This window comes from Ictidomys tridecemlineatus, chromosome 4, assembly GCF_052094955.1.
Source record: "Ictidomys tridecemlineatus isolate mIctTri1 chromosome 4, mIctTri1.hap1, whole genome shotgun sequence".
Classification (NCBI taxonomy): Eukaryota; Metazoa; Chordata; class Mammalia; order Rodentia; family Sciuridae; genus Ictidomys; species Ictidomys tridecemlineatus.
The window spans coordinates 199,846,952-199,917,423 of record NC_135480.1 but is presented as its reverse complement, the minus strand read 5'-3'; the positions used below and the strand labels follow the sequence as shown (position 1 = coordinate 199,917,423).

Sequence of the window (70,472 nt, the reverse complement as noted above, 5' to 3'; positions counted from 1 at the left end):
TCTTCCCTCAGCCTCCCAAGTTGCTGGGAGTATAGGCATGCACCACCACACCCAGCTTATAAGGATATATATTGAATCAGGTCCTACCTTAAGGACTTCCTCTTGACCACATCAGCAAAGACTCTATTGCGAAATAAAGCCACATTCATAGGTACCTCAGGTTAGGATTTCAACATGACTTTTTTGGAGGACACAGTTCAACAAAAAAGTACTTTTTAAAACAAAAACCATACATTTTTTACATTTACCCAATGTTCACAAATGTAACTTAAGGCCATTTAACTTATTGTATGCTACTCTGCTTTAGAAATAGGTACTACTAGTTAACTAAATGACTATTCTGGTAGACATGTGGATCATTTTCAAGTTTAACATCCACAGTGTTTCCTTGGCTAGTGTGAAGGGTTTCTATGATATTTCCAACTTTCAGCCATGGCCAAACTGCAGTATCTGAGACTTCACATTTGCCAGCTTCCTCACCCACACTTAATGGTGTCAAATCTTCCAACGTTCGCCAGCCTGGCTGTGAAACGGAGAGTGCTGATTACTTTGCATTTCTTGGATATGCTGTGAGGTTAAGCATCTTTTTTGATGCTTCCTTACTATTTCTGTTTCTTCTCTTGTGTGGATAGTTGGTATTCTATGCCTGTTTTTCTATTGGGTTCTTTTTCTTATGAATTTGCAGACATTATATATATATATATATTTTTTTTTTGAGAGAGAGAGACAGGGAATTTTAATATTTATTTTTTTTAGTTTTCAGCGGACACACAACATCTTTGTTTGTATGTGGTGGTGAGGATCGAACCCGGGCCGCACGCATGCCAGGCGAGCGCGCTACCGCTTGAGCCACATCCCCAGCCCCGACATTATATATTTTGGACAGTAATCTTATATCTGTTACATATGCTGTAAATGCTTTCCCATAGATGCTTGCTGAAATAATAACTTGACAAATGATATGTTTTATCATATATATTTTATCATATATTTGACTTTGTTGAGCTTGAACTTACTATTTTTCTTTATGATCTATCATTTTTCTGGCTTGTTTAAGGACTCATTCCCTCTCCCAAACCATAATGTAATTCTGCTTTTTTAAAAAATATATTCTTAGTTGTAGATGAACACAATATTTTCATTTTTATTTATTTGTTTTTGTGTGGTACTGAGGATTGACCCAGGGCCTCAAAGCACTCCACCACTGAGCTACAGCCCCAGCCCTAGAATTCTACTTTTTTTCTACAAGCTTTTAAGATTGCTGTTCCCATTTAGTTCATTAGTTCATCTGAAGTTTATTTGAAGGTATGGTGTGAGATGGGGTCTAATTGTATTTTTTCTGATAAAGAAAGCTAATTGTCCAAACACCATTTTTTAATAGTCCATCCTCCCCCCAAAAGCATTTTTTTTTTGAGGCAAGATCTTTCTGTGCTGCCCAGGTTGCCTCCAAGTAGCTGGGACCACAGGCACACACACCGCACCTGCCTACCTGCCTCTCCAACAGACTGGTGATGCCTTTGATCACACACCAACCTTCCACGTAACTTAGGTCTGTGTCTAGGCTCTCCTTTATCTTCCAGTTATGTATTTTCCCATCCCTCTGTGAATAATCACTATAGTTTCATTATTGAAGCTTTATAATAAATTGGGATATTTACTAGAGCAAGATCCCTACTTTGTTCAACCTCAAGTGTGTCTTATCTACTCTTGTACCTTTACTCTTCTGTGCAAGTTTTATTTTTTTTTAATATTTATTTATTTTTTTTAGTTATTGGCGGACACAACATCTTTGTTTGTATGTGGTGCTGAGGATCGAACCCGGGCCGCACGCATGCCAGGCGAGGGTGCTACCACTTGAGCCACATCTCCAGCCCCCTTCTGTGCAAGTTTTAGAATTAGTTTAACAAATTGAGTGGGAAATCTCATTGGAATCTTTTTAAAAAAAATTTTTTTTTAGTTGTAAATGAATCTTTTATTTATTTTATTTACTTATTTATTTATATGTGGTGCTGAGAATCAAACCTAGGGCTTCATGCATGCCAGGCAAGTGCTCTACTACTGAGCCACAACTCCAGCCCCTCTCATTGGAATCTTTATTATAATTTTACCAGTTTTATGAATTAATTTGGGAAAATTTATTTTATGATTTTGAACCTTATTTTCCATGAACATGGTATATGTCTTTACATTTACTTGTGTATGTTTGTATGATTTTCAATAGTATTTTGCATTTTCACCTCTGTGTGTGTGTGTGTGTGTGTGTGTGTGTGTGTGTGTGTATTGTGTGTGTGTGGTACTGGGGATTGAACCCAGGGGTGCAGGTGCTATACTACTGAACCACATCCCTAGCTCTTCTTATTTTTTATTTTGAGAGAGTGTCTAAGCTGTTGAGGCTGGCTTCAAACTTGTGATCCTCCTGCCTCAGCCTCCGGAGTTTCTGGGATTTTTACAGATGTGTGCCACGATACCTGCCCAGCTAAATTACATGTTTTTGTTAGTTCACTACTAGGCCCTTATAGTTTTGAAATCATATAAACCCTTTTTGTTTGTTTCTTTGGTCTTTTATGTTTCCTAATTGGTATTCCTTCTGCTGGTAGATAAGAACATTCTGGATTTTCTATATTGATCTCACATCTAGCAAACTCAATTTTCTCACTTTCTAGTTCTACCAGAAGAAGGGGGAGCTTAGAACTGAATGAGTTTGCAGGATCTCAAGGCAAGATGTAGTGTAAGCTAAGTATATAAAGCTCGGTTTTTGCCATCTGCCAGGTAAACCTGGGTTTTAATCCTGCATCTGCCACTTACTAGCTGGATAAGTTACTTACCCTCTCTAGATTAGTTCACCCCAGAACCCAGGTTATTGTGAGGAGTAAGAGATGCAAGGCATTCAAGTGCCTGCCACAGAGGAAGTTTAATTTATTATTAACTGGCCTCTCCTGCATAACTGGGGAGATAATTACCCATAGCAAAAGGGATCAATTCCTGCTTCCTTCTGTGTATCATGTAGAAGCTAGGCAGAGCTGTCGGTGGCGCTCGGAGCAGCTTGATCACAATTAACACCCATGTTAAGTATCTGCCCGGGTGACTGCCAATTTGGAGCTCACATTTAAAACCCACTTGTTTTCTCTGCCCATGCCATGTTAACACAGATGGCCTCCCAATCAGTAAGCAATAGCCAGTTATTGACTCCTGGTTTGAGAAACACTGGGAGACACCTCCCCATGTCTTAGACCTGCCCTCTGCCCCCACATCCCAAGCCACTCCAAGGAATGCAGAGGACCCCGGGTTGGACTGTACTGAGCATACTTTCCAGACAATTCATACAGCTACTTGTTCATGATGTGGAAACAAACAGGCAGACAGAGACCTAATTGTATTTATATTATAAGCAGTTTCACCACCATTCCAAACACATGCTAATCACTTGTTTACATAAGGCCCAAGTCCAGTGTCCCAAAGAGAACCGAACAGTGGGCGTGGTCGATAAAGAGACAGTGGGAAGGCAGGAGGAAGGGATCTGGGTGTGGGTCAGAGCTTTTTAAAGTACAGGCCAAAGGAGGACCAGAAAATATCCTAGAAGAGAATTCTGAAGACTCAGGCAATATACCAAGCTGTGAGAGAAGTTTGTGCATTTTTTTCCATAGATGCCATCCCTGTCTCCCAGGGCTGCCTCTCCAAGAGCCATAGTGATTGCAGCAAGGTCTGGTGTATAGCTGACCCTCCATAAATATTGCTGGAAGCCCACCATGTGCCAACCACCACAAGAAGCACCTTGTAAACACTATCCATTGGATTCTCCCAGCAAAACCCGGAGGGAATGGACAACCCTAGAGAGGAGACCACAGCAAAGGGAGGGGCAGGGCCAGGCTATGAATCCAGAACCGTTTTGAGATTTTTTCAATTAGTTGTGTGTGTGTATGTGTGTGTGTGTGTGTGTGTGTGTGTGTGTGTGTGTGTGCGCGCGCGCGCGCGCATTTCTCCAAATGAATGGCTGCTACCATAGACTGGTTAGCACCGCTCCAGGTTTCAGAGGACTTCAGCTGCCCCGGTGAGTACTGCCCCTGGGCTGCTGACTCATTTCAGCCACTGCTAGGAATTGGTGAATTAGCTGGTCAGGGCTGCTGCTCAGCTGCTGGGCACCGGGGCAGGTCCTGAGCTCATCTGGGGGCTGACTGGATCACCCAGCCCTGGCTCTGGCATGTCCCTCGAGGCCCCCACTGGCAGCTCAGCAACTTCCCGAACTCCAGGCAGCAGCTGCTCTGACTTCATGGAAATAGCCAGACTGTTGCAACCCTCCCCCACCCTCCGCTGTTCCCAGGGAGCCCGTGGCACAGCTGGGACCAGCATGGGGGTGGAGGGAGGCCTCTGGGGCACTAAGCACAGAGCTCACCCTGGCAGAAATTTGGGGGCTCAGGGAACTTCCTCCACTCCTTAATACCTGCCAGAATCCATATTGCCACAGAAAATTCTGTTGGGCTCAGGGGAGGGGCTGAAAGAGGAGGCTCCCCAGGCAGATGCCCAAAGACACCTAGAGGCTGGGGACCACTGAGTCCCCCATGCTCTGGCCCATGCACAGGTGGAGAAAGTGAGGACCCAAATCCAACTCTTCACAGGACTGCCTACCAGGTCTGCCCCTGGAGTCGGCCTTATGGTAGAACTTAGGCTCCCTTACCTGGGAGGGTCTTGAGAGAGCTCAGGCACAATCCTACCCTCCATGCCCCAACCCCCAAGGCCTGAGCTTGACCTTCCCCTCTGGCATCCAAGGAACACACTCCAGAAGCTAGGACTGGGGCCCCAGAGAGCTCTGTGCTTGTTTCCCATAGAACTTTCCATGTATTCATTTTAGAGTTATAAAAAAATCACTTGTCAGTTTTTCCAAGTTTCTTTTATAACAAAGGTAATAAGTACACCTTTGCTAAAAATACACCTGCCCTACAACCCAGCAATTCTACTCCGAGATATATGTTAAAGGCATGAGTGCATCTGGCCACCAAAAGACCTGGCCCACACGGTCACCAAAGTCTTGTTCCTAAAACTGAAAACAACCCAAAGGCCCACTGACAAGAGAGTGAATAAATGAGTTATGGCATATTTCTATAATATCATTGTCCCTCTTTCCTGGGGCCTGTTTCCCAGGAGGGCTGTTGGGAGGAGCTGCTGGGCTTCCCAGAGAACCATCGGCCACATGACTGGAAACATGGACTCTGTCCACTCACACCTCCTAAGCCATTCAGAGGGTCCTTCTGCCACCAAACAGCAACTGGGCCTTCAGTTTGTCTCCAGGAATGACTGCCCGGGAAGGTTCCCAGAGGAGATGACAGTTCTTGGGCCTTTCCTGAAAGAAGCCAGGAAGAGGGTGTTCCATGAAGAGGGACCAGCATGGACATGATCCATTCATGTCCTCACCAGGTCTGGGATGTAGATGGAGAAGGCCCGAGGAGACAGTGTTAAAAGAACTTTCTATGGGCTGGGGATGTGGCTCAAGCGGTAGCGCTCTCGCCTGGCATGCGTGCGGCCCGGGTTCGATCCTCAGCACCACATATAAACAAGGATGTTGTGTCCGCCGAAAACTAAAAAATAAAAAAAATATATTAAAAAAAAGAGAACTTTCTTTGTAATAAAACAGCAAGATGTTTAAACACAGAAGAATGTACTTATTTCAACCCAAGGCCAGCCCCGTGCTTAAAGGGGAAATACTACAGGCACCTCTACTATGATAAAGAATAAAAGAGCATTCTGTTTTTATACTATTATTTAGCATTGTTGTGGAAGTACCAGCCCACTTAATTGGATACAAAAAAGAAATAAGAAAAATTAAAATCAAAAGGGAAGAGGAAAACTGACCTCTTTTATAGAATCAACTAAAAAGCCACTATAAACAAGAACTCAGTACAGTGGGTAAAAAATTAATATGCCAAAATTTAATAATATTCATTAATATAAACAGCCAGTTAGAATGAAATTTCTCTTATTTACAATAGCAAAAAAAAAATTAAAAATTTAGAAATCACGTCAGTAGAAATGAAATATATAAGATTTATTGGAAATGCAATTTAATAAATTGCTGAAGGGCACAAAAGGAGACCTCAGCTTGGAAAGTGGTTTTGGATAGGATGTCTCAACATCATAAATATGTTAATTTTCTCCTAGTCTGTGTTTGTGTGCGTGTGTGTTAAGAAAAATATCAACAGAGTTTTTTAAAATAATAAGCTAATTCCAAAATCCATATGGCAATGTAAACAAGAAAGTTCAAGTAAAAAAAAAAAGGAGCAAGAGGGAACTAGTCTTATTAGAAATTAGAACACAGTGTAAATCTATAATATTTTAAATGCCTGGTGCATTTTAGGCAGATGGATCAATAGAACAGAATTGCATATGAGAAAGTGTACTTTTGGTGTTCAAATTGTGCACTCACTCCAAAAAGATCTGCTCAAGGTCTTTCCTGGATACTGGTGTCTTAGCTGGAAACAGTCTTTGCAGATAAAATTAAGATCAAGTCATACCAGATTGGCCCTATCCCAGTGGTTTGCGTCCTTATGAGTGTAATTTGGACACAGACATAAGCATAGAGAGGAAAAAGCCGCGTGAAAACAGAAGCACTGATCAATGGTAAACTGTCACTAAGGAATGTCAGGACTGAGACACCCCCCAGGAGCTAGGAGAGATGCATGCAATGGTTTATCACCAGAGGAGCCTGTCCCTGCTGACACTTGATTTCAGACTTCTAGCCTTCAGAACTTTGAGACTTCTCTTGCTTTAAGTTACCCAATTTGTTGGATGGTGGTTCCCCTTTATCTGAGGTTTACTTTCCATGATTTCAGTTACCCATGGTCAACTGAGGTCTGCAATATTAAATGGAAAATTCAGAAATAAAAGCTCATAACTTGTCAACAGCTTTTATTATAGTATATTGTTGTGCTTGTTCAATTTTATTATTAGTTTTTATTAATTTCTAAATTGAACCCTATCATAGGTTGGCATGTACAGGAAAAAACATTATACATGTTATACACCCGGTTTAATTCAATCTGTGGTTTCAGGCATCAGTGAGGGTCTTGAAACATGTCTCCCGAGGATTTGGGGGAATGAGTGTATTCTTTGGGATGGCCCTGGAAAACTGATTGATTAACCAAATACCCACAGGAATGACAAAAGTGACATTGCTAATCAATAACAAAAGGATGCACTGTTCAAGAAACAGTGCTGGGACAACTAGACAGAGTCCCATTGAGAAACAGCTGGATCCCTACCTCACATCTTATACCAAAACAAATTCTGGAATGAAGAAAACCTGAGAGTAGCTGGGTGCAGTGGTGCACATCTGTAATCCCACAGACTCCAGAGGCTGAGGCAGGAGGATTGCAAGTTCCAAGCCAGCCTCAGCAACTGAGGAGACCCTAAGCAACTTAAGGAGACCCTGCCTCAAAATAAAAAGTAAAAAGGGCTGGGGATGTTGCTCAGTGGTTAGGCACCCCTGGTTTCAATCACCGGTACCAAAAAAAGAAAGAAAGAAAAGAAAACCTGAGAGTATTTTCAAAAGTATCCTGACTGAGCTGGGATTGTAGGTCAGTGGTAGAGCACTTGCCTTGCATGTGTGAGGCACTGGGTTTGATTCTCAGCACTGCATATAAATAAATAAAATAAAGGTCCATCAACAACTAATAAAAATATATTTTTTAAAAGTATCCTGACAGTGGGGCTGGGGATGTGGCTCAAGTGGTAGCGCGCTCGCCCTTCATGTGTTTGGCCTGGGTTCGATCCTCAGCACCACATACAAACAAAGATGTTGTGTCTACTGAAAACTAAAAACTAAAAAAAAAAAAACAACAACAAAAAAGTATCCTGACAGTAAAGAAGGCCTTTTAAAGTATAAAATTTTTAAAGTTGAATCTGTAAAAGATGGATAAGTTTAGCCACATGAAATTATTTTTAATTCTGCACAAAAATTAATAACATAAACAAAGTCAAAAGACATATATTATAGACATATGTTATCGACAAAGGGCTGATATCCTTGTTATTTTAAGAGCTCCTACATATTAGGAAGAAAAAAACAACCTAATTAAAAGATAGGCAAAGGATATAAACAAACAGTTCCCAGGAAAGGAAATGTAAATGATTCTTAGTCATATGAAAACATGGTCAACCTCCCTTGTAGCAGGAGAAATGAAATTACAGCTACGAGATACCATTTTATATCTAACAGATTGACAAAGATCAAAAAGTTTGATAACATGCTGTGTTGGCAAGGGTGTGGGAAACAGGAATTCTCAGTCATCACAAGTGGGAGGGCAAATTGGTATAACCTCCCTGAGGAATGATTTGGCAATATCTGAGTAAATTAAAAATCCACATACCCTTTAACCCAGAATTTTCATTTCTAGGAATTTGCCATTTAAATGCACTTGCACGTGAGCAAATGGATGAATGAATGTGTGTATTTATCTCAGCTTTGCTCTTGATAGCAATAGACTGGAAAAGCCTAATTTCACATCTGCAGGGGACTAGAGAAATCAATTCCAGAACATCTGTTCAGTGGAATACTACACACTGGTTTAAAAGAATGGTGAGCTTTTGTATTTCCAACGTGGAAAAATCTCTGTGATATGTAGTTAAGGAACAGAGGGAGTGGAAGCAAAGTGCAGAACAATGTGTACAATACAAAACCATTCATGTAAAAACTACCGTATGGACCTGCTTTCACAGGCATAGAATATCTCTGGAAAGATATACAAGGAACTTCCGTAGTAAGGATGCCCGGGTGGGGAAACTTGAGCTTCATACCACATATACTATTTGTAAACGGGAAAGGGAGGCAGTATGTTTAACTGAAAAATAAATTTGCATAGAAAGAAAAAAGAAGTTAAAAAGTTTTCCTCTTAGATCGGGAGTTTAAATGTCAGCCCTAACACCTTCCTGGACAAGTTATTTCCCTAAATCTACTTCCCCTGTCTGTAAAATGGGAATAATAATAATATCGCCCACTTCAAGAACCTTTTCCGGGAGTGCAAAAGTGGTAAAAGATTAACAAACTGGTGAGTCTAGAAAGGGTGTATGGGAGTTTGTTTTACTATTGGACCTTTTCTGTGATTTTAAACTTTTCAAAATTACCAAGTGGCTTTCCTTGTTGTTTTTCCAATTGCTGGTTCCTGGACCCCACCCCAGCTGAGGCTGGTGAGCCATCTTTAGCTCAAGCACGCTGCGCTCTGAGCTCCACTGGACCAGCACAAGACTGAGTTTAGGAACCAAGGGACTCTGGGGACTGGGCCACCCCGGCCTCTCTCTGCAGGCCCCTTCCCTTCGCCTGTGCGCCTTTGCCTGGGGGCACGGCACGCACCGACCCGGCACTGGGAACCCGAGGTCGAGGTCGGAGCTGCAGACCAGTCTTGGGAGAGGAGGTCCCAGCCGGGCGGTTCCGCACCGCGGGGGGCGACAGAGCCCGGGCGCCCAGCCCCCGCCCCCGCCCCCCACCCACCCCGGGCTCCCTCCGCGGGGCCTGTGCCGGGACACGCAGGGAACCCCAGCCTGGAGCAGCCCCCATCAGATAAGCCGCCTCCCCCGCGCTGGCAGCCTCCAAGTCGGGCGAGGAGTTTACGTAAGCCGCTTGTTGATGGAAAAACAAATGCACCACCAGGCGTTTCCTGGCCTGCTCCGAGGGAGCCGCGGGCCCCAGACGCTGGCTCACCCCGGAGACGCTCCGTCCCGACGGCTCCCGGGCTCGGGCTGACTCTGGGGGTCCCCTGTGCGGGAAGATCGGCTCTCAGGGGGCCACCCAGAGTCCCCCCCGCCCCCCTCCAGCCCAGGCCACCCTGCAGGTGGGCCCAGCTGCAGGAGGCAGGCGCGAAGGCTGCTCCCGAGCCCCCTCCCGCGGCCCTGCCTCGCCCCGCCCGGCCCAGAGCGCAGGAGGGCCCGACCCAGGCATCCATCAGCACCGCTCGGTGAGTGGCTGCTGCATGCCCGGCCCTGCTCGGGGCAGCGGGGGTGATGGAGGTATGGGAACCAGGAAAGAAGCGCGCACCCGACATCTGCCAAGAGGAAATTAGGGGGCACTCTCCCCGTGGAGATTCCTGATTTGAGCCCTGAAGGGGAGCCAGGGCAGACCTTCCGAGTTGCTGGAGGAGGAGATGGGACAACTGACCGCGGATCTCCCGCCATCAATGCCTGGATGACCAGCATGCAGATGCAAACTCAGCCAGTTGCATAACCTCTAGAACTTTTGCCCAAAGCTCTTCTTCTATAAAAGGGGACTAACACTTGACCCAATTCAAGTTTTGAGAATTCAGGAGACCTTATGAGGACTAAAAGAAATAAATACAAAACCCTGAATCATAGCCAGTGTGATGTCTGGCACACCGGGCCGTGTCACCATCCATGTAAATTATATATGTATATATTTATTATTCTCACTTGCTCTTTCCTTCTCGGCACAGACATCTGTTCTTCAGGGTGCTCTCCCAAAACCTCCATCTTGAATCAGGTGTCCAGTTATGTTTCCTCAGGAGTTTCCATCATCCACTTCTCTTGGTAGCTACCCTCTCTGGCAAAACCAGGTCTTCCCAGCCACACTGCACACCCACCACATGCCAGACCTGGTGCTGGCCCTGGATTCCCAGAGGTAAACTACTTGGGGGGCCTGTTCTCTAAGAGTTCCAGCCTGGAAGGGTGGAGATAGATGAGTAGCCAGAGTAAGGATCAGTGAAGAAACTCAGGGAATTGGAATCACTGCGACAAAGTGATCCAAATTACAAAAGGATCATGTGGGTACGGTGTTAGCATCAGCCTGACACAGTAGGTACACCCCAAAACCAAAATTACATAAAATGATTCATTTTATTAGTAGAAAAAAATCAAATGTTGGCTCTGCCACTTACTTGCTATATAACCTTGGGCACAGAACCATCGCTGGGCCACAATTTCCCTGTTTATCTAGAGGAGATGCTGCTAGATACCTTTCTTAAGGCTCTTGTCAGAGTCAAACTGATTCATGTTGAAGCTTTTTCTGGACTATCAGAGGGTTAATCCTATCAGCTGTGGACAAATCTGTCCTGAGACACAGGCTTAGGTATCAGGCCTGGGGTCAGGACCCAGCATGGACATTCTCTAGTTTTGTGATCTATAAAAAAATGGCTCAGTCTTGGGGCTGGATTGTAGCTCTGTGGTAGAACACTTGCCTACCATGTGTGAGGTTCTGGATTCGATTTTCTGCACTGCATATAAATAAATTAAAAGGTCCTTCAACAACTAAAAAAAAATGTTTAAAAAAAGGCTTGGTCTTAATTGCCTCATCTGTAAAGGGGGAGCCTCTCTTTATCAAGGAGATCACAAAAATAAGAGTTGGTCCTTGATGCACACTTTCTCACTGTCGGGCAGGGGCTTTCACTGTTTTCTGTATAAGTCATCTGTCATTCTACAGCTGGTGTTATTGAAGTGGAGAGATGTTAAGCAACTTGTCCAAGGTCATACAGCTGGAAAGTCTTGCCAGGAAATAATCCTGGTGCTCTGGCTGCATTGCAGCCCAAGGCCCTAACCATTTGAATTCACTGCCTTACTAGAACAGGAGTAAAGAGAGTAGTAACCGCACATAGTCAGGCTTTAGCCAACAGTAGCCATTATTATGCTTCTGTTAATACGGTGTGTTGATATCATCATGATCTTAATTACTCATCAATCCCTTCTCAGTAGGCAAGCTGAAGCGCTTTGGGCCTGGGCAGGTGCCAAGTATGAGCTGGCGCCAGGAGCCCCAAATTCAGGCAGAGCTTCCTTGTCCCACCCAGCATGGGCCGGGACAGGCAGGTGCGTCCACTGCTGGGACCAGGCCCCTGGTTGAGCGTGTCACATGCCTCTCTTTGACTAGTCTGGCGCTGGACACCCCCTCGGCTCCTGGAGCAGGGCAGGGCCAGGAGGGTGAGGCAGGGGCAAACACTGGGCCTTTTGTGTCCTGCTCCCCGCACAGCTCGGCCCAGCCCAGAAACCTGTCCCACCCCTGCCCCAGGCTGGGCAAAGAGCACCCAGAGCCCTCCTGGGAGAGGAAAGAATTCTGGCTGGAGTTGGGAGTCATGCCAGTCCCTAGCTCTGTGCTTTCTGGCCAAGTGTCCTTGAGCCGGTACCTCTTGGATTTAGATCTTGTTTTCTCATCTCTCAAATGAAGCAGAGTGCTGGACTCGGGTGCAGCTAGGGGACAGGGAAGGGAGAGGAGGGAAGGCTTTAGCCAACAGTCTCCTAAGGGGACTGGACTCAGGGACAAGACAGGGGCTCAGCCATCCCTCTGTTGGGTGAAAAGATGATTTAGAGAGCTGAGCAACGTGGCCCACACCTGCAAACCCAGCAGCTCAGGAGACGGAGACAAGAGGACTTCATGTTTGGATTCACTGCTCAAGTTTGAGGCCAGCCTCAGCAACTTAGACCCTGTCTCAAAAATAAGTGAATGAATGAATAAATAAATAAATAAATGGGGATGTTGCTTGGTTCAGTCCCCAGTTCAGCGTGTGGGGGGTTCAATCCCCAGTAGCAAACAATTTAAAATAAATTTAAAAAGAAAGGTGATTAGTGTTGTCACTGTTTCTTTGGACAGGCCCAAATCACCCCTTGGCCTCAACACACATACACACACCAACCTGCACCACACGAGCAGGTCTCCCTCAAGACACATGCATGCCTGAACTCTCGTGTTGTGTGAACAGATAACACAAACTCTTGACCTCTGACACACATGGACACTCTGCCCTAAACACACACACATGCACATACACACACCCTTGATCACAGACACAGGCTCCCAGTCATGGACACATTGGTACACACACCCCTGAATATGGACACACACACACACACACCAACACAACCACACTTACACACCAATGACTTACACTGACCATCTATAACAACCACTGGCCACCACGACGCGCCCCCCCCCAGACTCCAGTCCTTGGGGAGGCCACTGGGGGACGAGGGAGTGCCCAGGTTGGTAGCCTGGGCCTGCAGCTCTTGGGCAGCCCTCAGGTTTGAGCCCAGCAGAGGCCAGAGGCCCGACGAGTGAGCCTAGATGAAAGGAAGGCATTGGCGGACCTCCTGGGCGCCAGTCCCTGTGCGGTGGCGGTGGGTGCCCTTTCTTCCTGTCACGGCCTTTCCACTCGTCCTAACGCAGTAGCTGACACCCCAGGCACCCAAATTCACCAGTGTCCCGCGCCCGGAATAGATTCCCCTCCGTCTCTGATGTCCCCCAAGAAATTTCCATGCAGACCCCAGACTGAGAGGAGGGCCGAGTGGGAGGCCCGGGGCAATGCCACGGTGCACCGCCAGGGGGCGCCCTCCGCCCGGCCAGCGGGGGCTCAGCCGCTCCGACCCGGGGGCCCCTCCAGTGCCCGCGAGGCACGGCCGGCTGCCCCCAGCTTGCCTAGGTCCGGCGGCGGGCGCCCCCGCAGGATGTCTCTGCTCCGCGCACTGCCGGATCCGAGCTCGGCTGCGGCTTCCGCCCCCTCCCCAGTCCCCAGGGCCCGGCCTCCTCCAACGGCTCCAGGCCCGCAGCGGCCCCCTCTGCCCGGAACCTCCCCAAAGCCTACCCTGGCCCAGGCTCTGAGAACCACGGAGGCCATCCCCGAGCGGGCCCCTCCCTCTCCTCTTTTCATGAAGCCAAGCCTCATAAAGGTGGCCGCATTGAAAGATGAATAAATAGCAACAGCTCCCAGGAACAGAGCCCTTCTATGTGCCAGGCACTCAATGCTTGAGTTAAACCATTCAAAGTCCACAAAACTCCATGAAGTAGCTATTATTACCCGGTTTTACACATCACAAACACTAGAAGCTCAGAGAGGTTAAGTAATTTGCCCAGGAGTCCACAGCAGTAAGTGGCAAGACAGAGTCTAGTGCCAAAGCTCTTAGGACTACATTCCCAACCATAGCGAAAGCCCATGCTAATATTTATTCTCTCCAGGACTTAGGAAACATTTTTTAAGGGACCTGCCATGTGACAGGCACTGTGCTGGGTGAAATTGAAAGACAAAGACAGAGACAGTGGGTCAGGGGCTTGCAGCAGAAGGAGGGGGGGTAAAATTCTATTAAAACACGTTCTCCAGAGTCGCCCTCAACATGCTCTTACTAAAGATGTTACTAGGAACTCTGTGCCCAGCACTGTGCTGGCCTCTGGTGCCTTCAGGCACAGGCTGGCCCCAGGCTGCCCCCTTGGAGCAGGGAAGGTGGGTGAGAAGAGCGACCTCAGCCCTGAGTTGAGGGGCAGATGCTGCAGGAAGGCGGAGGGCTTCAGGTAGCAAGGGGCATGGGAGGAGTCTGTGAATAGAAAAGGAAGGGCAGGACCCCCCAGGCAGAGAATCCCCCCAGAGTGCAAAGCATTGAGGGGTTTGTGACTTTAAGCCCAGAGATGGGCATGTCCCAAGTCCTGCACCAGAGACATGAACAGGAACCATTGGTGACTGGGCCTCAAATGCCAGAGTAAGGCCCAGCTTGCTCAGGAAGGTTGGTGAGAGAAGCAATGCAGAGGTGTCCCCAGGTCCCTTACCTGCCTCCCCCATCTACCTCCATATCCACCTTTGTCCTCTTGCCCAGGCTCATCATCCCTAGCTTCCGGTACTCTTGGAATTAAGACCCAGGCATGCTACCAGTTCTTCCAGTGCACCTCCCACTGTGCTGTCCCTTGCTCCAGAGCTCCAGCCACACTGGCTACCCTTTAGTGACTTGGATCTTCTGGGCCTCAGGGCCTTTGCACATGCTGATACTATTTTAATCTCACCTCCCTCCCACTTGCAGAATTAATTCCCACTCCCTTTGAATTATACCCTCTTCAGAAGGCTGTCCTTTCCCTCCCCTGTCTGTGTCGTGGTCCTGCATATGCCTCATGACATCATCCAGACATTGTTCAGCAGTTACATGGAGGCTATCTGACATCAGTCTCCCTTGCTAGATGCTGCACTCCATGAAGATACAGACCACCATATTCCCTGGTACCCGCAATGCCCGGCACAGGACCTGGCGCTCAATAAGTGTCTTTGGCCAGATTCCCCCAGCTCTGCTGTTGCTCGGTGGGATGCCTGGTATGTCCCTTCCCCTCTTTGAGTTTACACAGGTCTCTGTAAAATGAAGGGGCTGGAGGGAGTCCCCACCAGGGCTTTGTATCAGAATCCCAGAGGAACATTTTAAGTGCACATATTGTCACGTTGTCACTGAGGCTGGGTGGGGAGTGGCTAGAGGGACAGACACTGACAGGAGTGAGTGGATGTTGACAACGTGGAAACTGGCCAGCGAGTACCTGGGGCTCGTGATGGTTTGGTTCACTTCATACATGCTAAACTTTTCCACAATAAAAGTGTTTATAAGATCCACCAGGTCGGGCTCCTCCCCAGCCAGTGAAGGAGAGCCGGAGGGGAGCCGGGAAGCCATGTTGTCATGGGCAGCCCTGGGAAGGATCTCCCTGGCTCCTTCCAGCTCGTGGGTGCTGGTGAAAAATGTCACACCCCGACATGTGCCTCTGCCCTCCCCGCAGTCCCGCTGCCGTCTGGAGCACTGCGGGGTCAATTACCTGATCTCCCAACTCAAGTCCCCCAACACCACCCGCATCTTCCAGGCTCCCCACTTCTCAAGTGCCCAGCCCCCACTGCCTCGCACCTGGTCTGCTCTGCAGGACCCCAGAATGGGTCTGCACTGATGAGGCGCCCCCAGTCACAGTGCCTGGCCCAACGGGGGATGGATCCATGCAAGCCACATTGAACTGAATCATCATGAAAGTACCTTGGTGGCCCCCAAGCTGTGTGGCACCGGGCAGGTGGCTTCTCCTTGGCTTCCTTCTCTGAATGGAAGTGATAAACCCCACCTCCCAGGCCTGGGAAGGACCCAAGAGACCACAAATTTTAAAAGGCACTGCAAGTTGTGGAGTATCACCAAGACTTACCCAATGCCGAGCCCACTGTCTTCCCAGGGGCGCCCCGAACCCCCGGCCTCTCTCCTGCTGGACAGTGATGGGCTATTACTGCGTCTGTCTCCCAGGGAGCTCAAGAGGAGATGCTATTGGCCACATCATCTCCATGTCCCCAGTCCCCAGGACCCAGCATTGGGCCAAGGAGAGGGAAGGTGGATGGGAGCTGATGGAAACGGTCTGCAGGGCCTGTTGGCACTCCCAGGGCCTGCAGAGCACAGCCAGGCCCTCTCGGGGCTCAGCTGGCAGATGCAGCCTAGAGGTGTCCATTCCTGCCAGCGGGACACACAGGCCAGGACTCCAGCATGCACGCAGGGGTGGAGCAGGGCTGCTCAGCAGTGTCCTGGGCCAGAGGCCCAGGAAAGAGCAGGGGAATCCTGCTAGACCACCCCAGGCCTCACCACCTACCCTGGGTGGCTGCCCCAGCCTCTAAGAGGTCTCCTGCTCCCTCTCTCCCCACCCCAACCAGTTGGAGAAAGCTCCCCAAGATGCCCCAGTTTGTGCCCCCATGAGCTGAACACCCGCCTCTGCAGGGGCACCCCAGCCCCGCAGTCACGCTCAGCTCCTGAGCCTCTAGCACCTCCTGCCTGCTGCCTCCTTCCTCTTCCCCAGGCTGCCCCTCTCCACCCAGCCGCCTTTTGTTCATTCAAATATCTCCTCACCTTCTCCAGACAACTGCTCAAACCTCCCCTGTGGATCGCCTGGGGTTTAGTCCAACCACAAATAAAGCAGGTACATATTGGCTCATGGAATCTTAGCAATACCCTTTGGCCCCATTTTACAGGTTAAGATACTGAGGTTCAGGGCTGGGGAGGTGGCTCAGTGGTAGAGCGCATGCCTCACATGCATGAGGCACTGGGTTCAATACTCAGCACCACATAAAAATAAATAAAGATATGTGTCCATCTACCACTAAAAAAAAATTAAATTAAATTAAAAAAGATACTGAGTTCAGAGTGGCTAAGTACCTCACCCAAACCAGTCAGGGTGGAGAAGACTGGGCAAGATCTCTTCCAGCTGCTCTAGATCCCCCCACTCCAGCAAAAAGAACCCTGGCATGGTGAGGGAGGGCCCTGGTGAAGACCCAGTCCCTGCTGACTGCCGAATGCTCAGCCTGGCCATGGGTCCAGAGAACAGGAGGATCCCCAGGTCCACAGAGCTCACAGTCATGTGCAGGTGGCTCGGCTGGGTCCCTGGAGCTGCAGAGGACAGCGATGAGGGCAGCATCTCCCTGCATGCCACCAGGTGGACAGCCTGCCTTTCCAATCTCTTTCCTGGTCCCCTTCCACCTTTTCCCTCTCTGGGTCTCCTCACCAGTTCCTGGGGGACTCCACCCCTCCTGCTCCATCCCTTGGTCTGGACTTCTCTCAGCCTCTGAGCACGTCCCAGGATCTCTGAGGCTTTCCTTCTCAATCTGGCTCTCTGCCTCGCTGTCCCTCCCCCGTCTCTGTCTATTGTCTGTCTCTCCATCCCTTCATCTCGTCTCTGCCTCTGTATCTCTGTCCCTGTCTTTCTTTCTGGGTCTCCCAGGCTCCCTCTCTCTTTTTCTCCTGCGGCCCCCCCCCCCCCGTCTCCATCTTTTGGAGTCTCTGTGTGTCTGTTTCTGGATCTGGGGAGAGGAGCACCTCCCCTGAGGTGTCCCCATCTCTGGCCCAACAACAGGCCTGCCTTCGAAGCATGCAGGGGGCGGGGGACCCCCGGGCATCATTCCGGGCCCTCTCCATCTGGGTGGCAGTGCTGACAGATGAGATAGTGATCAGGCTCAGCTCTGTCTGGGCCTGAGCAAGGGGCACAGCCAGGCTATGCGGGGGCGTCTGGGTGCCTGCAACGTTTGCAGGCTGCACGTCTGGGTTTGTGCGCAGGTCTCCCCATGTGGGGTGGTCTGGGTGTGTGTCTGGGTCTATTTGTGTGCGTCTGAGCCTGTTTACATCTGTTGGCAGCATCTGGTCTGTGTGTCTTTGTGAGATGCTGTCTGGATGGGAGCACCTTAGCCTGTGGTCTCTCTCTCCATGGGTGCCTTGAGAAAGCCCACATGTGTGTGTCCGGGACACACGAATGACTCCTTGGGGATACTGAAGTCACTGTGTGTCCATGGGGCCACCCATTGGCCAGGCCATCTGCTTACATCTTCTTGTGGTCATGAAGGAGATAGGATCCCACTACCCCATTGGACAGGTAGAGAAGTTGAGGTTTTTAACCCCTTTGCTTGAATGTATGACCACGGATGTAATCTTCTGCTGGAGGTTGAGATCTGGGATCTGGGCAACTAGCCATGGGACTCCAGGCAAGTTAGCTCATCTTGCTAGGTCTCCTGAATCCATTCAGCAAAAATATATTGATCAAAACTAGATAAAACCAATCTCTAATATGAGAAGTTAGTCTAGGGGATATCTCGGAAAAGATTGACAGGGAAGGGGACCAAGGGAAACTTCCAAGTGCTATAATGTCCTCTCTCTTGATTTGGGTGATAGTTTCATGCATGCATTACTTTGGAAAACATTAACTAGCCTGTGTATTTTGGATGTGTGCATGTCACTATATAAATTCACCAGTGTGTGTGTGTGTGTGTGTGTGTGTGTGCATGCACGCAGGCTTTAAAAAAAATTGTTTTTCAAAAAAATGATTCAGTCTAGGCTTTTAACATCCTTAGCCCATCCACACCCCATTCCCTTCTTCCCTGCCAAGCCATGATGGCAAAGGGCGGAGGGAGAGAGACACCCCAGTCCTGGGCTGGATTGTCCTCCTGTTCCATCTTGCCTGCCCCTTTCTCCCTCAAGGTGGCCATGAATTTTCCTCTGGATTTTGTGGACCACTGAGGTAAGATGGTGGGTAACTGCTGGCATCCCATGAGTACTCTACAGAAGAGCTCAGAGTAGGAAATGAGGGGTGGAAGATGTCTTGACCCCCCACCCACCTGCCTAGGGCATCCAGCAGTGCCAGCAAGGCCTGGATGCACACCTGCCTGCTCTCCACCTGCAAAGTCCTTACCTCCTATCACCTGTCATTCGATAAAATGCACGGAGCCACTACCATATGCCACCCCCTTGGCTAGGCCCTTACTTTGCCCTCATTACAACTGCCATTAAGGCCACCATCTTCATCTTCAAGCTGAGGAAACTGAGGCCCAAAAGGTGGAACGACCTCCCTCAGCTCACACTGCTCAACCCCTGCCTGGCTCTGAACTGCCGTCCTCTGTGGGCCGGTCTTCTCTTTGGGTTTCAGAGGTTCCCTTGGAAGCCTTAGTAAAGGAACCAAATCCATTTGCTTTTGCTCTCTTGGGAAATTTTAGAGTTTGTGACATTAGGAAAAGTGGGGCCTAGGCTGCCCTTGGTGATGGCAGTCCTGCTCAGGCACATTTTTCAGAAGGCCTCTGTAAAACGGCCTGACACACCTTCCAGCCCAGCCAGAGGCCAGGCGAGGGCCTCTGACCTCCGCAGGGAAAGCATGCATGTGCTCATCGAATATTGGAAAGAACAAGCAAATAACTGAATGGCACTTTGTTGACACATCTTCCACCTGAGCACCTCTCACAACGTGTCGATATTATCTCTGATCTCTGTCACTGCTCTGAATTCCTTGAGAGTGGGAACAGGATGTCTCTGGATGGTGACAACCAGTCCAAAACCTGGCAGAGAGAGAGGGACCAAGAATATTGGATAAATAAGACCTAGAATTCATCTTTGGGCTTCAGTAAAACTCTTCAGTCCTGTGAATGTCACCCACTCAATGGCAGCAGTACCAACTAGTTTCGATAAGTGGTTTTATTACTGGTTAGATTTTACAAATTCTGATATTCGAACAGACTTCCACCTTAAAATTCTAAAACAACAAAGCGACCGTTGGAGGGGATTTGATTTTTTTCCTTTTTTTTTTTTTTCTTTTTAGGACTATTCAAAGTAACAAACTTTTTTTTGTTGTTTTTTGTGTTTTTTTTGCTTTTTGTTTTTTACATGTTTGCTCTGGTCATAAATATACAGAGAGAAAAAGAGGGAGAGAAAAATGAACAAGTCATTCAAAGTATGGAGATAAAACAGTATTCCTAAGGCACGTGGCAGTCTTTGAAAATACAGAAGCTCTAGCCAACTTAAATTATTTGTTGTTTTTCCTCGCTCAGTCCACAAAACTGTACAGGGACACAAATGTTGTGTTGCGGATAGATCTTCCAAGTAATTCCTCAGTGCACACCACTGCTTCAGCCGACGCAATCTCTTTTTTTTTTTTTTTCCTCTGTTTCCAGGCGAGATCCTAAAATGTGGTTAGTTAGTTGCTCAAAGCCTCTATTTTAAAATACACTTGGAATTCAACTAAAGATAATTTCTTTTTTAAAGAAATCGTGGGGCTTGGGGGGCCTCGAGCCATTAGAAAAGGTTGGTAAGAGTCGTTTGTGAGGGGCTGTGAGGCTCGTGGCCCTCCAGGTTGCCAGGCACAGAAGTTAAGACGGACGTCACAGTCGGCAGGGTGGGGCTAGTCAAGTCTGTGAGGGTGGTGGGCGTGCTGGACGGGCTCAGCGACGCGTTGGACAGCTCCGAGGCCGGCCCCGACGGCGTCCCGGTCTGCAGCGCCGCGTCCGCGCTCTTGTCCACACCCGTGTTTTCCTGCCGTAAGAGGTTGCGCCTGAACTTGGCCCGGGCGTTCTGAAACCAGACCTGCGTGGGGACAGGGAAGGGCTGGTTAGGGGAAGGCGGCCGGGAGCTGGGCCCAGGGGCCCGCCTGGCTCAGCTCTCCCGCTGCTGTGCGATCCTCATCTCCCTTTTGGGAAGGGAGGGAATATTTTGTCCTTAATAAAAGGATAAATTTCATTTTCTCCATGGGCTTTTACTGTTTTCTGTGTCTGTTAGAAGGTTTCAGGACTGAGCTGCTGGCCACAATACTGATACTTGAGACCTTGAACCATCACTAGCCAAATGTGGCCCATTCGTACGTGAAAACACAACAGATAGGAAGATTGAGAATTAAAAAAAAAAAAGAAAGAAAGAAAGGAAAAAAGGTGGAATATCTCAGGAATAATTTATTGATTTCATGTCAAAATGATAATATTTTGAACACAAAGTTAGACAACATATAGTATTAAATCAATTTTATCACTTTCTTTTGACTTCTTCAGTGTAACTGCTAGCAACTTTAAATATGTGGTTTATGTTGCATTTCTATTGGACACATCAAACAAATTGATTTTTTTTTTCTTTTTGGCAGCCTCTTTTAAACAGACAATAGATCCCATGGGTTCTTATGGGCATAATGTTTTAAGTGACTCGTGGTCAGTCAGTCTGGGAATGAGATAAAAAACATGTAGGAAGTAGCCAATAATAATGAGAAGTCATTAAAAAGAAAAAAAGAGGCACCCATTCTATTCCCTACCCTCAGGTGGAGAAGCCACCAGGTATCCTGGGTCCCTGGGGCAGAGCAGAAATGGTTGTTGGATTACAGCAAGACCATGGAGACTGTAAGGTGGAGATTCCCTCTCCCATCCTGCCACATCCGTGTATGAGGGAGGTGGGGAAGGGTACAGAGTGAGAACTGAGCGTGGTGTGACTGTGAACAGCGGAGAGACAGAGCATGGATTGACTTTCATATCTCCAAGGGCACGTCCGTCCGCACACCTTCACACACGTTCCTGTGCACACTCATGGAGACGTACATAGACCCCTCAATCATTTGAAAGTGCATACACACACACACACACACACACACACACACACACACACACTATACCCTGAGGAAAGTACAGTGCTTTGGGAGAAGCCCAGGAAATCCAGGCTGCTGGGAGGCAAAGGTTATGCCTCCCAAAGAAAAGGAGCCTGGAAGGCAGGGCCCCCCGAACTTCCCTGCCAGGGAAACCCTGCCAGGAGCCTCCCCATAAAACAAAGGGCTTTGGGGAATTCTACAGACTCTAGGGTGTCCAGTTACGTATTTCCAGATGTGTCTGCATCAGTCTGTCTTCCTAGTGTCTCAGGCAGGGATGGGCTGGGCTGACTCCTAGCTCCCAGCTTCCTTTGGGACCACCCCCGTTGCAGGGGCCTGTGGCCTCAGGCCTTCCTTTCTGGTCCTCTGACACAATTTGGGCTCAATTTAGAAGCACAGCCACAAGTCTTAAAGAGAGAAATGCGGAACCTGTGAAGTGAGGAAAGTCAGCTCCTGTCCCATAGGCTGGATCTTCCCAGGGAAAAGCAACCTTTCTCTGGCTCTCTGCCCAAAGGAAGCTCATCGCCCCTCCCAAGGGCTTGCCAACCAGCCCATTGCTTCTAGAATCACCCTACGTGCTCTTCCACGGGTGGAGAGGTCCTTCCCTGGCAGGTTGTACAATCTTCAGGGACTATATCTGTCTGACCCAGGGACTAGCTGATAGAAAAAACAAACAGAGAAGGCTCCCAGTGGCTTTCCAAGAAAGGCTGCAGTCTTGGTACCACCCTGGCCATCTTCATGTATACAAGGGATCTGTGAGTAGGAGCAGGTGACCTGGGGGCCGGGATGGTACGTAGCTCATCCTTCAGGGGCTCTAAGGCCTTGGGAAGGTCTGGAACCAGTTAGCTGCCAGCTGTTGGCTATTTCTCAGGCATTGCCTGTAACAATGCATCTGTAAACAATGCCACCATCTTCCACAACTGGCTGCTCTGCTTTACAGGATCTGAGGCACTGGAAATCTGGTAGAAGAAAATCCAGAAACTCAACTAAAAGTCAGGTTACCCTGGGGTTTCATGTGGGGTTTTTTTTCCCTCCTTAAGCAGAGCTTGGCTAGCTTTCTCTCCTAGATATTTCAAATAATCCCCTCCCAGCTTGGTGTGGCAACGTATGCCTGTAATCTCAGCAACTTGAGAGGCTGAGATAGGAGAATGACAAGTTTAAGGCCAGCCTCAGGAACTTAGCCAGACCTATCTCAAAATAAGTTTAAAAAAAAAAAAAAGTGAGGAGGGGGCTGGGGGTGTGGCTCAGTGACAGAGGGCCCCTTGGTTCAATCCCCAGTGACACATCAAAAAAGTCCCTTCCCAAGAGGTTGTTGGTTCAGGGCCCTATCCACATCGTCTTCATGACAATGGCAGAGAGTGATAAAGATTAAGAATCAGCACTTGGGGCTGGGGATGTGGCTCAAGCGGTAGCGCGCTCGCCTGGCATGCGTGCGGCCCGGGTTCGATCCTCAGCACCACATACCAACAAAGATGTTGTGTCCGCCGAGAACTAAAAAATAAATATTAAAAATTCTCTCTCTCTCTCTCTGTCTCTCTCCTCTCTCACTTTAAAAAAAAAAAAAAGAATCAGCACTATGAGTTGAGTGAATAGTAGTGCTAACTTGTATGCCTTTTACTCTGCGTCAGGCACCGTGTCCCTGTACACATCACAGCTTACCCCTCTGATCAACCAAGTAGTGAGTTCTGTCTGTTATGAATCCCAATTTAAAGATTTAAAGTCCAGAGAGGTTCAGAGAGGTAAAGTCAAAGGCCACACCGAGGCCAAGCTGAACTTGGAATCCAAGACTGTTTGCCATAAAAAGTACCTGTCCTTTCTGCCTCGTAGCCCTGAGTAAGCCTACAAGTAAATGAATGAACTTCTGAAAAGCAGCAATGGGCAGTGGAAAGAGCACGGGATGTAGCTTCCAGTCCTAGCTCAGCCAGTGACTAGCAACGTGAAAGTTGGCTGGTCCCTTGCCTCTGGTTCTGCCTCAGTTTCCCCACTTGAACAGAAAGAAGATTGGACCATGACACATGATTTCTGTGGCTTCCGGGGTAGCTGCAAGGAACAAGGAGATGATCCACTCTGCTCCATCCACCCATCTTCTTAAACTCACAGCCCTCTCTACTCATGCCAGCTGGCCATGACTGCATCTGCCACTCATTGCTGTCCTGCATATTTGACAGGAAGGACAATGACCTTTTTACAGGTGGGAAAACTGAGGCTCAAAGAGATGAAGTAACTGGCCATAGTTGAAAACTCACCTTCTCCTCAAGGAAGCCTTCTCTATTGCCATCACTGGCTCAGGTCCCTCTGTCACATGCTCTCATTGCAACACACACTTTTTTTTTTTCTAGGACTTCTTCAATTTTTTTCCCCCAAGAGTTAAATATTCAATCCCAGCCCCAATAAATAATACAAAATAAAAAGAGTTCTGTGGCCATATAAATTTTGGGAAATATTAGACAAAATCAAGTCTTGTCAGGTGCAATGGCATATGCCTATATCCCCAGCAACTCAGGAGGTCAAGGTAAGAGAATCACAAATTCAATGCCAGCCTCAGCAAATTAGCAGGACCCTCAGCAACTTAGAGTGACCTTGCTTTAAAATATTAAAAAAAAAAAACTAGGGCTGTAGCTCAGTGGTAAAGCACCCTTGGGTTCTAGTATCAAAATTGAGTCTTTTCAAGATTTCTCAATGTCTGTGTTGATGCTAACATGCTCCAAAAGAAAGACACAGTCAATTTTTTAGCATTTCTCAGACTTATTTGATTCTGGAATAATTTAAAAGATGCTTTTAGTATAAGATATTCCAAACTAAAGAGTTTAGTCTGGTCACCATTTCAATTATTTATACGCCTTGCTACACATCCCGTCTAGTCGTAGATTACAACAGGGACTGTTCACTTGTTACTGCTGAATTCTCAGTGCCTCGGTGCCAAGCACGTGGCAGGAAAGTCTATCTGTGTGATACACGTGAGTGAAGAGAGAACTAAGTGTTCTCAGCTCCCGAGTTCTCTCATAGGTTAATGATGACGAACCAGTCATCTGAAGAGTTTTATTTATTTATGTATATATGTCAACTTTCTGGTGCTAGCAGTACCTCACAAGTACTAAATACATGCTCTACCATGAGCTATACCCCCAGCTCCTGAAGAATGTTTTTTGTTTTGTTTTGTTTTGTTGTTCTGGGGATTGAAACCCAGAATACTAAACAAGTTTGTTTTGTTTTGTTCGAGACAGTTTCCTAAGTTTCTGAGGTTGGCTTTGAACTTGCGATCCTTCTGCCTCAACCTCCCTAGTAGCAAGGATTACAGGTATGCACCACCATGCCCAGCATAAAGAACTATCCTTGGTAAAAATATATTTCTTTTCAAAGCCACACCAGGAATCCCCAAAGAGATCCTACCCACCCAAATCAATTAGCTCATCACCCCTCCCCCAAGCCAAAGACATCTTACTGGCATCTGTATGCTGAGGAACAATCTAGACACATTTGCAAGGTTTAACTTCCTAACAGAACTCTGTCCAGGGGCCATTCTGTCTTCCTGTCACCTTACCCACTGTTGGAGAGTAAGGGTTGTGGCTGTCATGCTGCTGATGACAAATTTGAGCACTCTTTATGCAGTGAGATCTTTGCCACCTGTTCCTTCTTTCCCACCAAGACATGGTCTATCATCCTGATGGTGCTCATGCATTAGATCCAGTAATAGCCTAGAACCACCCCCACCCTGTGAAAGAACACCTAGTGTGTTCCAGCTGGCACCACACTGGGATCTTCTCTACTCATTGTCAGACTCCTCAAGGTAGAAACTAATTTCACAAATAAGGAATCAGGTTCAGAGAAGAAAAACGGAAGCACCCAAATTATGTTGCTGGTAATCAGAGAGGATTTGAACCAGTCCTTTGCTTTCCAAAGCCTGGCTGCCAGGTGCCTCACCCCAAAGAGCTCCTGTCCCAGATTCCCCAGATGTCCTAGCAGCAATCAGGACACTGGAATAAGCCCCACCCTGCCAATGCCTGGTTCCTGTAACCTAGAGCAAGTCACTTCCCCCTGCTAGGCCTTAAGCTTCTCAGCTGTAAAAGAAGCAGGAAAACATTAAGGTGAGGCAGGTGCGTGGGGAGAAAGATGCTTTGCAAACTGATGCATAACCCCAAGCAGTTATGCTGCTAGGGAGCACTGAGGATGTGTGCAGGAGACTTGAAGGTCTAGAAAGAGGGGAGGGCAGGGTTATGGCTATGCCCCTTCCCTGGAACACACAGGCTAGGATGATATCAGTTCACTACTCAGAGAAGAAAGAACTATGACCATTGGTCAGACAAGCCTGGCTCCAGCTCAGCTACTTACTAGCAAAGTATGACTGGGCAAATAGAATTCCTTCTGGCCTCAATGTTCTCATCTCTACAGTGGGGAAAGGGGGAGCATGATTCTTGACATGTAGGTGGCCCTCTGCCCTCCCCCAAGATCTGCCCCACCTCACACAACCAATCACAATAAGAGAAAACTGATTTATGTGAGTCTCTCTATGCTTAATAGGTGAATTTCTTCAGAGCCAGAAGCAGTTAATTCCCAGAGCCAATAGATGTTTAGTCAGATGAAAGAATAAGAGATAACTATGATAAAAATCTAATTTGCTTATAGGCCAAGGGAATCAAGTCTCTTGCCTCCCCAAGACCAACATAAACTGGTTCCTCACTCAACTGTGGGTACTGACTATTTCACTTAGGTCTAGATAGCTGGGCAGAGGTTGGGTGCTCTTTTTACAGATGAGATAGTTATGGCTCAGAGAGGGTAACTCATTTATTCAAGACACCCAGCCAGTGAACTGAGTTCACATCTTCCTGAATCCAAGTCCCTCCCACCTCTATCCCACCCCGCCAAACCCTTCACAAGACATCTGGATGGGGGAGACAAGAAGTAGCCTACTAACCTGAGAAAAGGCGGCAGCCCCGGGTCTTCAGTCCAAACTCAACCAGGGCTGAAGGTCAGGGGCGCCAACGAGGGTCTCTGACCTAACCCCAAGAAGGTAAAGTCCAAAGGAAACGCACGAGGTGGGGACCCAAGACCGTACCGGCGAAGCAGTGCCCGCCACCTGCTGAAGAGCTCAGGCAATGGAACTAAAAGCAAAAAAACCCCACACCCAGCGCGAAGGGCGGGCCCAGAGAGGCGCATCAACCTCCCATTGGCTGGCCCTTGCCTCTCTCGCTACCTCACCCAGGCCCACCAGTCCAGCTGCCCCCAATCCTCCGGAGAACAGGACCCCAGCTTCTGGACTCCGGGCTCAGAGTCCCAACCCACCACGGACGGCCATCTTCCCACAAAAGTTTTGTTTTGCTGACAGACTCACAGGAACTTTCTTAGGGTTGCAACCCTGCAGATTTATCAGGCACTGTCACTCCCTCAACGTCACCTCCCAGCCCTAAGCCCAAGACCAGGGGTTGGAAGATGGGTCAGACTGGCCAGAACTGGAATTCCAGTGCCTCTCCTTTTCTGTAACAGGGGTCAGCTTACATGCCTCTTACATAGCTAGCACTAGAAACGCATTTCCTGAAGAATAAACTGTTTAAACTTGCTAGAAAAGGGGGTATTCTCCTTCCTTCCAGATGGGAAACTGAAGTCTAGCAACCAGAAGGATCATTCTTACAAGTTAATTAATGTCAGTTAATTAATCTACTTAATGAGATTATTAGCTACCATCCACTGAACGACAGTGTCAGGCATTGCTGTGGACACCCACATGATCTCCACGGCTCCTCCTTGGAGCCCCTTAGCATGATTTCTTGAATCCATCATGCATATGAGGAAACTGAGGCTCAGGACCATGAAATGAGTGAGCTGAGAAGTAGAAGAATTGAGAATTGGTGAGGCCAAAGCTGTGTCACAAGTTTGGGTTGTCCAGGAACCGGAGAGGACCCGCCCCCAGACTAGTGTTCTTAACATCTTTGGTGAAAATTCTAGATCCTGTCTATCAAGAAAGTACCTTCACATACACGTGCAATTGGGCTCAGTCGGGCACCCAGCCATTTATCCAATCCCCCAGCAGACCCCACCAGGCAGGCCTCCCAGTCACCCAGGGAATCTGCCCACACACCAGGACAATACCAGACCTTTTGGGAGAGTCTGGGAGACAGCCAAAAAGGGCAGGAGATAAGCCAAGAGAGATGCCAGAAGAAAAAAGAGGAAGAGGTGAATGAGACAGAGGCAAAAAGAAAAGAGAGGAACGGCTGGTGGGAGCAAGCTAGGAGCTATCTCCTTGGGACAAAGGAGGCTCCAGATTGATTTAAAAGGAGAGCCTTTTATAAGGTGAGGATATCTGAGTGTTGCTTGATAATAAAAACAACTACAAATTGTTTACAAGAAAGAAAAGAGACCAAGTATGGAGACAGGACAGAGGACCACACACAACAGAAAGGAGAGGTGAAAATAGGAGACGGTAAAGTTAGGGGGGAAAAGATTTAAATTCGGAGTCAGACTGAAGAGATGAAGAAAGAGAAAGAAGCCGACAGAAGTGTGGAAGGCTCAAGGTCCCTGGCCCCCGTGAGTTTCCACCCAAGGCTGTGGCGGCTGCAGACGCCCTCGACCCCACCCAGGCTGACCTGGAGGACCCGCTTGGTGAGGCCAGTCTTTTGCGCGAGCTGCTTCAAGTCCTTGGCGTCGGGGTTGTGGTTAATGGCAAAGTAAGACTTCATGGTCCGAAGCTGGTGGTGCTTGAAGGAGGTGCGCATGCGCTTTGTCTTCTGGCTGCTCGGGTATGGCTGGTCTCGGTCCAGGTGCTCTGCGTCGTTCTCATTGCAGCTCAGCGCTGGGGAAGGGACGCAGAGGTGGCAGGTGAATTTCATGACCCTGCTCACATGGCCAATGCCAAGTCCACACCCTCCCGAACCGTTGCCAAATGTTTCTATCCTCGGATCCGCCCTGTATGCACGCACCACGCTGAGATGACGATATGAACCCTATTTTATGGATGGAGAAATGAAGCTTTAGAAGCGTAACCTGTCCTGGATCACTGAGCTAAGAAATGCAAGATTCCATTCCCAACTCTGGGAGAATCCAAAACCATTCTGAGCCATCGTGTTACAGGAATAGCTGCAGCAGCAGCAGCAGCAACAACAGCTACCACTTGTTGATGGCTTATTGGACTCCAGATGATGTGCTAAAGAGCTCTACACACGCCTTTCCATTGGATCCTTAAAACAGTCCTATAAGCCATAGGTATTATTTTTCACTTTTACAGATGTTGAAAGTGAGACTCAGAAAGGAAAGTCACTTATCTGTGGATGCAACAGTACAGAGTGCAGACCATGGGGCCCACTCTCTCCTGTTTCCCAGGTACTCTTCAAGGAGAGAGAGAGAGAGAGAGAGAGAGAGAGAGAGAGAGAGAGAGAGAGAGAGAGAAGCTATCACCATTCTCTCCCTACAGTGTCTGGCACTGGCACCCAGGAGTCACTAATGACAGACTCGCTTTCATTTTCTTTCATCAGTTCCCACACCCCAAAGTACTAAGCCACCCTGGGCCTCCGGCACTGGGCCTAAGATTGGAAATTGTGTTTTATAGTTTAATTTTACCACTGCCCAATGAGGTGGTTATTTCCTAGTTTTACAAATGGAGCCAATGAGGCTCAGGGAAGTTAGGGGACCCGTGGCTGTCTCACAAAGAGAGCGGTAGAGATCTTAATGAAAAGGAAAAAAAGATGAAGGAAGAAATTAACATGTGTTAGACACCTTGCACTTTGGCTTTACATACATCACTACTGTTAAGAGAGGTAGCTACTACTGTTCCCATTTTAAAGATGAAGAAACCAACCACAAGGGAAATGAAACCACTCGCTCTGGTAATGACAGCCCAGGTTCAACATTGTCCTCCCGGCTTCCTAGCACCACACCACAAAGGGAGGCAAGATAAACCTTGACTCTCTTGGCTGGGACCCTAGCTAGGGTGAGGGGCCTGAGTAGAACCATGAACCTCGGAAAGTTGCTCAGCAACCTAGCAGCTGATGGGGACATTGGAGAGCTGTCTCAAGATTGTCCCATCACATATCAAGTCATCCCACCTTTAGGGTCTTGCTTTAAGGAAAGCCTCCTAGGAGGTTCAAATTCAGTCCTGCTAAAGTAGGGATCTGGGAAGATATCATGTGCTCTGTCCATTAGAATATTTATTACATGCCCATAATAGAAGGGCCATATTTAGCAAATAAATGTACAAATTGCCCAATTAATTCTTGTTTACTGAAAAAATGGCCCAAATGTATGGTACATACCTATACTAGAATTTTATTTGCTATTTATCTAAAGTTCAAATATTGCACATGACACATCTGTACTCAAAATGTATATGTTGTTTACCTAACATGCAAATGTTTCATGGGATACACATATGATAAAAATTATTCGTTATCTAAAATTCAAATATTGCATGGGGTATACTTACATAAAAAATGTATCCACTGTTTACTCAAAATTCAAATTTAACTGGAGGTCCTGTGTTTCATCAGACAACACTACCTGAGAAGTACTCTTGCACCTTTGGTGACCTCCCCCTCCCCATATAGGTGAGGGATAGCCTCTTGCAGAAAGAATTTTCAGAATAAAGGTCTTGCCCCTAATGTTGGAGTTGTCTGCTAGAGGGGACACCACCTCAGGGTCCCTTTCCACATGGACCTAGGCACCCAGGTCTTCCATCCGCCCAAGAGTCCTGTGTTTCCATCAGTGGCACCAAGTGAAGAATTTAAAGGGGATCGGAGCATGACTCGGAATCCATCTGTGGGAATTGTGGGATGAACCTGCTAAGGGGATCAACCCTTCTCTTTCTCCCAGTCCCCAGCTCCACCGGGGTGAGCCAGGCCTCCCCACGGGGGGGGGGGGGGATCTCTGGGCCCATCCCACCGCCCAGCCCCCACCCGGGCCTCTCTGCTGTTAATGAGCTCCGTGGGGAACCCGGCGCCCTGTGGGCCCAAGGGATGTGCCCTGAGTGCGGCCTATGTGGGGGAAGGTGGTGCGAGGGAGGGAGACAGAAGGAGCAGAGTAAAGAGAGAAAAAAACAGAGGTGGAAAGACAGAAAAGAGAGAGAGAAAAGAAGAGGGGGTACGGAGGGAAGATGGACAGAGAGGAAAGAAAGAGGGAAAAGCAATGGAGATGGGAGAACCAAAGAGGGACAGCTACAAAGAAAAAAAAAGAAAAAAGAGAGACACGGAGCCAGAGGGGGTAAAGCGAGTCCAGGAAATGTGTGGTGCAAGATGGGGATGACTGAATCCAATCCCAGAACTCAAAGAGACCGGGTTCTTCCGAGGAAGGACTTTTTACGAAGCCAAACCGTTACTAGCTGGGAGTGAGCGAAGGGGCACCGAGGGAAGAGCCGAGGGGAGGGAAGGAGTGGCCCAAGGTGGCAAGGCGAGGCCGGCCAGCGGTGGGGGAGGGGCTGCGCTGGGAAGGGAGGGTGGCCAGGGAGGCGGCTGTGGGGCCAGGCTTGGCCGGAGCCCCTGACCCCTCGCCGGCGTCCCCAGTGCCCAGGGCCAGCTTGAGACGCCCCAAGATCGGATCCGGGGAGGAGCGAGGGGCTGAGGGGAGGGGGAGGACTCGGGCTTTCGCTCTCCTTTTTTTTTTTTTCCTCTCAATTAGGCCGATTCAATGGAGCTAAAGAGCTCGTAAAATCATGAATAATTTACTCGTGATCTGTTATTAACCCATCGGGTTTCGAGCTCTTGTCGCTGGGACTGAACCTGTAATCAAATCTGACTTCGCCTCATTTTACTAAAGACAAGATTGTAGGTTCAATTGTCTAAATAATGGATTGGAATCAAATCAGTAATTACGCCGCCAGGCACACACACACAAAAAGCTGGGGCTGGGGGACGCCGGGCGTCCGGCCGGTCCGTACCGGACTCCCGTCGCCATGGCTAGCGAACCCCGCGCGCAAAGTGCTCGGCCTGGGCCCCTGGCCGGCTCGGGCCTCGTCCCGGCGCCCCCGCTCGGGCTTGGGGGAGGTTTCAGTTCCGCCTCGGCCTCGGGGCAGGGCCAGGGGCAGCGCTCCGACCTGAGGGGCCGCAGGAGGAGGGCGGTCGGTCGTGGCCCCCGCCCCGGAAGGACTTTCCGGGACCCTTCGGCTGCGGCCCCAGCTGCCCGTCCCTAAGCCGAGGGCCAGGCGGGCGCACCCATGGAGCCCCTGACCCACTGGGCCCCCAGCTCACTGCCCTCGGCGGGACTGTCCCTCAGAACTACAGGTTTGCAAGGAATCCTTGGGACTGGGCCCCTGGATGTGGGACACACACAAACAAGCTGGTGTCCTCACGGTCAGAAACAAGCACTCACACGCACGCAGACACTTGCCGCACCCTCCAGGGTCCCCGCTTTCCAATCCCAGCTGCCCCTGGCCCAGACTGCGGCCATTTCTCTCCTGCCGGCACAGGGAAGAATGAAAGGGGGCAGAAACCAGACCTCAGGAGGCCTGGCTGTGTCCTGAGAGGACCAGGAGTCACCCTTTATCCCCAACCTTGTCTCGGGATCCCCAATTAAGCTAGCCGCACCGCACCGCCACTGCCGGCGCGCACAACGCGGTTCCTCTCAGAACTGGGAGCCCAAGCCAAGGCCAGAGACCCGCGCAAGGGAACGGAGAAACAAGGACAGAGAGACTGACAGACACAGAGAGAGACAGAGGGGGAAGGGGGACTGAGAGAACAGAAAGAAAAGAGAGGAGCCAAAGAGAAAATGCGAAAGCTGAGTGAGGGATCTCTTCTAGAAAGGTGCCAACTTCTCTGAAATTCAGCCTCCAGCCGTATCTCCCTGCGGCCTCCCTGGGGAAGGCAAAGACTGAGCAGTGAAAAGCAAAAATTAATCTCTAAACCTCCACCCTGTTTCTGCACAATTCCATGCAGGGTGCAGAACCTGCAAGCCCAGAAAAACATTAAACCACTTCCCACCCATCAGGTGCCCTGGAGCCCAGTTCTCGAGGCTACTTCCCAAGAAAGCTGACCCCACTTGATAACTAGAGGCAGCTTGTTTTTAGGAGACATGGCCTGGACTGGATTTGGTCTTTATTTTCCGGATGGTGGGAGATGAGGGATGAAAGTTCTAAAGAATGGCGTCTTTAGTAGTGACTTCAAGAAATCTTAAACCCGCTGAACCTACCGCCTCTTCACCATTTACCAAATCGGGGGCTGCATCCTCTACCCCCAGCTAGGCACCACGATCCTCTAACAGGCAATTTCGTTGGAGCGAAAAGGGACTCACTCCACTTGCCCCTTATTCTCTTGCTAGCTGGTTCAGATTCTTAACAATCAAAATAACCTTGACTCCTTCCCCACCGCGGCCTTCTACACAGTCTTGGATTTGTTTTGGTTTTGGTTCCTCCGCCCCAACACACACACACATTTGTGTATTAGATTAAGGGAAAAAGGAGGAAGAAAACAAAAATCTCCAAAACCGATTCTGTCGCAAACGAAAGAAAGAAAATAATTGCAAATAAACTCTAGTTCGGAAGCCGGGAGAGTCATAAACCTTTGTCGGCCCTGCAGACTTCGCGCAGATGTTGACGGTTCAATTTGTCGGGTCTCAGAACATCCGCAGCTGTCCAGAGCTGGGAGGACGCGGGAGGGGGCAGAGCTCCTCCGGGAAAGGCCCAAGGTTCAAAGATGCCGGAAATGCGAAACGAGACCCGCACTCCACCCCCCGGGCGAGGCCAGGCCTGCCTCGGGTCCCATCCCCCGGCGCCAGCTTCCGAGGGTCGGCGCCCTCACCCCAGCAGGCGCCGGGAACTCGGAGGAAGGAGCCCGGGAAAACCTCTGAGACCTGACCATGCAGAAGGATCAGGCCGGCACAAGGACCCGCGGCCCTCAATAAAGGATCCAGAGCCTGAGTTCCTAAGCCTGCCGCACTCGGGACATTTCACGCGATCCGGCCGCAGGCCAGGCCCCGCTTGGCGCCCCCGGCCACCGCCTACCCTTTCTCTTGGGACCCTAGCTGCCCTGCCTCGCTTTCCGGCTGCCCCAGCTCCCCGCCCTCGCCGGGCCAACCCAGAGCCTGTTTGGTGTCAGCGCCGCCTTGCTTTCTCTATTCCTACACTTTCTGCCCAGCAAAGCTGGGGAAAGTCCAACTAAAAAAGCCGCCTCCAAAAACCAATTTCTTCGCGACGTGGTCCTGCACCTCGGGCGGCAAGATACTAATGCACCCTCTCCTACCTCTCCAGCCCAGGGCGCACCGGCCGAATCACAGGGAAGCTATTATCTCTTCTCCGGACGTCTGGTGCTTAGGGCCTGGGAAGCTAAGGGCCAAGGTAGCTTCTGTAGGCCTAACACAATGATTCATTCACTCCAGCTCCTGGCGGTCGTCGCCGCACTTTCCCCCAACCCGACGGGGGCGCTCCGTACGCCTTGCACTCACCAGCATTGTAGGCTGCCAGATCCGCCCCAGGACCAGGGCTCTTGCGCTTCCTAGGTCGCCCCTTCTGTACGGTGCCCACGCCATTGTAGTAAGGAAGACCCAAAGGGTTGGCCCCTGCGGCGCCCAGCCCCGCACTCTTGGCGGCTGCTGCTGCAGCCGCTGCCGCCGCCACATCGGCGTGGTTGAAGTGCGCAGGGTACTCGCCCTGCAGCAGCGCCTCGAAGTGCAAGCGGCAGTAGACCAGGCTGTCCTTCATACCGAAGTGGTCGCCGGTGGTCAACATCTTGTTACACGTGGTGCACGTGAAGCAGTTGAGATGGTAAACCAAGTCCCGAGCACGCATGACCATCTCCGAGGCCGAGATGCCCAGGTGGCAGCGGGCACAGCGCTGCACAGAGAACCGCCTGTAGGGACCATGGAAGGAGGGGCTGTGGGGACAAATGGTTGGGTAACCCCCCCCCACCCCATATCCCTCCTCCAGGTGCCGCCGCTGCCGCCGCTGGGGAAAATCCCCTCCTCAAGAACAACAATCCAGCCTTCATTTGGAGGATGGGGGGAGGGGGGAGAGGGAACTAGATTTTGACCCAGGCCTACCTAGTCCTACCCTGAAGTAGTTTCCCTTAACCATTTTCATCCTACTAGAGCTTCTATTTTACCCAGAGTCTGAGCAAGCCCTAGGACAGCCTTCACTTGCAAGCTAGGAGAAACTCCCCCACTTACTCCTTCCTCAACCTTTGCCCCTGCCCTCCAGACCAGCGCCTGGGAATCCTACAGACCTTAGTAATTTGGAAGAAATGGAGAGACAGGGAAAGAGAGACAGAAACACAGAGAGAGAATATAAACAGACCCTAACCCTAAGCTTCCAGAGGAGAAGAAGGGACCTTTGGGGTCTCTTCATAATTATGGCTCTTTAATACTGGCCAGCCTTAGCTCCCATCTCTCCAAAAGACCCAGAAGCACACTCACTCCCCAAGTTCTCCCTCCAACTTTGTTCCAGCAAGCCTAGGCTGTCTGGGTTTGAGGGTATCAATTTCTATCCCTTCTGGTAGGCCCAAGAAACTTCACATGGAAAGGAACGCAAGGACCCCCACCCAAACTTATTCGTGATCTAAGCTCAGAGGAGAGGGCAGTTTCTGACTTTTTCTAGTCTCTACACTTCATGAACCTTCCCAAGAGCTACCCAAATTACTACTTTAAAATGTCACCAGGTTCTTGCTGGGTTGGAGAAGGGGGGTCCTGAGAAGAGTAACCTCTACTGAGACTACAGGGAGAAAAGAGGGACAAGATTGTGCCTCAGATAGGGAGGGGCCTGACGGCCAGCGCGTCCTGGTGGGGGGCTACCTGTAGTAGTCTTCTTTGCAGTAGATGCTCCCATCCTTGCTGAAACAGGTGAGCTCCGACTCCAGGTTGAGTTTGCACTCACAGCACTTGAGGCAGCGCATGTGCCACTGCTTGTCCACCGCCAGCAGGTAGTAGCGGTCAGAGATCTTGCCCCCGCAGCCGGCGCACAGCGCGGCGCGGTCACTGCTGATGGACGGCATGGTCTGCGAAGGGAGGAAGGCGGGAGACCGCCGCGCCTGCGTCAGCCTGTGGCCGCGCCGCCACCAAAAATCCAGTACCCTCATCTCCCTCCATGGCCCCAGCCGGCCCTGAACGCATAGAGAGGGCTGCCTGAGAGAGAAGCAGCTTCCTCCACCCAAAAGGGCCCAAATCTCGGTGGCTAAGGGTCAGACCCAACGGTCCAGTTCTAGGCTGCCAAGGGCCCAAGCCCCAGGCTCCTGGTCTAGGTGATTCTCCAGCCTTATGTCTCCTGCTTCCTGACCCTATGCCCTTTCCCCAGAAATATTCCCGCTGCTTAGGGACTGGGACAGCCATAACTACATTTCAGTCAAGCCCTCCAAGAGCTTTCTCCAAACTGTTTCTTAAAGAAACCACCGTCTGGGCCCCAGAAATGGGGTAAAGTGACCATTAAAGGTCACGGTCCACACAGACTTCACTTCAGAGAGACAGTAGAGTTCCTGGCCCCCAGCCCCAGTGATCTCTGGATCTTCAGATGAAAGGTTTAGGCCAGGACAGGTCGGGCAACTAACTTCTGTCTCCTTTGCCACACAAGCTGGACCCTCTTGAGTCTAGGGAGATGGTGAGTAGAGTACAAGGGGACCCTCAAAGTCTCTGCATGCAGAACAGGCCCAAACCAAATTCATCCCTAACCAAACTGAGGAGTAAGGAATGTTTAATGAGGGGGAAAAGGTCTCGGAGACCGGGAAGCCACTGGGCTGCCGCTCTTGCTCTCGGAGCTGAAAAGCTTCGCCAATGCTCCCCACCTCGTCGGCCTCTAAAGGTCACTTCTGGGCCTGCTTCTTGGGCAGCGTTTGGTTGTCTGGCCCCCGGGGAGGTCTGAGGCCAAGAACTGGCTATTTGGGGCTGGGCCGGCGGAGCCAGGTGTAGAGATACAAATGTAGTCTCCTTCCGCGAGAGCCAGGCCGGAGCCTGAACTCCCAGTCCTGGCCTGGGCAAGTCGGGCCAGCCAGCGAGGCGAGGACACCACCAACGAAAAGTGCTGGCCCAGAAGACTTCGGCCCCTGAAACTGCTCTAGGAAGGGAGCCCCAGCTGCTGGGAGACTAGAAGTGACTCAAAGCGGCTGGAGCCCCAGGGCTTCCTCCCGGCTGGTTCGCCCTTCTCCAGAGGCGCGGGCGGCGGCGCCAGCAGCCAGAGCGGAGTAGTGGAGGAGAGCCGGGGCTGGAGCGCCTGGCGTAGGGGAGAAAGGAGCCGCCCGGCCTCGGGTGGGACCTCGCTTCACTTTGGGAGAAACACTCTCCTCCACCCTCCAGGTCGGAGATTTTGTTTCCCTCCTCCGCCCCAGCAGCCGGGTTTCCCCCGAGCCTGGAGCTACCGGCCTTGCATCCTGTCCGAGGATCCCCAGCGCTCAGTCCCGTGCGGCACGAAGGACTCTCCCCAAACTTCGGGGAGCAGAGGCGCTGACGGGCCCGGCCCGGTCCCAGCTCTCAGCCCCGACTCCACAGCCGCGCGCCTACCGTCTCCGTGTCGCCGCGGTCGATGGCGGAGCTGATGGCGGGAGCCTCACTCTTGGCCCTGCGGTCCATCTCGTCGATGACCCCGTGCACCTCGGGGCCCGACAAACTGTGGAACAGCATCGCGGCGGGACCGGCGGGGCCGGGGGCGCGGCTCCTCAGAGGAAGGGCTAGCCCCCCGCCTCAGCTGCCTGGCGCTCCCGGCGCTAACGGGCCCTATGCATCGCCACCGCGGCCCCGGCCCCGCCCGAGCTCGGCTGCGCCCCCAGGCCGGGCTCCGGGCCCCGGGCGCCCGCGGGCCAGGACGCCTCCCGCCGAGGCGTGGGGGCAGCTACATCGCGGGGCGCCTGGGCGGCGGCGCCAAAGCCAGGGTCACAAGGGCACGGGGAGAGGGGGGTGGCGGGAGACGAGGGCAGAGGTCGGCGCCCGCCGCGGGCGCTTTCACGCCGCGGGCATCGCCCGCCCGTCTTCCGCGCCCAGGGCGCAAAACAGGGGCGCAAACTCTGCCCGGGCGGCGACGGCTGCAGTCGGGGTTCACCCAGGAAGGGGAAGGTGCCCGCGGCGGCCAAGCTGCCTGAACCCCTTCTCTCCCTGGGGTGCGCCCCCTGCCCAAGGCGACCCTCTTGGGCGCTGAGTCGGCAACTGGAGAAGGGGTTTCTCCGAAGCCAGCGAGCCGAGCCGAGCCACCCGGAGAATTGAAGAGGAGGAGGAGGAAGAGGAGGAGGAGGCGGAGGAGGAGGTGGAGGAGGAGAAAAAGGAGGAGGAGCAGAGTGGGAGGAGGAGCCGCCGGCCGCGGGCCCAGCCGCGCGCAATGCTCTCCAAGCGCGCGCCGAGCCCAGCCCCGGCTCTGCAGTCCGCGCCAGCGCAAGCCTCCGCGCCTTTTCTACAGCCGCGCCTGACATCACGTCCTGCTGCCGTGCCATTGGCCGCTGGGCGCCCCAGGCCTTGGCAGCGCGTGCTCCGGGAAGGCGGGAGACCCGAGAGGGAGGGGTGAGGCGAAAGGAGGAGAGCTGAGAGGAGATGGTGGGAGCTGGTGGGCAAGGCTGGAGGAGGAGGCGGGAGGAAGGGAGGAGGGAGAGCGCGGGGTTTGGAATTTTTAAGCTACGAACAGTTTCCTGCGATTTCTTCGGGAAGGAAAATAAAACCCTTTCCCCTCGCTGTCTCCATCCTAAGAAGGCGCAGCCAGAGGATGCTCGAGGAGTTCTCACTCCGATCTCCCCTTGGCCTCAGGCACCGTCTGGGGAGGCTGGAGAAGGCAGGCCTGAGGCAGAGTTGCGAGAGCCTTTGGTCGCTTCCCGCTGAGGTCCGCCTCCGTCCGGGGCTCCCTGCCGCGGGCGGCCGGCGGTTCAGGCCTCCTGGGGACCCAGCTGAGCCCCAAAGGCCGGAAAAGAACAGAGCTGTGACTCCCGGGGAGGAGGCCAGCTAGCATATCCTTGCTCCAAGAGAGCTAGGGCCCAATTTACGGCCAAGCGTGTAATTCTTTCTTGCTCTTTCCCGTCTCTCTCCAGCCTGGAAGAGTGGGGCGAGCATGGTTTAAGAACTCAGAGAAGCAAGGAGTTCGAATCCAAACTCTGCCATTTACATGCAGTGTAATCTTAGGCAAGTGACTTAACTTCCCTTAGCTTGTTTCTGACCTTTTCAATGAGACACAAGAAGGCCCTCCAAGTAGATGTGACGAAGGAAAGAGATTATGGACATAAAATGTCTGGAACATAGTAGGCACTCCACACATTCTTTAAACATTCATTCCCTCTTTCCCCTCTCCTATTAAAAACTTTCTCACTCTGAGATACATTTGGCATCAGTGAGGTTCTTAAAGACCACAGACCCATGCTCTGACCTTTGGGCATGCCAGGCTACCCACCCTGGTAACATCAGAGTCACCTGGCTACACCATTTCACCAAGGACTAACAGCTAGACTGTAGGATAAATCCCAGTGCCAGTCCCAGTCTTTAGACTTCTGGCTCAACCTAAAGTCTCTTGGGCAATTGAGGGTAACACCCAGGTACCTGGTGAAGTGGGAATTAGGAAATAAAAAGTGATTGTAGAGAAACACTGAATAAGCAAGTCTGTTACTTAGTCCTATCCCCCTGAGTCCATTTGTTTTGGAGGTGAGTTCACTCCATGTAATGGAGTTAAGGGTTTCAGGCTGAGGCGACCTGCTTGCCAGAAGAGTAAAGGGAAAGCTAGGATCTCTGAGGACACAGAGTTGAAACAGCACTGAAATCATACTTCTTACATACAAAAGTTTCACACATAAATACACACCGTTTGTAATTCCCAAGCACATGCACATGTGTGCAAATGTACATGATCATTTTTTTTGGCAAAAAACAGCCAGCATGCATTTCTTTTTGATGGCAAAACCACGGCCAGCACTAATGTAGACCTAAGGTTTATGCGTACTTATCATGTACAAGTGTCCAGGGCTGAGCAGGAGAGAGCTTCTGGAAGTTAAAACTACACTTGCCTGCTTGGGCAATCCCACTTAAGTCCCTAAGTGCGCTCCCAGGAGGTTATGTTTTTCGTATTTGCAAAAACTCTTGAAGTTACAAGTATGTGTGTACAGGCTGCACGTGCACAGATGCCCCAGCGCAAGGGAAGGACCATAAATCCAAAGGCGCGCGTGCGCGCGAGTTCACACAGACTGTGCTTCAGCGCCTGCACACGGCCCGCGCCCAGGCACGCGGACGCCTACACGAATACACAGACATGTTGTACTGAAGCATCTGGGACAATTTCTTTCAAAGAAAGTGGGGAATAAAAATCTAATCTGGGAGTCACCAGGGTTCATCTGGAGGTCGTCCAAGGGGGAGAAAAAAATTATAACGGTGCTGGAGTTTTTGTGTTTGGTGCTGGATGGATACAATACATTTTTGAGAGCTCCAGGGACTGTCTTAGGAGCTGAAGGGGTTGTCCATAGTAACTCTTGCCGAGGGCTGAAACACACCTTGCAGCTCTTCACTTCTCCCCAGTACATACAAGATTCCCTCGCCACCTCTCGGACAAGCAGCTGCCTTCCATCCCTGGACTGACCCTAGATTCCCGGGCAGCTTCCCGTGTGCTTCTCTATCCCTCCTCTACAGGCTGGGAAGCGCTCGGGCTGTAAGAAGCTCCAGCTCCTCTCCCGCCGCTGGGCACCTTGGCTCCCGGGTTCAGAGGCCCTTAACTTTGCTAATCTCCCCCAGCGGCAAGGGGACGTCGCGCAACCGCTGAACCCTGTCCTCAGAGACTAAATAAGGAGAGGAACGGGCTGTAAACACATATCCTGACACGTGAATGACATTTACACCGTGCGAGAAGCCGCAGCCAAGGGAAAGCAGGGGGTGGGGAGGACGGGCACCGACAGGTAAACGGAACATTTCGCAGGCGCCGGAAACCGCGGCCCTCGCCCCCTCCCCCTAATAAGGGGAAAGAATCCCTAAGCCCCCCGAACCTGCCTTTTGTGGGAGGTGACAGGTGAGCGTATTTCAGGTCTGGCCACTGTTGCCGCTGCCTACCTCCCCACCATCTGCTTCCTTGCAGAGAAGCAGACCCGGCGCATAATGAGGTAGCAGCCTCCAGCCGGCCACCGTGACTAACTCAGAACAAAAGCGCTCCCTCCACGCCTCCTCCAACAAAGGGGCCACCAGCCCCGGCGCTCCCCGAAGGCTGCGGGTCTCCCGGCTACCGGCTGCGGAGCTGCCGCGCGCAAACTTCTCGGGGCTCCCGGGGCTGCCGGCGCCACGGAGCCGGGGCCGCGAAGGGAGGAAGCGCAAGCCGCCCGGAGAAAGTGAGGCCAGGCCGGGCGGGGGGAGAGGGGGAGGGCGCTGGGGAGCCGCGGAAGGAGGGTGATTGATCAGCGCGCTGTTCCCGGCGCTCTGTCCCGTTATTAGAGGCGGCCAAAGCAGGGCCACGCAATAACCTCGGAATCGCCAACTAATTGACGCTGCAGGCAACTACTTCATTGTGCGCGCTGGTTTTATGTCTTCATAGCCGGTGATTGACAAGGTGTAATTAGTCATCTCACTCGGTGATAAACATGGGCACCCTCCTCCCGCGGCATCAGGCCGTGTGTACCAGCAGAGGAAGCGATAGTTGACGCTGATATACCATTAAATCAAAATGAAGACGTTCAGAAGTGTGTGTTTGCTGTGACGCTCTGATGGTTTATTTCTCAAATACGGCACCAACAGATTTACTTGATTTGCAAGTTAACTACAACATTAACTGGTTTTATTTATTTTGCCTCTTCCTTCCTCTTCCTAGGCAGGGATGTTGCTCTTGGAGAATGTGAAGACAGTTTGCTTCTTGACAAGCGAGCGAGCGGGCGCCCAGATTTCTGCAGCCTTCCTGAGTCTCCCCCGAGGGAAAAGCAGGCAGAGAAAATGCCGGATTTGGGAGCCACCAGGGAAGGGTTCCACGCAGGGGAGCCGCCCTCTTTGGCCCCAGAATCTCCTGCCTGGGGCCCCCCTTTGGGTACAGCCAATGGATGACCTCAAACTCTGAGGATGGTTGCTGGGGTTGGGGACAGGGAAACCTCCTGAATAATAACTGCAAAGAAGAAAGAGGCAAAATCAACGTTTCCTCCCCGCCTTGAAGCAGAAAGGACAGTGTTCTTGAAGCTGTTGGCTGCAGTCACAGGGCTAGTTGCCCGCCTTGATTCCCTGAGTAAAGTATAACGTTTCCTGTGCCTGGAGCTTGCTTGCACCATTCAGCAAATTACACTTCTTGCTTACAAAAGTGGGTCTTGCTCAGGGAAGTGTGTGTGTGTGTGTGTGTGTTTCCCCCTCTACATTGAGGTTTCTTTTAGGGATGCTGGTTATTTATTCCAGAAACCTGGACTTAATTTTTAAAAAGGAAGGGTCCACACCTCGTCTGCTTTGACCCTAATTCTGGTTAGAGAAGGCAGAGATTGAACAAAGCAATCGACCTGTGAAAGTCCATTTCCAGGGTATCACCTGTGTCCCCAGGAAATACCCCCAGTGGGATATGCTTCCTGCACTTTCCCCTTCTCTCTAACCTCTGTCTCCAGTTCGTATAGCAGAGGGATGGTGATTCCTTCCCACTGTGTAGGAATGTGGGGTTGTGGGCATCATCTCCAAGAAAAGGTGGGGTGAGGGTTAGTTCTAGGCATGGCAGAAATCCCATATTTTCAACAAGAACCCCCTTTCACAGGCTTGTGGGCTTCATTCAGCAAAGGGGAAATTGTTTTATATTGATGTGAGAGGCCGTCAGTCAGCAGTAAGTCTGCTCAGGCATGGCTATCTTTCTTTATGAAATTAACTCATTGCCTTGGTCACACCATACAGAAAATCTGCTGATCACCACTATCGACAGCAAAAATCAGTGGGGTCTTAGTTATTTCCAAGGGGAGCCTCGCGTCTGTGACACTAGAATAGAGATATGGCTTGGCCCATTGCTGGCAAAGAGTAGCCCAATTCCTCCTCCTCTTCTCCCTGCAGCGATCTGAACAATTCTGAAACCGCCTCCCTGGGCGTCAGCTGAGCAGGTTGGGGAACTAACCAGGGCTCTCTCTCTAGGGCCCTGTTAAATGCACTGAACTTAAAATGAAACACGAAGTGTGAATTTCAGGTTTGAACATGATGCATCAGGAAACGTGGAGGTTGGCAGCCCTTTTCCTCCCTCCTGTCTTTCGGTAGCAGGTATTAATATTGTATTAAATGTTATGAGAAAGTAAGGGCTGCAGAGAGAATGTGCTCAGATGCAATTTTGTCAAGGTTTTTATCTGTGATTATGATTCCAGATGTAGAAGCTCCCCGGAGGAGGGAAATGAGGGGTTGCTGGCATGTGACATGTGTTTTAAGGTGTTTGGCAGTGTTTCTCAAAGTGGTGACAAAATGTTCAATTTTATTACAGGGAATTGGTAAAAGAAATATGAATACCAGGTCAGAGATTGTTCACCTCAGCAAAAGGATTTACCATTATCAATTAGGGTGCAGAAAGTTTGTACCTGGGCCCCTGCTCAAATCACACTGGTAACAATATAAATCCATCAGATCAGATCATTCTCAAAGAACAACTGCAACAAAACACACAATAGATAACTACATCTCCCCACACCTAATTTTCACAAAAGATATAAACTGTCTTGGAAGAAAAAAAAGTAAATATTTCAACAAGAAGTCATTTTTTTTCCAACTGGTATAACTATAGCTATACCTTGTACCTGGAAGATAATTTCTTTTTAATCTAGCCCAGAATTATAGCCAGTCCTGGAAAGGCCATTTTGCTAGCCTCTGCTCTGCAAGTCTTCCAGGTTGAAGCACAAAAAACAACAGCAATAAATTTCCTTACACAGGAGGCCACACTGTCTTAAAAGAGAACCAGGAAGATTTTATAAGAAAAAGTGGGGATGGGGTAGGGGAGGGAGATTGACTAGCTAATAGTTTTGATACCTTCAAACACACTTGATACTAGAAAAATTTCCTTCCACAGTCTTTTTTTCTTTCAAAGGCATCTCTGCTCTCCCTTTCTGACTGCAGGACACCCCTAAACTCCATTATGAAACACAAGTTTCCTCATAAACCTTTTATGAGCTTCACATACACTGGCACTAATGGACTCGGGTGCCCAGCCAGTGCTCACTAGATTAAAGGTGGGTTTGGTAGATATTCCCAAAGAACAAAAACGGGGTTTGGTCTAAAGATACTGGACTTGGTTCCTCCCTGGGTCCCCTGTCAGTGGACAAGAGTCTGTACCCACTTGCTGGAGCCACTGCCACACAGATCATCCCATACCTAACAAACCGTTCAGCCCTAGCCTTCCATAATCCAAGATAATTTTGCCTTCCCAGCTGTTGACACAAAGCATACTAGGCTCCTAGAACAAAGTGCACCTTCTTTGAAAGTAACCAATGAGGTGATGTAGGACTCGGTACTTTTCCTAAGGGAATAGGGAGGTTGCAGAGAAGGGAAAATGTCCAGCACGGCTACCATCTCTCCACCTGTGCTTTCTGCAAGACCCTGCCTCTAGCCTGGCCTAACTTTCCACTGATCTTATTAGCAAATCTCTCCTGGTCTTTGGGAAGTTGGCATTGTCTCTTCAGGTGTAGAACAGTTTTCCCATATAGGCTTTAGCCAAAACCCAGCCTCTTGGCACCCCCTCCCTCACCATTTTTATTCTTCCATTAATTAAAACAACTAATGTCCCATCGATTATCTCTGCATGAATGAAAATCATTATGAGGCCTTGCAGGTATATGGGAAATTCTGTTTGCTTAAGTATTCACACTTTGATTTCCTATAGACTCATTTTCTCAAGCATAAAGAAATTCAAACAAAACAAAACCAAAATCTCCTGACACTTGGCAATAAAACATGAAGACTAGTTGTAATGAGCTTGTGCCGATCTTTTGTAGAGATGTTCAGATAGCCCTATGCTAGAACTGCGTAAAGGATTCTAGACGGTTAAGGCAAACACTGATAGGTCATCAGACTCAGGTTTTGAATTTGTGCTTGTGTTGAGTCAGATGAGCTCATCCACATTTACTTCTAAGCTAACGTGTCAGCCCTTGAAAGTAAAAAGGCAGCGGACAATCAGTTCTATTTGGAATTTCCCAGTTAGTTGGCCATTTCAGCTTGCGTCTTCATTTCTGGGGGCTGCCATAATTAGAGCGATCTATTTTGCATTTACTTCTCTTTGCAAGCACTACATTATTCACTCTTTCCTGTGCTTATTAAACAGTGCCACCTGCACCAAATTCAACAAAGCTCTTCCATCAGTCAGGCCCAGCTAAGGATCCCAAGCCATATATTATCATTAATTGAAGCTCAATTGAATAGTTGACGATAGAGGCATGAGTAAAGGCAACACATTTTTTAGGACCTGTTTATATAAATATTTTAAGAAAAAAAATCATTCTTCAAATTGTCATCTTTTATAAACTCTCTGTTTCATTTGCTCTGTACAGTAATTCAAGCAGCAATTAGCAAGTCTTTAAATTAATTAACTATTCCCTGTATGTCACCAAGATGCCTCCAGCACAAATGTCCTCCTCCATAGGTACTATCAAATGCAGTCAATATTTTGTCACCCAAAGCTTTCGAACTGACCACCTCGATAACCCTAATACTATTTAAAAAGGGGGGTCTCAAGAGCCAAAGACAAGACTAGAAAGCAGAGGACAATTTTCAGGAAGCTGGCCATGGGTAGTCTAAATTTGGAAAGAGGGAGAGGCAGAAGAAAGGGAACCAGAGGCACAGAGGCAAAAGGCTGAACATGAATGCACATAGACATCAGTGGTTAAAGAAAGGCACCGAAAGTTTCCAGAAAAGATGGGACCATCTCTTAGACTCAGCTGTTATAGCAAAGTCTGTGCATCCAAATGCTGATGATTTACACATTTTAAAGAGCCTCAAACGGTGGCTTGTTCTTTTAAAAGCTTCCTGCTTTGTTCAAAATACTGCTTATCTTTGGCATTGTCAACAGCTCTGCATCTGGGAGAGATTAATTAAGTGATAGGTCAGACACAATGAGGTGAAAGGGCATGTCCACCCAATCAGGGCTGATCCATCCATTTCTAGGTAGATCAACTTTTTTGAAGGATGCCAATTTTGGTTCCATTTCGAGGGGAATTTATCAATAGGGATGGCTGCCTGAGCCACTCCAATAAGGAACACTCAGATTGAAAATTTTTTTCTGCAGACAAAAACATCTAAAAATCTACATTCTTGTATTTTGAAGATATGAAAACAAATCATAACTATCAATTTTCTGTGTGCTTAAGTTTTCCCAATCAGGGTGAAGGCTGATCTTCTTGAATATGATTCTTTCACAAAATAGCTAGTTGGATGATTAAAAATAAGATTGCTATGCAGCACAGTAAAAATTAAAAGTTCACTTTTGCTCCTTCCCCCTCCCAAGTGTTTCTCAGGACTCCTTTCTTTCAAGTCCACTTTTAATTTCCAGAAGACAAAATGAAAGAAAGAGATAGGAAAGGGGGTAGGGAAAGAGGAGAGAGAGAATGAAAGAGAAAAAGGTTTTCTAGGTGTCGTGGACGAAATTTCTCAAGACCAATTAGAGGTTATCTTTAAATCTCCATCTTCCACCCCCTCCACACCTTTCTAAATAGATCTTTAGATTAGTGAGAAATTAGTTAATTGGGGAAAGCCATGTGGCCGGTTCACCCAGTTCCTAACCAGAAGGGTTTTAAGAACCTTAGATCCCACTCCCATAAATGCTGCCTCTCCATCTCTTCAGCAGCATGTCAGTCTGGGTCAAATTTGTGATTGCAAAATTGTGTGTGTGTGTGTGTGTGTGTGTGTGTGAGAGAGAGAGAGAGAGAGAGAGAGAGAGAGAGAGAGAGAGAGAGAGAGAGTAAACTCTCTATCAACAAGGCTAGACTCAGGTAAAATGATTGTTCTGGGCAAACCCCAAGCAAAACATCTGGAATATTTTTATTCTTAAACACTTCTGCTAATGAAGTTCACATTTTCCAGGAATTTTGCAGGGGGGTGGGGAGACTAATGGGGTAAACAATGGTTGGGGTGTTGTGTAACTGACCAGCCATTTCCCCTTCTCCAAAGAAACACAGAATGCTAGATTCTTAGCTATCTAATTCTTTAAGTCATCTGGGATCTATCTATATTTATAAAACTGAGCAGAAATACTTAACAGCCTGATCAATAGCCATTGACCGGCAGTGCACCTCACACCCTAACATGCTCAGCTTGATCATGTATATTTGATCATTGAAAAATTCAAAGCATCTTGCAGCAGTATATCAAGCTTTTCATAAAACAGTCTGTCTCTTTCTGTGGTCTTAAAAAGAGTGAGTTTCTCTCTCCCCTGAATTCATCTATCCATCCATTTATCTACACACACACACACACACACACACACACACACACACACACACACACCTCTCTACCTAGAGAATTTATTGCTCATATATTTGATGAAGAACAAGGTAATTAACTGCGAGGCTATACATCTGGGCGGCACTTCATATCCATTGCAATAATAAAACACTTTTTTCACATTTTAGCAGAAGAAAGGCTAGTCCTGCCCACAGATTCAGAGGACCCCAGAGTCTCTGTCTGCAAAACCTCCTTGTTATAAATCCTGCTTCCCTCTTAAGTGATGGCATGCACAATTGCACCAAGGGGCACTAAGTTTATCTGTGCAAAAGCATCACCGGAAAGCTTGTCCCTTCTCAGAGCTTTAGTATTAGCTTGCTCGGGGGTGGGGGTGGGCTGTTGAAATAGACACAGCTGGCATTTCCATCCCCAGTCTGCTTGGCAGCAAACTGGGGTAAGGGTCCAGAGGACTTATTCTGTGAAAGGCCACAGGTAGAAGAGGTGTATTTTGGGATCCCAAGGACTGGTACATTGAGCATGTGCCACTAAGATTTTGTACCCTCAAAAGGCACCAATCCTGCATTTTTTTTCCTGATATGCTGAGGTAAAAAAACCAATTCAACTTTCTCCATAAGGTACCCCAGATCTATTCAGAACCACTCCAAGGGTCTGACCAGAATACAATTGGCAAATCTATGCCAAGCTCCTCACAGAAGTTCTTATAACCCCAACCCTAGAGACCACCCCCACCCCAGTCAGAAAAACAAATTACCTGCAGAACCTCCCATCTTGGGCGTCCCCTGTTCTGTATTCCTAACTGTGCAGGAACAAATTATTCGGGGGCCCTTCCTTCTAAAAGCAGCAGCATCTGGGCTGAAGCTCCCTCCTTTTAAGGGGCGACTTCATATGATAATATGTGTAATATGATATGGAATGACAGAATGCATGACAGTTGCCCATAATACAGAGAAGTCAGTCAAAGGACAGAGGGGACATTTGGATAATTACCATCCATTGGCTAGTCAATCACGCGAACAGAGAGAAACTGCACAAAACCCACAATGGAGTTGGGAAACAAAAGAGACCCGAGCCAGACTCAGGATTAACCGGTCTAAAGCGATCTAAATGCTTTTGTATCTGAAGAACTGAGGCTCCCGGGTCCCCCCCCCCCAATCCCAGGGAACTAATTGCGGGGATCAGAGTTAAAGCTCTCTCCCTCCTTTCCCATTTCTCTTTGTAGACTGCTCACCACGCAGGAAAAAAATGATTTCTCTCTGTGTGTTCATTAAACTATTTTAAAGTTAAAAGGGTGGGGGAGGGGGGCTAGATATGGCCCCTCAGCCCAGAAACTGGGATTCTTCTCCCTTGGAAGAGGCTGGGACAGTCTCGGTAGGCTTTAATTCTTTGTTTCAGGGTAAATTCTTCTCTTCTTGCCCCCTGGAAACAGATGCCCCCCACACCTGGGCTGAGACTGGGCAGGTGCTCTCAGAGGCAGAGATGGATTGCTGGTACTCTGCTTTGGGTGAGGACCCCGTGCCCCCAGCTGGCCCCTGCACCAGAAAAACACCAGGTCCCCCTTCCCAGTGCAAGACTCAAATTGAATCTGCACACCTAGCATTAAGTGGGGGTAAAAGGGCAACAGAGAAGTGGGTCTAGTCTACAGCATGGGAGAGTGAGCCAGAATAAGATGGTTGTAAATTGTGGGGAGAGAATTTCTTTTTAAATTGGCGAGTGAGAAAGAGGGAGAAAATCTTTCTAAATGGGGAAGAGAGAGAATATAGCTAACTGGGGGGAGGAATGCAAAGAGTCTCCCTGCTTGAGGGAAAAGCAAAGCAAAGACCTAACCCCTCAAAAGAGACAGGAAAATGATGCCTTGAGAGCCAGAGAGGATGGCGAGAGAGGAAGAGAATTCCTTAGAAGATAAAACATACGGACAGAAGATCTCTTAACCCAAGAGCGAACCCCCCATTCCCAGGACAGGAAGACTGGTAACTATCACCCAATTCCCACCAGTCCTCGCTACACAATTCCAACTCGCCCGAAGCCCTCCCGGCCCCGGCGGGCCCTCGCGGGTTCCCGGCTCCGTGGCAGAAGCAGACCCCGGTGCGGGTCCGCGGGTGCCCGCGGTGGCCCTACCGCGTCCCCCGCGCAGCCCTCGCGGCCCCGGGGCGCGCGAGGCGCCTGCTTACCTTTCCGAGCCCTCTGTAGCGGGTGTGGCCGGCTCTGCGGGCGGCCCCGGGCCAGGGCCGGGGGGCGGGGGGCGGGGGCGCCGGGCTCCGGGGGAGCGGCAGGGTGAGGGCCGGGGGCGCTGGCACGGTGCCCAGGGGGGGCGACGGGGCAGTTGGCAGCCCCAGGGCCTGCGGGCGGGCCGGGCCGAGCCGGCGGAGGCGCGGGCTGTGGGGGGCCGGGGACGGACGCCGGGGCCCGGGCCGGGGGACAGGGAGCTCCCTCCCGGGGCCGGCGGGGCGCTCCAGCCTGCAGGGCCGGCCCGGGAGCCGGAGAGGCGCGCGGATCAGAGGGGCTGTTTTCTCGCCTCCGCTGACAAATCAATCAGGGCCCGCCGAGCCGGGGGAGCTGCCACCCCGGCTGCGGCGCGCGGTCCCCGCTCGCCCGGCGCTGCCAGCTGACGGCCGCCTCGAGTGGGCGCGGGCCGGGGCGCAGGCTGCGCCGCGGTCATTAGGCTGCGGGCGGGCGCGGGCGGCCGGGGCGGGGGCGGCGGCGGCGGAGCCGGGAGGAGGCGGCCGCGCGGCGCCGCGTCCCTCGGCCTCCCCGCCCCGCCCGCCTGCCGCCGTCCCGCGCCCGCTCCGCGCTCTTCGCCGCCCCCCGCCCCCGCCTGTGACTGTCACTGGCTCCGGCCGCGGGGCTCTCCTGCCGGCTCTGCCCGCCTCCCCCGGAGCCTCTCCATCCCCTGTCTCTGTGGCGCTCTCGGTCTCCTCTCCCGCCTCAGTGTCTCCCCGATCCTCAGCTCTTCCTCACTGCGCTTCGCTTTCTCTCTGTGGGGCGGATTCTCCTACCCCGGGCTCCTCGCTCTCACCATTTTCTCCCTCCTCTCATTTCTTTCTATCTCCCCTCACTTGCCACCCTTTCCCCCCTTTGCTCAAGAGGACTCGCTATCGCTTCCTCTGTCCCTATTCTGAACAGCCCGCATAAGCCATTTCCCTGCTCTGGGACCTCGAAGGAGTCACTTCTTCCCTCCAGGCAGCAGTTTCCTTATCTTTAAGAAGAGCTAATAAGCAGCTCTTGGTGGGATGGTTGTAACGAGCGTGGAGGAGGGGGCTCAGGAGGCGCTCAGTGACTCTGGTCCCCCCTCTTGAAGCTTGCACATGACTCAAATGCAGCGGTCAAATGTGGCAGCTGCCTGGCCTCTGGGTGCCATGGGTCCTCCGCATGACCACTGTCTTCAGCCCAGAGGGCAAGGACCAAAGGCCAACTCTGCAGGGAGAATCAGGGTGATTTCTTCTGGGATCCCCAAAGCCCCTCCTGAGAAGTGTCTGTGGTTGACCTCTCCCCAGGTTGTAGGTGGCCACACCCCAGAACTGGATCTAACACCTCAGGCCCTGTCACTTGCTGGTTCCTTCCTGGCTGACACTAAGCAGAGGGGCAATGCTCTCTTCTGTCCTTAGACCTAAGCAGGAGAAATTCTGTTCCTCCTCCCACCACCACACTAGGATTGGCTTTTAAGCTCCTGAATGGAGTGTGGCTTCAGAGTCAAACATGTGAGTTCAAGACCACCTACTTGAGTGAGTCACACCATTCTAAGCTTAAGTTTCCTCATCTATGAAATGGAAACAATGATCACCTTCCAAGGACTGTGGTTTGGATCATCCTTGATGTGTATAACGTGCCCAGCTTGTAGAAGGTTATTTATTCTGTCTAGTTTCTATTAAGGTTCTTTGCTTGGCATTGAGGAAGAGAGAGTAATTCACAAGGCAGGCACGTCTGCTCTCTGCCTTCATGCAACTTACATTGTAGTTGGGGAGGCAAACTAAACTACAATGACATATTATTTCATGACAGTTGTACAAGTGCCATGAAGGATTAGTGCCATGATGAGATCAATCCAGGGAAGCTGCCCTATTCCCTGGAAGATCTTTTCTCTCTTTTTTTTTTTTTAATATTTTTTAGTCATTGATGGACCTTTATTTAATTTATTTATTTGTATGTGGTGCTGAGAATTGAACCCAGGGTCTCACACCTGCCAGGCAAGCACTCTACCTCTGAGCCACCATCCCAGCCCTGGAAGGTCTTTTCTCAAGATGTGTTGTCATCAAAGCTGAGACCTGGGCTGGGGATATGGCTCAAGCGGTAGCGAGCTTGCCTGGCATGGGTGCGGCCCAGGTTCGATCCTCAGCACCACATACAAACAAAGATGTTGTGTCCGCCAAAAACTAAAAAATAAAAATTCTCTCTCTCTCTCTCTTTAAAAAAAAAAAAACTGAGACCTGAAGTCATGTATGGGCATAGGGCTGTAGTTAGCAGAAAGTAGAAGGGACTGCTAAAAGGGATGGTGGATAGAGTGTTCCTGGCAGAGGAAGTGGGGAGCATGACCAGTAGGAAGGCCAGTATGGCTGGGGACATGGGAGAGGCTGGGAAAGTAGGCAGGGCCAAACCTGGAAGGGGTGGTTCTTCTAGACCAAGTGGAAGAATCTGGGTCTCAGTCATAGGAACAGCTCTTCTTAACCCTCAACCACATGGGGCCTGATTTGTCCTTTCCTGAACTAAACAGAAGAAGCCAGGTTCGATCCCTAGACATGTCATTTCCTTTTGATCCATCTTGGGGGTTGCCATCTCTTGTCCCTCTCCCCATCTCTGGTCCAGAACTGCCCACCCTGAAGTGGCATTGCCTACCTTGGCAACTCACCCCTGCTGTCACACAGCACTCAATTTGTCGGGAAGACACCTTAGAACACATAGGATGATGATGACCATTAAGAGGGAGTCACCCGCAGGGGACTTGAGGCATGAGATTAAAAACTCTGAGGGCAGGTCAGGTCCATCCTGAGTTCACTTACCTAGCACATGGTCCCTAAGGTTTGCCTGGCCCAAGGCAGGTACTCAGTAATACATATTGAGAGAATGAAAAGGAAAAGTGAAGTTAAAGTGCAGAAGGCTGAAGGGTGAGTAGGAGGGAAGGAAGCCAAAGAGGATCTTTGCCTAAGAAGATCTAGCCAGGAAGAGCTGGGAGGGGTCTGGAGAGAGGGAGGGTCTGAATGTTTCCTGAACTGCTCCTCTGAGCCAGGCTGGTGCACTTACCTCCGTCAACCTTCATTGCACCAACCCTCATGGGTACCATTACCCACCCTTTTCTGAGGAAGTCCTGTAGGTTAAGTCACTGGCCTGAGGTCACACAGCTGGTAAGAGCCTGAACTCAGGTTTGAACTCAGGTCTGCCTGCTCTTCACTAGAAGAAGGAAGCAAAAGAGGAGGAGAAGGCAGAGGAAGGAGATGACTGAGAACAAAAGAAGTGCGGTGGCAAAGGAGTGAGCTCCATGAGTAATTTTTCAAGTTAAAAACAATTCCCATTTCCCAGCCCTGCAGAGGCAGGCGCGGCGGATCTGAGACGAGGCCAGCCTTCTGACTCGCAGGAGCCTGCTGAGGGGCCCAGCGAGCTGCTTCAAAGCCAGCCTCTCCAGCACAGGCGCTTTTAAACTTCACACGGGAAACTTTCCAGGGCTGACTTTTTGCACTTTGTTTCCAAATCAAGAGATGGGGAAGTCCCTCTCAGCCCAGCGGGGAGGAGATCTCACTGAGACACTTGCCCTGGGGTCCTAGGCTTCCTGAGGGGCTCCCCAGCAGGGCAACCTGCTCTTCCCCAGATTCAGTGGTGGAGGGACCTGTCCCCTGCTTCTGGTGGTTCCCCAGGTGAATTTATGGTACAAGCATCCTCCTCAGGGAATGAGGCTTCTCCTCCTGTGTTCTCCCACATCTGCTTCTACCTGGGTTCCCCTGGTGGTGGCTTTTGCTAACAAGGTGCGACCATCTCACAAGGATCATAACATGCTCCTTGTTCTTGTCGTCCACAGAGCATCCTCAAAACCAAACCACACTGTCTATCATTCTCTGATCACGATTTCGAGAGGCAGCGAGGGTCTTCCTAATCCTCAGCTCTCTCTGATTTTTGGAATTCAGATTTGGTTTTTGGATGTACATCAAGAGGCTGGCTCTGTGCATTTTAATTAAGCTGTCTTTTTTCATTTATTACTAATACACTCCTCTTAACTATGATTTATTTGTTAAACAAAGCACCATAAGCCGTCACTTATTCATCTTAATTTCAACAAAATTAAAGTAGTCGCTGTTAGATTGCACCTAATTGCACTTGCAATGAAAAGAACGGAGATGTTAATCAAAATAAATTGAAGATAAACAATAAAATCATTACATCTTTGCAGTGGTAAGTGTAACTAATCAGTTTTGACTAGAAGCGACCAAACAGGAATAATGAATGTGTCACTGAAGGCACAGTCATTAAGAGAAACTATGGAGACCTGGTCCTTGGGGCAGCAGCCAGCAACCCTGCCTGTGTGGCTCTGAGGGTTCCTGCTCCCTGGGCTGGATAGAGGGGCCCTCTGGATCAAGAAGAGCCAACGGGAGGCTCAGAGGATGGGAGGAGTCATGGGGCAGGGGTTGCTGGGGCTGCCCTGCTACAGAGGGCTTCTCTCAAGGTGTTGAGAAAACGAGAGGTCCCAGGCCCATTGCTGGACAGCCCAGGTAACCAAAGATGGGGTGAAATAGACTGAAAAACAGACAGCTATCCAGGGAACATGAAGGGACATGACAGGTATACACACCCCAGGGGATACGGTAGAGAAGAGTTCAGCAGGAAGAGACAGAGAAAAGACCCAGAACAGGAACAAGGAAAGGAAGCCAACAGAGGCGGAGAGGGTGAGATGGGGTGAGACCAAGCGAGAGCCTCTGAGACAGAGAAAGCGGGCAGCCCTGGCAGGGCAATGGAGGAAGGAGACAGGCAGATGGGCGAATGCGGCAGAGCCACGGAAGTGGAAGCTGGTCATTCTTAGTGAGCTACTCCCTCCTGTGAGGACTGACCACATTTTTTTAAAAGCCAGGAAGTTAGGATTCTGGGCTCCTCAGGAGCACAGGCAGGTTAATGACCTTGAGGATGGGCCCTGGACTGGGCTCTGGGAACACGGGGCTGATAAGGGAGGCCACCTGGGGTCTCCCTGGCTCATCCTCCATCCACAAGGATTTCATAGGCTTAAAGGGTCTAGATTGGGACCCTGGACATCAACTGCAGAGACAAAGGGAGGCCAGCTCGGGTTGCTCTTGCTGCAGCCACCTCAGCACACCCCCTTCCAACTCTGAAGGCCCAGAATGCAGGCCACTTTGGGAAATGGGAAAATCTGAAGATATGGCCTCTTGGTGAGTTGGGAACAGAGACTACGGGAAACATCCTGAAAGACACACTTTTGTTTTTCTTCTTTTTGGTGCTGGGGTTGGAACCCAGGACCTTGCACATGCTAGGCAAGCACTTTACCATTGAGCCTCAGCCCTACCATTGAATACCCACCCTGAGCTTAGGCCTGGGTTTGGCTTGGCAAATATGTGGTTGAATTAGATATGACATCTTTGTGGGCTGGGGATGTGGCTCGCCTGGCATGCGTGCGGCCCGGGTTTGATCCTCAACACCACAACCAAAAACAAAAGATGTTGTGTCTGCTGAAAACTAAAACATAAATATTAAAAAAAATTTTTAAAAAGATATGACATCTTTGTGCTCCTGTTTCTCCATCTTTAAAGTAGGGTTAATAATAATACAAACCTCATGTTTTTTATGAGTTAATATTTGTAAAGAGCTTAGAATGGTGGTTGGACCTTGGAAAAGGCTTTATGTGTTTGTTAAGTAAAACCAAAATAACCCCCTGCTCTTATGATGTGCACCAAATTCAGTAGAGGAAACAGACTCATTAACAGTCAAGTTCAATCCAAGGGGTTAAAGGCCATGATAATGAACTTGAGGATGCTTTCAGACCCAGGGTGGAGACAAAACCAAAACCTTCCACTGAGCAAAGTTTTTGTTTGTTTGTTTGTTTGTTTTTGCAGTTTTGCAGTGCTGGGGATTAGAACCTGGGTATCAATTTGCTAAGCAAGTGCTCTACCACTATGCTACATCTCCAGGCCTGAAGGAGAACTGGAAATAAGTGAGGAGGGGGAGAAGAAAAGAATGTTCTAGGCAGAGTGGACCACCATGAGCAAAGGTGCATTGGCAAAAAAATGGCAGGATACACCTGGGGATATCAAGCAAGTTGGGATCAAGGTGAGGCTGAAATTCAAATTACATCTGGGTCCATTGGAGAACATTTGGGTAAACACATTGATTCTTAAATTACATTTAATAATAATAGTAGTAGTTATTATTATTATTATTTTGCTGCTCCCAATGTTTTGTTATGCTTAGGGAATTGGGGAGGTGGGACTTTTTGGATTGTATCTTATCACTTTTCTCCTTCTTCCCTCTCTGACCACATGGTTCTGGTAGGGGCTACTCACCCATGACTCCAGGGACTGGAGCACATAACCCATTACTAAGCCAATCAGTGCATTTCGCTCCTGTGGTCAAGTGATTGGTTGAGGGATGGACAATCCTGCCCAATGGGAGCTAGTCCAGGCTTTGGCTGGAGGACCGGGAAAGGTCTTTACTCCTTTCTGCTGGTCTCTAATCTGACAGGATGCAGGAGCTGGGGCTTCTGTCACTATCTCACTACCGTGGGGATTCTGAGACCAAAGCCAACACAGCAGAAGGCAGCACGATGGAGCAAAATGAGTTCCAGTGACATCATATGAGCCCCAAATCCAGCCAAGACGGAGCCAGCCCTAGCCCCTGGCCTTTTGGATTTCATGAGCCAATAAATTCCTTTTTGTTTAAGCCAGTTTGAGTTAGGTTTTCTGTCACTTGGAAAGAGTTCTAACTGGTAGAGGCTTCAAACAGTAATGTGACACTGTCACGGGTTTTAGTAACATCACTCTGGCAGCCGCGGTGTAGCAGAGGGGCTAGAGGGAGTGAGCGGAAAGGCAGTGAGGCCAGTGGGGAGGCCGGCCTGGCTGTCCTTAAGAGGGCTTATGGCGAAGAGCAGAGCTGAGGGCCTCCACCTGTAGATTCATTTTCTAGGGTTGTCACAACATATTGCCACAAACTTGGGGGCTTAAAACAGCAAAAGTTGATTCTATCACAGTTCTGGAGGTATCAGCAGGGCTGTGTTCCCTCTAAAAGATTTAAGGGTGATTTCTTTCCCCTCCCCATGCTGAGGATGGAATTCAGGGCCTTGCATATGCTCTACCACTGCGTAGCATCCCCAGCCCCAAGGGAGGGTTCTTGAAGAATTCTCCTTCAGGTGAGTCCAGGTGTCCCTTGCTTTGGAGCCGCACAACTCCAATATCTGCCTCCAGGTTCACACAGCTTTCTCCTCCTTTGTGTCTTCACCATCTCCTCATCTGTCTCTTATAAGGATTTAGGATCCATCTGGGAAATCCCATCTCAAGATCCTCAATTATGTATGCAGAGATCCTTATTCCTAATGAGGTCTCATTCACAAGTTTCAGGACATGGATCACCATTCAGTCCTCCACAACTAGCAAGGGAAATAACCACCAGACCAAAAACACCTGTGTAATTGTATTCTATAAATATGTGCTGATTTTCCTTCCTGGGGTGCATAATAAGGGAAGGAAATTCAAATGATAATAGACCCATGAGGAAGGGAAGGCTGGTTGGCCAACCTGGAATCTCTTCCCGAGTGTCTTCACCTGGGACCCTGAGGACTCTGCTCATAATTACCTCACTGTGCCTCTACCCTGGGATATGGGAGTTCCATTTCCTTCAGTCCTGTGCCAGGCCAGGCGATGACCATGGTCATGTCAACCCTTTGGGTGACCATGACTCTGTACCAGAGAAAAGGCTTGAGGATGTCATGTGGCAGCTCGATTCTTCCATTAGCAGAGTCTGTTACTATCCCCTTCCATAAATGAGGAAACTGAGGCTCAGCGGAGAGGAGTGTCCTCCCGAAGCACACACCTGGTCATTGCCAGCGCCAGGACCCACGCCCACATCCGTCTGATCTCAAAGCTCATGCTTGTCACCAGGACACTAGTCTGCCTGGATGCAGACCCTTGGGGATGGAGCAGTGGAGCTGGGAAGACACCTTTGGGCTGGAATCTCCAGGACTGGCCGTGTCCTCCCTGATGGTAGTGCTCCAAGGTGCCAGTGCTTCTGCTTCATCTAGGACTTCCAGGAAGCAGGAAGTCGCCTCCAGATTCCTCTCTGAAATAAGAACTAGAAGTAAGAGCTGCCCCACTAAGGATGAATGGATGCCTGTGTCCATGAAGGGCCAGGAGCACACCCAAGTAGGACTACCACCGTGGAGGCCAGTGCTATTCAGAGGAGCCTTGGGTTGTGTGACCAAAAGGAGGGATAAAAGAAGAGCCCCTCACCTACCCGTGGTGCCCCTTTTTAAGATGAAGAAATGGAGGCTTTAAGACTTACTGTACAGCCAGGCTCACGCCTGTAATCCCCTAAACAGCTGGGGAGGCTGAGGCAGGAGGATCGTGAGTTCAAAGGCAGCTTTAGCATCGGCGAGGCACTAAGCAACTCAGTGAGACCCTGTCTCTAAATAAAATACAAAATAGGGCTGGGGATGTGGCTCAGTGGTGGAGTGCCCCTGAGTTCAATCCCCGGTACCAAAAAGATAATTCCATTCTCAGATATATATACAAAATAATTGAATGCAGAGATTCAAACAGGTATTTGCATACCTGTCCCTATTGGGATTACTCTCAAGAGCCAAAGGTAGAAGAATACTGTGTCCACTGATAGATGAATGGATAAACAATGTGGTTTACACATACAATAAAATATTATTCCAGTGGAAATAGGAAGGGAATTCTGACATATGCCCTAACATGGGTTAATCTTGCAGACTTTATGCTAAGTGAAATAAACTTGTCATGAAAAGACAAATGCTCTGATTCCACTTATGTGGGGTACAGAGAGGAGTCAAGTTCATGGAGAAAGCAGAGTGGTGGTCACCAGGGGCCACAGAGAGGGAGGACTGAGGAGCCTCTGTTCAATGGATGCAGAGTTTCCATTTGGGAGGATTTAAAATAAAAATAGTGGGATGCATGGTGAGAGAGGGAAGGATGCCACTGGACTGTACATTTAAAAGTGATTAAAAGGTAAATGTTATGTATTCTAATCACAAAAAGCCAAAGCTGACATTTTTGCCTAATTCTAATAAAAATTCTTCCTAGACCACCAAACAAAAATGAAAAACAATGGTCCACAATCTTCACGGTGTGCTCATGGGGCCTCAGGCCACTTGCAGAACACAGCCCACTTGTCATCATAGGGTCCTCTGCCACAGCCACAGTGGAATCATTCCATTTTCCAGGTGAGGAAATTGAGCCTTCCCCAGGCTGTACGGCTAGAAAGTAGCTCAAACCCAGGCTCTGAACTTACATACTTAGATGGGGAGGTGAATTTGCCAAGGAACACTCAGCCCAGGGGTGACAGCGCCTGGCTCCTTAAACTCTCCTTGGTGTAGAGGTGGAGTGGAGAAGTGGGAAGAGCTGAAGCCCTTGGCATGCTTGACCTCTGGGCAGAGTGGAGAGGCAGCCAGAGGCAGGCAGGGAGCCTGCACCAGTGGGGAGCCATCCTCACCGAGGACACCCTTTCATCTTAGCAAGTCCCTGGGACAGCTTCTCCGCCCTGTGTTTAACTGCCTGCTGGGAGTTGTGTGGAATCTGAGCATGTCCAATCAATGTTTTATTCCATCCTGAGTGGGCCCTTTTGGGCAAAATAAGCTCCTTTTTCCAGGAGAAAATAAAAGTGTAAGCATTTCCAGGGCACTTACATGTGACGTTTTTTCATTCAAACAAAATGACCTTTGGCTCAGAGAGGCAAAGCATTTTGTCCAGCCCTGGCTCCAGCCCAGGACCCAGCGGATACTCTACCTCCCTCTGGAGCTTGCTTTCTTCTCCCCGCTGCCCTTTTCTTATTCTTCTCTATGATACTGGAGATTGAACTTAGGGGCACTCTACCAAAGAGCTTCATCCCCAGCCCTTTTATTTATTTATTTAGAGACAGGGAGTCTTGTTAAATTGTCAAGGCTAGCCTCCAACTTGGAGCCCTCCTGTCCCTGTCATCCAACTATCTGGGATTACCAATACATGTGACCACATCTGGTTTCACTCTGGAGCTTTCTAAGAGTTGGGGCTGCCTCCCTCTCAGCCTCAGAGTTCCCCCTTTCTGGTCTTCTAATGGTAAACTACTCAGGAGGGCTGGGGGTACAGAAATCCCTATGATATCAAATCTACAGAAATCCTCTTCCCTGCCCGGAAGCACATTTGGGACTCTGAGTCATTAAAAAATCCTGGTGGGGGCTGGGGTCGTAGCTTAGTGGTAGAGAGCTTGCCTAGCACTCCCAAGTCCCTGGGTTCGAGCCTCAGCACCACATAAAAATAAATAAATAAAATAAAAGGTATTATGCCCATCTACAACTAAAAAACATCTAGGTGGGATCATGCTAAGAGAAATAAGTCAGGCTCAGAAAATCAAGTGTCAAAAATCAAGTGCTAAAGCAAAATTAGGGAGAGAAGGCAGTGGGGGGATCAGATATCCTAAAGATATAGGGGAGATCAGTGGAGTAGAAGAAGGAGAATGAGAAGGAGAGAGGAAAGGAAAAGAAATATGGAATGAATCGAATAGAATCACGCTATACACATATATAAATGTACCAAAGGGAATAGCTCCTTTATGGATATGCAGAAAGTACCAATCAAAAATCAATAAGAAATGAAGGGAAGATCAGTAGACGAGTGAGAAAAGAGGGATGGAGGAGGGAAGGAAAGAGAAGGGGACAGGGGATTGAAATCAAATTCCTTCTATGTATAATTTTGTCAAAAGGAACCCAAATACTATGCATAATTATAATGCTCTAATTAAAAACAATCTAGGTGGGCACTTCTTCTCGGCAAGGTGACTAGACCCCTGACTCCTCGTCAGCCTTGCCACTCTCTGTTCTCCGTGCTCCTCCTCCTCCAGCTCCTCTGAGCCATATGCTGTCACTCAGGCCTTTGCCTCTGCTTCCCCCTCTCTGAGCCCCACCTACTGACAAAACCACTAAGCGTGCCTCAGGTCTCAGCTTAAATGTCCCTCTTTCTGAAAATCCTTCCCTGACTTGGATGTGATCAAAGTTCTGTCTGTTTTGTGGCCACATTAACCAGGCTCATCCCAGAAGTGGCTCTTGAGCCTTTTCAGAGTACAATCAGGCATCTCCATTAACCTTTATTAAAGACATCCTTGGAAATGGCTGGGGTGTCGTCACCTACGGAGACCTGGCTGATCCAGGCAGGGGCAGCCAGACCTTTGTAGCTGCACATCAAAGCTGCCCATCCCTGGTCCCCGGGTTTATGGCCAGAGTGAGGCAGAGCTGAGACCTGTGCTCAGGGAGACGTGCTTGCAGCAAACCTTCTGTCCACCTTGCTGGTCCACCCTCTAGCACCCAGCGAGATGAAGGTCTTTGAGAAGATTCAAGACCCACTGGGAATCCGAAGAGTTTACAACATAGCTAAGAAAATGTAACATTCCTCCCTCCTTTCCAGGGCTGTACACACATCATTCTTGTTCCTTATGAAGTCACACTAATGATCATACCTATCATTTACTGAGACTTACTAGGCGCCAGGCTTGCTAAGTGCTTTCCTTAGAATATTTCTCTTTAGGGCATTATGAAGTGTGCTCAATTGTCAGTCCCATTTTACAAAATTAAGAAACTGAGGTTCATAGAGGTCACATCACTTAACTAAAGTCATCCAGCTGGAAACTGGGAATCTGATACTTTCCATAGGCAAAACTCAGCTCCCAACCCCTCCTCCACCCAAACACTTTTGCTGGCTTTTTGTGCACATTAGAACATAGCCCTTCAGTGTGGCACTGCAGGCCCTTCACCAGCTCTCCATGTCTAACACCAGCCCCACCCCTGCCATTCAGACCACTTGAGAGTTCCCCTTTTCTGCCATAAACCTGTGGCATTGCACATGTTGATCCTGCCACGCACAATATTCTTCCTGTCTTTTTCATTTGATGAACTTTTGCCTACTCTTCAGCTCTTAGCTCAACATCAGAGATGCCAACTCAATATTTCCTACTTAGGGTGCTCAGGTGTGTGTGTGTGTGTGTGTGTGTGTGTGTGTGTGTGTGTGTGTGTGTGGTGTGTTTGCATTTATTTACATGTCTGTTATTCTTTAGGCTCTGAGATTCCTGAGACCAGGTGCCAAATCCCACTCATCTTGATCTCCCCTGTCTTGAGCTCAAGATCCAGCCCAGAGTAGGTCGCAAGATATGTTTGGGACTGAATGAATGACCCAGTGGCATGAACAAAGGCTATAGATGTGATAAAAGGAAACTCCAAGTGCTGTCCCTGGGAAAGAAGAGAAGTTCAAGCCAGTGGAAGAAACCAGTGTGCTGGAGAGATACGCCAGCTCCCTGTGACTGGTTGAATTAAGAACATGCCCCAATATTCTTTTCTCAAGAAATATTTTTAATGAGCTTCAGGATGACTCATTCCTTGACAGCCTCACCACATCTGTGACTTCTAAAGGGGCCTCATGCTTCTGCCTTAACTCAGAAATCTTCCCTGGGTACCATCCACTCACTTGTTCTATAAGTCAGGATAGGACCTATGCTGCTGCAATAACAACCATCCCAGAACTCGGTGACTCTTCCTGTATAAACAATGATGGGTGGCTGGAGATCTTAACATTATATCATCCTCCCTCAGGGATCTAAGCTGAAGGAGGCTCCTTCTTTGTATTTCTATGATGCTGAAGTAGAGAAAAGGGATGTGGTATAAAATCATTCACTAGCTCTTAAAATTTCTGCTCACAGGTGACTCACATCATGTGTGTTCCATGATACTGGCAAAGGCAAGTCATATGACCACACCTAACTTTATAGGTGGCAGAGAAGTATAATTGAGCTTGTGCCTAGAAAGCACAGAGACTGAAGTTATTGGCAAATATCATTCAATACCACCACACCCATCAATTCAACATTGACTGTGCATCTACTATGGGTGTCTCATACTTCCAGAATGGGAGGTGGGATATCTTCTGCTCACATGTACCTCTGGGAAGTCTCCTGTGACTCCTGGAAGGCCCAGTCAACCCTTCACACTGCTTCAGGTGGACAGAGCTCTGCATTTACCACTTCTTCTGCTTGAAATGCCCTGTCTCTTTAGCATTTGCAAATTCCCATCCTTCCTTCTTCCTTCTCCTCTCCCTTCTTTATTTAACAAATATACACTAAGCACCTCCATATGCCAGCACTGTGCTTGGCATTTCAAGATCAACTTAAACACTATGCATTTTGAAGATCTTTCCTGATCCTCCTACTTAGGGGGAAAAAAACCAAACCACCTCCCTGCTTTGGTTCCCAGCACCTTGAACAACCGTCTGCTTGTTGCTTTGGCTTTTAAGTATGTACATCTACAATGATTTTGGCCACTAGGCTATGAGCCTTGTGAGGTGGGAGTTGTATCTCATTCATCTCTGTATCCCCAGTCCCTGCAGAAAAGGAGTGTTAACTGGCCAACTGAGTGACTAAGTGATGGTTCAACAATAACTTGCTCACAAATTGGACAACACGAGGTGGGGAAGTCAATACCCTTCCCCAAGCTTACAGCCCTGCCTCAGCTGGCCCTTGTCACCCTCTCCAGGTCTGATCCTTTAGCTCACCAAGCATACCAAATTCATTCTTGCATCAGGACCTGTGCAGCTGTCCTGCCTCCTCCTGGATCATTCTAGTGCCAGTTCATTGCTGGGCTGGCTCCCTCTTCTCATTCTAACCTCAGTTCAAATGCTACCTTCTCAGGATGGCCAACTCCATCTAAAGGAACTCCCATGGCCCTCTCTATCCCATTATCTATTTTATTCTGCTCAAAGCATTTTCCAGAGATGCTATTTAACTTAATTATTTGCTTATATTCCTGTAATCTGCCAATTCCTTAAAAAATATAAAGTTCAGGAGCTCTTTAGATATAGATCTTAGCTGGCCATTGCTGGAACTCTGAATAGTGCCCATCACACATCCATTCATTGCAGGTAGACGCTTACAAAGCAGGCTATGAGATACTTGTGCATCTAGAATATTTCCATCCCACATACCTACATACATAAGAAATCCCATGAAGCCATCCTTTAGGTGACAAAGCAGAGAGGATGTGCAGGGCCATCTCCTTGTTCACTTAACTCTGCTCACAGCACAAGCCCTGGCACTGTATAATCACAGCTATATAAACTAGTCTGGGCGTTGTCCCTGCCCTGCCTTTCAGAGAGTATGACAGCCAGATAGAGCTAGCAGGGAAGACGTAGACTTCAAAGGCTTGGTCTTTACCTGATGGTTGCCAGGCAGCTGGGAGGCTAAGGGGCTGCCTATGCTGGACTTGTGAAGAGTCTGTTTCACCAGATGGGGCAAAGCAGCTTTAGCTTCCCCTTTTCTCTCAGTGGCAGGTCCTCAAGGGCAGAGTCCTGGGTTCCTAGCACATTACATGGGACTAAAATGGAATAGAACTCTGGACTTTCATGTCCTCCCAAAGTGTCTTTCTTGCAGTGTGAGGAAATCAGCCCTTTTGTCCCCTCACATTAGTTCACTGTTTTCAGATGACAACTTTGTAGGCCATAATAAACACCTCCAATATGCATACCCTTTGACATGACATTTCTCCTTTTAGGAACATGCTCTCCAGACAGGAAAATGAGTATGGACAGATCCATTCAGTTCCTTTGATCATGCATGAAAAGTGATCTATTGAGATCTAGTGAATGCCAGGCACAGAACCAGGCTCTGAGATATTCTCATGAACACACAGATGTATCTCCTGGGTTCCCTTAGAATTACAGAGTTTAGTAGGGGAGAGAGACATTGAATGGTCATTTATGGAAATCCACAGTGGAAATCATATTAAGCACTTCAAGAAAGAAGTATGTAGTGTGGAAGACAAGGGTCAGGAATCCTTCTAGCAATTTTTTTTTTGTTTGTTTATTTGTTTTTGCCAGAGGGAAAAAGCAGCAGTTCAAATATCCATTCAAAGGGGAGTAAAGGGAAGGACTGTGGACTATAGTGCATCCATAACAGAGTACCTGTTAGAAAAAATGAGGCAGGCCATATGAATCCGCAGTGAAAGACATCCTCAATATAGTGTTAATTTTTTTAAAAAGGTGTATGGCATGCTTGAATACTAACAAGTATTCTGGTTTGTGTGTGTGTTATTAATATTTGCATAGGAAAAGACTGGAAGAATATGTCCCATATTGTTAACAGCTGTTATTTGGCGGGGGGAGGGCAATACCTGTGACTTTTATTTTTTAAACATTCCAATAATGTTTGAATTGTTAAAAATAGACCTGCACTACCTTGGTAAAAAGAAAAAATAAAAGGTTTTGGGGGAAAATGAATGCTGATTTCTTTTTTTGGTGTGTGTGTGTGTGTGTGTGTGTGTGTGTGTGTGTTGCATGTGTGTGGTGCTAAGGATCAAACCCAGGACCTTTCACATGCTAGTCAAGTGCTCTACCACTGAGCCACCTCCCCAGCCCTGTGTGGATCAGTTTGGAGGCTCTCCAACTATCTGGGATGAGGAGTGGTCAGAGAGTGAGGTTTTTTTTAATTTTTATTTTATTCTGAGACAGGATCTTGCCAAGTTGCTGAGGCTGACCTCAAACCTTCAGCCTCCAAGTAGCTGGACTACAGGTGCACACCACTCAGCTAGGGGAATCTTCTTTCTTGAAGACAAGTTTCTTTTCACCAGGGACTAGAGTCTCAAGAGAAAAAGAATCACAATGATTAGGGGCTGGAGGGTTTGGGGGAGGTCAGCATCTGTGGGGAGGGCTGGGCTAATCCCAGTTCTGCCATCCTTCAGTGGGTGACCTGGGTAGGTCAACAGGCCCCCATTTCCTTGCCTGTAGGAAGGATCTAATACTCTCTTCCTCACGGGGTTGTTTGCAGATTAACTAAAATGTTACATTCGAATTCTCTTGGAAAGCTACTGCTCGGTGGTTCTAAACAGAGGGAATGCTTTTGCCAGACCTGGAAGCATCATATGGAATTTCTGGAAGAGGAGAAATAATTTCACTCTTGGCTCTTCTTGCAGAGAAGAGTTTGCTGACATCATCTACCTAAGAAAACCCAGTAACACGTCTGCTTGTCGATAAGCAGCCGTGATTTCGGCAGGCTTCCCTCAGCAGCCCCCTCTGGCACAGAGAAGGTATTCCATGTTTGTTGACTGAATAAATAAATGGCCTACTCTAACCCACAGTGACCCATGGCTCTCACCAGGTATAAGGCTCAGCTGAGCAATTCACTGAACACAATCCTCATCTCATTCCTCAACAGACTTGGTGGAACAGACTGAAATGCTAGCAGGCACACTCCCATAGCTAATACCTGTGCTAAGGGGAAAGGCAGAGGGGTTGGCCCAAGCACAGACTGGTTAAAACTGGTTATGATGGTGTCCAGAGCTGGAGCATGAGGAACAGGGCAGAAAATGAAAGCTGGAGAAATCTCTGGCTTTGAGGTGCAGAGATGGGACCATTAAGTGGGCATGGATGTCCTCAGTCCTCAGGCTCTTTCCAAGACACATTGGACTTGGGTCAATGCATGCTGGCATCTCAGTACAGGGACAGTGGAAAGGTAAGAGGCCTAAGACACCCCTGGGGTGTCCTGAGGCACAATGCCCAGTGCCCAATATGGTGCAATGAGCTTTAGCTTGATTCTAACTGGCATCAGTGGGCAGCAGGGAGGAAAGAGAGCAGATTATTGTACTATATGGAAGTGGGGGGATCATTGTACTATATGGACCTGGTCCCCAGGGTACCATTAGTAATGAGAGTAAAAATAGAGTTCTTCTGAGATATTCAAGTAGGAAAATACTACCATGGGTTTATACTCTCACGCCAATGCACTGTTGCAAGCCCTTTACCTGGGTTAATCACAATTCCCCACGATACGTGCCGGCATGATTCCCATCTAACAAGGGAGGGAACTTGCCCAAGGTCGAACAACCAGTAAGGACTCCAATCAGGCCTATCAGAGAATATGAAGGTGACCAGCACAGCCCTGTTCACTCAGGGCTCACAAGAGTCTGACTTTGTTAAATGCTGAAATCATCATATGAAACTCCCAAGCCTCCTGGGTACAAGTCAGAATCTCATCTTGTAGGTGAGGAAAGTGGCCCAGAGGGGCAGTACTATGCCCAAGCACACAGACAAAAGTTGATAGTGCAGTACAGGAGCACTGGTCCTGCTGTGAGTCGGAATCCAGGTGTTGAGGCTCTCCTACCAAGCTGACAGCAGCTCAAAAGCTGAGCAGAGGGCTGCCCAGAGCCCCAGAACTGCTCCCAGGACACATGGACACCAGATGGCTGAAGGCAAGACTATTCCTGGGGCCCACTTGTCCACTCCTATCTTCCCACCCTGGTCAGGTCAGGCCCAGACACCTGGCAGCTGAAGCTGCAGGGAGGGGCCAGGAAGCCAGCTTGGTGCTGCCCCTCCTCACCCAGCCCTGAAGGTCTTCATAGGGCAGGGAACGTAGGTACCCAGCGTCTGACTGGCCCTCACAGGTGAAGCCTGAATTGGAGGCAGAGGCTAAAGGAAAGGGGGACATTGTCCCTGCTGGAGTGAGCAGGGTCACTAGAGAGAGGCAGTCCTGCCTTGTGGTCCCCCTGTCACCCACTTCACCCCTTTGTACTCCTTTTCTACTCTGAAGCCAGGAGTCTTCCTGAAACACAAATCAGACTCTCCACTCTAGCTAAGGCTCCTCACAGCAGCAGGATAAGGCACTGGCTGTAGGAAAGATATAATACTGGTATTCGAGGCCCTGAGTGTGATATGGCTCTTGTCTTCCTCTCTAGACTCATTTCCTACCATATCTTCCATCCCCATTATGTGTGTGTGTGTGTGTGCGCATGCACATACACAAACACACACAATACACACACACACACACACACACACACACACACACACAGTCACAGCCATTTTGAAGAATTTCGTGGGCTGGGGATGTGGCTCAAGCGGTAGCGCGCTCACCTGGCATGCGTGTGGCCCCGGTTCGATCCTCAGCATCACATACAAACAAAGATGTTGTGTCTGCTGAAAACTAAAAAATAAATATTAAAAATTCTCTCTCTCTTTCTCTTTATTAAAAAAAAAAAAAAAAAGAATTTCCTGGCTACTCTAGGCTCTCTTAAGCATCTGTATCTTTCCACCTGTTGTTCCCTTTGCCTAGACTGTTCCATCCCTCTTCTTGGCCTAGTCTGCCCCTACTTGACCTTCATGTTGACCTTCACAACTCAGCTCTGGCAACATCTCCTGGCCAAAGCTCCTCCGACCCCCAGGCTGGGCTAGGTACCCTATTGATGGCTTTGCTTCCATCCCCACCACGACACACATCAGGCTGGATTGGAGCTGTCTTGCTGTGTATTGCCCTCCTCAGACGATGAGCTTATTCCTCAGGCTGTGCCTGCCTTACCTCTGCCTCCCCTGGGGCCAGCCAGGCCTTGAGGAGGACAGCAGGTCAGGGAACAGTCAATCATTGCTGAGTGATGGATGGATGAGTAGGGAATCCCAAGCATTCTCCATTCTCCACTTCTCCCTTCTCTCTCTTCCCTCAGGACTGTGCAACTGGCAGCTAGAGGGTTAAAGCATGGAGATGCTCCAACATGTTAGCAGCGTGAGGACCAGGTGAAAACAAATGGTTCCCGGGCTGCCACACCACATCCGCCAGGCTCCTGCCTGTTCTTGGCACCACATATGGTCTGCACGCCCGCCTGCCTGGCTGGGAGAAAGGCTGAGCTGAGAGCGCTTGAGGGGCTGCAGAGCTCAAAGGGTGTGTGAGTGTGTGTGTGTGTGTGTGTGTGTGTGTGTGTGTGTGTGTGAGTGTGTGTGGGTGTGTCTGGTGGGCCAGCGGGGGAGGAGAAGAGGAAAAGCAAGAGAGATAGGGAGAAGAGAAAGGAGGGACGAGAAAGAGTGACAGAGAATGAAAGAAAAAGAAGTAAGGCAGAGAAAGCGAGGGACTGGGTGAAGGGGAGAGCGAGGAGGAGAGGACCAGATGTACCATTTACTAGAGGAGAAATGGAAGTGGGGCTATGATTTCCAGGACAGCTAAGAGTTGGAAGCCTGGAGACCTGAGTTCATAAGACCATGGCACTTCCAGGCCTCACAGCGTCCAAAGAAGAGAGAGCAGGGAAAGGAACTGGCTAGAAAACTGGAGCCTGAGGCTTGATCAGAGAGGGCTTCCTAGGGAACCTGATCACACCTGGTAACGGAACCCAGATTTACCCTTAGACCCTGATCTCTAGTTACTCTCATGCTTTGGGGGTTCTGCACATGTTCCAAGTCCCCTTCTGGTGGCCAGGATGGCTGTGTAGGGAGCTCAAAATTGATCTCCATAGAACCTTATTTCTCCCCTAACCAGATGCCCTCAGGAGCTTCAAGATTTGTATCTGTGTGGACCAGAGGGACTCCAGTTCCAAGAAGGTTTGCTGGCCAATGTGCTACTTCTTTTGCAGAATTTTGTGAGATTGGACTGCCAGAATGTTGCTGAATTGCTAAGGCTGTGTGATTCAAATTGTTTACATGAACAAGGAGCCTGCAAAAAAAAAAACCTCCCCCAGGCCTTGCATAGCCCATAAGGAGCCCTGACCACAGCTTCAGATAATCCAGGTTGGAGTGGGGAAGGGGTGTCTCTGAGATAAAACAACCTTAGCCTCTCCATGGAGAAGTTGGCTGTGGGTGTAGCCTTGTGGCTGCCAGACCAGCAATGTCTCCTCCTTACCTTGCCCATCAACCGAGTTCTGAGAAGAAGATGGATCTTGCTCCTCATCATCTGGGTAGTGTAGGGAGGAAAGGTGATGGGGCACCATTTTGCTTTGTATCTGGGAGAAAAGGGAGGGGAGCTAGACCCAGGGGTATTAGTAAATTCACAGGGAAGGAGGTCATAATCAGATCCAAATGTAAAAGAGAAAATATTGAAGCTTCTAGAAGAAAATGTGACTTGGAATAAGCAAAGATTTCTTAAATAGGGCACAAAAACTTTAACCATAAAGAAAAAAGGTTGACAAATTCAACTTCATTTAAATCAAGAATTTTCACTCATCAGAAGATCTCATGAAGAAAGTAAGATAGTAAGCCACCAAGGGAATTCTGGGAATGCATTTATCCAATAAGGACTCATACCCGATATGCAAAGAATTAAACCAATCAGGGCTGGGGATGTGGCTCAAGTGGTAGCACGCTCGCCTGGCATGTGTGCAGCCCGGGTTTGATCCTCAGCACCACGTTCAAACAAAGATATTGTGTCTGCCGAAAAACTAAAAAATAAATATTAAAACATTATCTCTCTCTCTCTCTTAAAAAAAAGATTGCTTAAAAAAAAAACCAATCAGTAATAAAAAGACAATGCAATCAAAAACTGTGCCAAACCTTCACCCAGCACTTGACAAAATAAAAAATCCAAGTGGCCAATAAGCATACGAAAAGGTCCCCAACATCATTAGGGAACATGAAGATGGGAGTCACACCCATAGTGAGATATACCTCACACCCACCTGGGTGGCTGAGATTTAAAAATCTGGGGATACTGTGTCTCAGTGAGGTGTGGAACAACAAATCACTTACATTTTGCTGTGCGTGAGTAAATTAGTATAAACATTTTAGAAAAATGCTTGGCATTATTTTGAAAGGTTGATAGATGCGCTCCTGTCACAGCCTTTCCATTTCTAAGTATTCACCTAACAGAAAAGTGGTACAAGTTTGGTTGGGATGATGAGTATGTCTAGAGATGGGTCGTGTTGACAGTAGTGCAGTTCAAAGGGACTTAATGCCACTGAACTATATACTTAAAAGTGGTTAGAGTGGATGGGAGCCTGGAGGACATTATGTTAAGTGAAATAAGCCAAGTGCAGAAGACAAACAGGGCCTGTTCTCACTTATAAGTGGAAGCTAAAATAATTGATCTTGTAGTAGAGCAGAATCAGTCACCAGAGGCTGATTGGGAAGGACAGATGATGGAGGATGGGTACTAAAACACATTCAGATTGGAAGAGTAAGTCCCCATGCTTTATAGCACAGAAGGGTAACAACAATTTTACTGTGTATTTCAAAATAGCTGAAGAGAAGATTTGTAATGTTTCCAACACAAAGAAATGGTAAATGTTTGAAGTGATGAAAATGCTAGTTACCTTGATTTGATCATTACACGTTATCTTCATGTATTGAAATACAACACTGGACTCCATACATATGTACAAATATTATATTTCATTTAAAAATTTAAAAAAATTAGGCTGGGGTTGGGGCTCAGTGGTAGGGCACTCACCTCGCACCTATGAGACGGTGGGTTCGGTCCTCAGCACCACATAAAAATATATGAATAAAATAAAGCTTAAAAAATAAAATAAATAAAAAAATTTGCTGGGTGCAGTGGCACATGCCTGTAATCCCAGTGGCTCAGGAGGCCAAGGCCAGAAGGTTGCGAATTCCAAGCCAGCTTCAGCAAATTAGTGAATCCTTAAGAAACTCAGTGAGACTCTATCTCCTAACAAAATACAAAAAAAGGCTGGGGATGTGGCTCAGTGGTTAAGCACCCCTGGGTTCAATCCCCAGTACAAATAAAT

At 49.2% G+C, this 70,472-nt stretch overlaps 1 protein-coding gene and 2 long non-coding RNA genes across 6 annotated transcripts; 2 read left to right on the top strand and 1 right to left on the bottom strand.

The window, feature by feature from the left end:
* Window positions 1-19,665: 19,665 nt before the first annotated feature.
* Window positions 19,666-49,081, bottom strand: Lhx2 (LIM homeobox 2). 4 transcript variants are annotated; one of them, XM_078048179.1, is made up of 5 exons: window positions 48,982-49,081; window positions 35,300-35,502; window positions 33,959-34,386; window positions 28,183-28,388; window positions 19,666-20,568 (listed from the first exon to the last, which is right to left on the bottom strand). In XM_078048179.1, the coding sequence occupies exons 2-5, from the start codon at window positions 35,497-35,499 to the stop codon at window positions 20,281-20,283; spliced, it is 1,122 nt and encodes a 373-aa protein (XP_077904305.1). In that variant the 5' UTR covers window positions 35,500-35,502; window positions 48,982-49,081; the 3' UTR covers window positions 19,666-20,280. The 4 variants fall into 4 exon arrangements, with proteins under 4 accessions (XP_077904305.1, XP_005321001.1, XP_005321002.1 ...); XM_005320944.4 differs by lacking the exon at window positions 48,982-49,081 and adding an exon at window positions 36,995-37,860; XM_005320945.4 differs by lacking the exon at window positions 48,982-49,081 and adding an exon at window positions 36,995-37,857 and having other exon boundaries at window positions 33,959-34,362.
* On the top strand, window positions 40,098-41,664 carry LOC110597732 (uncharacterized). Its single transcript, XR_002483482.3, has 2 exons — window positions 40,098-40,764; window positions 41,241-41,664. It is a non-coding gene; the product is annotated as an uncharacterized LOC110597732 (long non-coding RNA).
* Window positions 48,035-55,680, top strand: LOC120889894 (uncharacterized). The gene is made up of 3 exons (XR_005734100.2): window positions 48,035-48,780; window positions 54,853-55,066; window positions 55,478-55,680. It is a non-coding gene; the product is annotated as an uncharacterized LOC120889894 (long non-coding RNA).
* Window positions 55,681-70,472: the final 14,792 nt, after the last annotated feature.

What these genes read in the sequence shown, in the direction of transcription:
- Lhx2 (XM_005320944.4), bottom strand. Translation starts at nt 37,114, where the DNA reads ATGCTGTTCCACAGTTTGTCGGGCCCCGAGGTGCACGGGGTCATCGAC. An exon ending in TGCAAAGAAGACTACTACAG is followed by an intron (nt 34,387 to 35,299) that starts GTAGCCCCCCAC and finishes TTGTCCCCACAG; the next exon opens with CCCCTCCTTCCATGGTCCCT. An exon ending in TCTGGCAGCCTACAATGCTG is followed by an intron (nt 28,389 to 33,958) that starts GTGAGTGCAAGG and finishes TCCCTTCCCCAG; the next exon opens with CGCTGAGCTGCAATGAGAAC.